Here is a 72089-nt window from a genome sequence, read left to right on the forward strand (position 1 = left end):
GAGATGCAGATCTAAGTGACTTACTAACGTCTGAGAATGTGAAATGTTTTATTAGCAATATATTTTCTATACAGCTCTTCTTATGTAATTTCCCGTGACTCACATTTTTTTCTAAGTCATTGGTTTAATACTCTAGAATTTTTGCATGCAAAATTGTGCCCTAAATGAACATTATGACTGCAAATTCAAGTGCTCAGAATTTAGAGATGTTAATTTTCTTGTTTACTTCTCATGCATCCTCCTTATCTGTATATGTGTGAACTCAGTCCTCAAAGACAAACCACCATGCTATTTTTAATTTGGAACAAATACCTTCAGTGACTTTATAAAGCACTGAATAAGTTGACAAAAAGTTATTTCCCCCACATTTTTGATTAGGGACCATCTGGCTAATATTCTTTTTGCTCTTATATGGCATTTGCCACTACACTTGCACAAACACACACACAGGGAACAAAAAAAATAATCTGTGTTCTCAACACCTCTATTCCTCTGTAGAGGACTGATAATGAAATCTGGCATCTACAGTCAATCTGGACATCCCTTAGGAAGTTCTACATCCCTGTTTTTCTGAACATACTACCCAAACACCTCTTGTGCCTGGAGCACATCTTACCACTGATAAAATATATGACTGGACATGATGAGCATGCCTTCAGTAGATCCTCAGTTCCTGAGTCAGATATGCAGAGGATGAAGAAAACACAATTGAAAGGATTACATTGAAGTCCAAATCTGAAACCTAATATTTTCATCAAGCTGGAGACCTTTACTTTTTGCCATAAAAAAAATTTTTTACAGAAACAGGTTCCTCTGCAGTAATGATATGTACAGGTAATGAAAAGACTGATGGAAAGTATATTAATTAAATCAAATGTGAGGAAATGATGGGTCTTCAGGTTTCCTCAGCGATTAGATTGAAAATATTTCTCTTTTTGATTAATGGAAGTTCTTTCATTGACCATAATGACAGGTAGATGAAATCTCATGGGGCATAATGCCTTATTTCTGGGCAAAGTTCATGCTCATTTACTTTAATAATGATTTATATTAGAAAGCAAAATCTTTTACAAAGTTTTCTTGGGAACCTACTCACACCCTGTCCCTGTCATTTCTTTAATGAAGCTTTTCAAATCTCCCTTTTCAGAATTTCTTGGACTAACCTGTCACTCTGCTTCCCAGTGATAATTCACATTTTGCTACAATGATTTAAAGGAAAAGCATCCCAACTGCAAGGGGTATAAATCCATGGATATAATCAGCCACCCACTATGGTGCTACTTTACCCTCCCACTTCCTCCAGATTTGTAACTTACCAAATGTCCTGGCCAAAACTAAATGCCTTATAAGTATTTTCTCTAATGCATGGAGAATTAGTCTTTTGAACCACATCTTTTAAGTAAACCACTTTCTTTTTAGAGTGTTTCAAGTGTCCTTTTGAAGCCAAAATGTGCTCATTGTTGAAAGCCTTGGGGCATTGTAACTTCTGCCCTAATTACTTGGGCTGGACCTTGAAGTGGGCTGCAGCCTGACAAGGGTATCAGCTTTTGCTGAGGTTTTCTTTTATTCAATGTGTCCTTCATTGCTATATTCTTAGCACCCACTGTATTTCTGGTAAGTCAGTTCATTTTTTGTATCATAATTGGGCAAATATAACTCGTGTAGCACTAAAATTAAAAATGGGTTTGAAGAATCAGAATTTTAGAAAGGAAACCTTTTGCAAACAGGAGAGGAAGGGATGGGATGGGATGGCCTTCATTCTTCTTGATTCATTGTCTTGCAACAGAAGAGGAAGGAGTTACTGTTGGAATGGTATTCAACAATTTACCAGCCTTAACTAGCCCCTGGTGTTTGTGAGCACATGAACTCAGCTCATTTCACGGAATCCCAGACTGGGTAAGGCTGGAAGGGACTACAGTGGATCATCTGCTCCAACTCCGGGCTCAAGCAGGATCACTCTGGAGCACAAGGCACAGGATTGTGTCCAGATGGTTCTTGAATATCTCCAGTCAGGGAGACTCCACACCCTCTCTGGGCAATCTGTTCCAGTGCTCAGTCACCCTCCCACTAAAGAAGTTTTCTGTGGGTATTTGCCAGGATCTACACAATAGGAAAATTTTCTGCTGCTAGAGTTTGCACTTTTTGATTTTACATAAACATTAGCCTGAAGAAAGTGTGTCAGAAAGGAGGGAAATTATTATGCACAAGTGCATGTGAGATTTTGGAGATGTGTGTGTCAGTTTGCACTGGACCAAAGTTTGTCACTGAAGTTGGCTTCAGGGAGAGCAGAGGCACCTCAGCCATCTGACTAGGACAGAAACATGGATCTGTGTCCTCATCTTTGGTTCTTCATAAAGAGCCTATTCATTGTGTGGCCTTGGATGAATCACTGAGGTCAGATTTTACTCCAATGATTCTCCAGCTGGAGGGGAAAAAAAAAGCAATAAAAGGAGACACTTAAGAAGGTCAAAGAGAGCAGGGAGTGACTTGAAAGGAAAGAAAGACCAGTGCTCCTGTGAAAGGGAGCAGAGTCTCATGGCATCATTTGCTTTGCACCTGGGAAAATAGCCAGCACCTTCTCTCTCGTGTCCCTGCTGCATGGAATGAATTCATACTTCTGAGACAACCTTTATTCTGGACATAGTTAAGTCAAGGTTAAATTTTAATAAAAATAATTTACTTTGATCTGGGTGACTGTGACACACACCATATACACAAAGTCATTCCATCTGCAAAGTTTTATTAATTTTACAATGTTGACATATTAAACCAACAGTTGAGTATAAAATCTGTCACAAATAACAGAAGTCTAACTCCTGAAAGAGTAAAATATAAGTATTATTTATTTTGCAGTTGCAGAAAGAAGCATGATTGGGTTCAAGGCATCTCTGTGTGAGGTGGCATGTAAAAAAAGTGATCCCCAAGCAGGGAGGATGCAACCTGAATTTCAGAGATGAAGGAAGAAGACAACTGGGAATAAGATAGCTGAAGTATTCGTGAAGTTTTTGGAGCTCAATAAAAAAGAAATCACCAATTTCCACACTTAGGTCATTGGGGGACGATGGTTGTTGCTCTGTCAGCACTGACCACTGACTCCAGGCAGATTCTGGATCTGAAACAGAAATCAGAATAAGAAAAAACATAAGAAAATATGAACAACATTACAATGAGCTGGAGATGACCAGTTGACTCTGGTTTTAGCAGGCACATGTGTGCAAGGCTCTGAGTCAGCTGGCAGGACAGGCATGTGAGGCAGGAGCTTGGGAATGAGATGAATGACGTTGTTCTGTGAGCTGGGCTCTGTAGCTGGGGGCTATCCCAGCCCTTCTGCTCTGTGGCCTGGCACAGATGGGGTGGTGTGTAGCTCACCAGTGAATTATACATCCTGTTAAATGAGCTGTGGAAAATCTCTGCTTGTCTGGAAAGGCACTGAAATGAGCAGGAAACACGCACCAAAAACCCTTGATAAGGATACTAGCTTGAAGCATTTTAATCTGAATACCTCTGGTCCCCATACTCTTTCCTCAAGCTTGCCTGACTATGTTTAACACTAACAGCAGCCAGAATCATGGTTCCTGGTAGATAATACAAGCTGCACTGAAAGGAAAAGTGGTGGTAAGGAAAGAAAAATTCCGAGGAATCTGCCTCATCTGGCATAATAAGTCTGTGTCACACAACTTTGTCCTCAGCAGCTTTCCCAGGTGTGCTATCTAGCCTAAGCATATATAGAGATGTAAATGACACCAGGCCAGGAATATCCTCTGATGCTGCATTTTTACATTCCTTCTCCTGAGCTCAGGATGGTCCCTGAGGTGGTTTTGTCCCATGATGAGCAGTACTGGCTCAAATCCCAGGGCAGGTGGGTGGTCACTTGGGCTGAAAATTATTCCAGCAATCACTGTAGGTGCAGACACCTTGCTCTGAAAGTGAAAGAAGTCCAAATAAAATTGAGCCTAGTCTATGCTAACTCACCTTGGTACCAGAAATAGGCCCTAGAAATGTCCAGTTTACTAATATAGATGTACCTTTGAGAGCACTATTACTCCAAAATCAATTTATTCTGTCAATGTAATTCTAGGGCCAGCCCAAGCAGATAATCAGAGCCACAAACACATTATCATAGAAAGATCTGCATTAACTACAGATGGATAATATCCTCATCCCTCATCCAATTCTCCTCTGAGTTGAGATTCATACATTGAAGGTAAGCCTGCCTTTGTATTTGCTTCTTTGGGTCCATATTAGCTTTTACTTTGTTATGCTTCTACAGAGGAAAAATTGAACAAAAAATGTCCTAAGAATGGAGCTGAACAAAAAGTCCCTTGTTTCTGTAGGTATGGATTAGTCTTTGCAAAAAGCAGAGAGATGAAAGCTCTTGCAAGTGTTAAGAGGATTTTTTGGGTAATACTTTAGAGATGTACATTCATATGCCTTGTGAAATGGAATTTAGTGTTGAGAATAAGCTTCAAAAACTGAATTCTTTCATTTATCCATAGATATTCTATTGAATAGGTTTCTCACACAGCTTCATCAGTGCTTCAGTCCTGAAGGGGGTGAAAAGTCCATCCACACGTTTCATTCCATTCTTTTTAAAAGAAATAGATAAAACACTTTGCACAGCTTTATTTCCATAGGATGTTTGCAGAACATTTTTTCCTCTCTAAATAATATAGTTAGTTCATGAAAAGATATTTTCAGAAAATGAAACCAGTCCCAAACCAATTTTTCAGATATACAGTGAAAGACAGCTGCATAAAGATAAAAAGCAAAATAATATTAAAAAAACCCAAAACTTCCCCAAGGAGAGATTAATGTTTACCAGTGGGGTCCCAGATGGACAAGTTGTGGTGTTGCACAGGTTGTCATTTGGTCTCAGTACAGAGCCTTTCTCCTATTCTGCAATGTCCTGAAGATCGCTGATCCTCATTTGGTGTTCTCTGCAGCTCTCAAGAGAGGCTCAAGTCCCCAGTATCTTTCTGGAAGCAGCCTGTAACTCCCAAGTTCTGACCTCAGTATCAGGTCTTGACAGCTTGTTTTATGATAGAAAATCACTAGTGCTGCTTGTGTGAAAAGGCTGAAATATGACCTTGTGATACACCATTTCTAGGGGCTCAGGAAGGACCCAGACTGGGCATTGTAGTCTAAGATTCAGGAGATTAAAGAAGTTTGGGGTGAGCAGAGTAGTGTTCAAACCCAGAGCTCCTCACAAGACTTGCAAATACATCCTCAGACAGAGGGACTCAGGGTACACTGCCTAGGTTTATCCCCATGCCATTTTTTGCAAATATTTTCTATTACCTGTGCAGTTTCATCCTTAATCTTGCTTTTTTTCATCTGCCCAGGTCCTCTGGGATCTGGCAGGAATTCTGTGTGCGTTGTCAAGGAAAAAGGGGCATTCCCCACATGTGATGTGGCACCCTAAGGCATGAGATTGTCCCCAGCCAGACCTGCTCTGTGCCACCCAATCTGTGGATGCTCCAGGGCGACTCACAGAGCTGAGGGCAGTGCTGCAGACACCCAGGCTGGCTCACTCTCTGAGCCTCAGTGCCCCACTCAGACTAGTTCTAGGATATTCCTTACTTACAAGGGAGTGATTTGAGTTCTTGCATGGGAAACTTGGGTTAATGGAAGCCCCATAAGCACTATAACTAAATTATTTGCTTGTTAAGTCTCACACTGTAATGCACTTAGCCCTGAGAAGCTAAGAGAAGTTGCTACAGCACAGAAAATGTCAGCTCCATCAAGGCAGATGGATAATAACCCTTCCTTTTATTCAGCTGACAGTGACTTATCTAATCTGAGCAAAAAAGCTGGGATCTAATTCTGCAGAAAAGAAACATATATAAGGTTGTCTGCAGCAGGTGAGGTAGTTACTACACAAGAAAAAGAGACTTTGCAAAGAGATTCCTCAGAGACAGGAGGAGACCGATAGGCCTTTCTTATCTGCCCTTGGCAGGATACAGACATAGGTTCTGATCATGACCAAATGATACTTTAAAAGACTTTTTCCCCTCCCTGGACTCCTTCTGGCACCCACACTGAGCAGTCTACATGCTTTGTCTTCAGCAATGGAAAAGCATTTTTCTCCAGTTGCTTATGGGAACATTTCAAGAAGGTGAAAAGACATATTTATAATTTTATTTCTTGCAGGTCGGGACCCTGCAAGAAATAAAACTGTAAACTAGGCTAACTTGCAAATCTCTAGCTGTTTTGATTTATGAGGAAAATCTTCCAACTTACTGCACTATACATCATAATAATACATTACTTTGATAGCTGCATGCAGACAGCAGGTGACTTCAACAGCACAGGAAGGATGTGGTGTATTTGCAACAGTGATGAATAATGTGTGAATAATAATTTAGTCAACAGAGCGGTTGGAAACTCAGCTTTGCACTTTCTTATAAACTGTATTCATCTTGGATGTAAGATCATAAAAAAGATTGAATTAGCCCAAGCCTTACTGCCCTGTGACCATGCATGAGATGAAATTAGATGAATTATCTTCCCTCTGTTTTAAATGGTTATTTCTCAAAATGAGTATGCAAGGAGTATTAGTGTATTCTGGACTAAAAGACCACGGTTCTGCAAATGCTCATTTAAAGAGACAATTCCAGGTCAATTCTTTAAGCATTTGCATGAATAAAAAGCATGATCCTATTATAACATCACAGTTTAAAGTTTTCTATTAAAATCTTCTTCTTTTAAAATGGATTTTCAAAATAACAAAATCTTTCATAATGATTTCAGCCAAAAAAAAAGAAAGCTTTTACACTAGAAGAAAGATTCCATTGTCTTCAGGAGCAAGGAAAGAGGAGAGGATATAATCTCACCAGTCCAGCAATTTGGTTACATTTTATCTGGGTTTGGCAAAGAAAAAAATGTCTTGTTCCTCTCCCTCAGTTAACAAATGTATTTCTATTCATAGAACACTGCAAGACTTCTTTAAATCTGTTCAAGTACCATCAAAACTTTTTTTTGGTTGTTTCTTCTGCACATAATATTGCAGAAGAGAAAAATTACAGCATTTTCTGTGTATGAGAAGTAACAGAAACCTTTTCAGCAGGAAAAGCAAAAGGAACTGTCTTTTGAATAGACCCTTCATTCCCTTCCAGTAGTTCATTCACTTCTCCTATCTTTGTAATTTTATACTGTCAATCCTTATAATCTTTCAGCTTGCAAGAATAAAGGCAGGAGCATCAATTTTTTTGATGAGCTTTTGAAATTGTGTTAGACTAGCTTCTTCCTGTATCTCTAGAGCTAGTTTTCTTTCCCTCATGCAAGTTTTAATTTGCCATTTCTGATATGCCACTGTGTTTATTAATACAGATCTGAACATTCCATCTGTAATTGGAAGTTTGAGTAAACTATACTGAACTTTCAAGTTAAACTAAGTTTATTTCTGAAGTTATAATGCAATTAGTTATTAATTCAGCAAGGTGCTTAAGAACCTTTTAATTCCTTTGAAGTCAATTAGACTATTCCCAAGCTTAGAGCTATGCCTGCATTTAAAAGTTTCTCATTGAACAAAGTGTTATTGATTTAATTTTTAAAGTTAGAACCACAAATTAAATGTAAGAAACTTTACCAGGGTTCACAGAGATCAAAAGAATGATTAAATCATTGTATGAGTTGAGATAAACTGTAGAAACTCAGCTATAGTTTAAATAAAAAGGTGGCTGTGTGCAAAATTTTTCAATGTCATTGCTGATTGTTGTCTGTGAACCAGATGCTGCACTACAAAAGTTTTGCAAATTATTTGACAGAATCCTTCCAGGAAATAAAATAATAGTCTAGGCACTCTGAAACATGGAGATGAGCAAACTCACATTGTTCTAAATGTCATGAAATTTAGGGTGCAACTGCAAAAACTATTGACTTTGGAGCTTTCTTGAAGGTGGAAAAAGCTGAGACAGGAAAAGGCAAAGTTAAAAATCAATCAGTCTACTACCAAAACAATCCCAAAAAATTATCCAAGGGGGGAAGTGGGGTTAAGCGAGGGAAGAAAGGAATACGAGTAGGAAAGGGTAAGGATAAAAAAGGAATAAAGAAGACCTTCCTGTTGATACAAAAGGTTTAGAGTAGACCCCCTTGTTAAACTGAGGCCCAGTCTTGGCTAACACTTAATGGATAAAGGTTAAACAACATTTAACAGCACTTAATCCATAGCTTAAGTTAAAAAAAATAATGAAGGATTCATACAGACTTCACTGTACCATGAGAGTAACTCTTACAGGCTTATCTAACAAATCTGAAGTGCTTAAGAGTCTAGGAGAGCAACATCCATAGTCCATTTGCTGGGGCATATCCACTCACAGGCACACAGACCAAAAGAGTACCTGCAAGGTATCTGTGAAAAATTCCCTTCAAATTCAGTGAAGTTCCCATGCTGGATGACTTTGGGTTAGTAACTTTCTTTTAAGGTTCAATAATAAAAATATTATTGCACTTGGGTTGTTTTTCACGAGAGAAAAATCAGTTTCCAAGGCTATTCATCAAAAAAACCAGGAGCTTGTTAGACAGAACTATTTCCTGGGAACAGTGTTTCTGATAAACTCAAGAGGAGCTGAGCCCAGGTGCAGTTCATGGAGGCTGAGGCTTAAAGAGCATTTCTTAGATCACAGTGCAGCCTGGGGTGGCTGGGGGGGATGCACCAGCACAAGAAGTCATACATGGAACTGGGAATAGAACAAAAAAAACCAAAAAAAAAACCAAAAAAAAAAAAAAAGAAACGCAAAGAAACGCAACACAAAATTGCACACGTTGTAGCTGGAAGTCACTGATGTGAATTATTGATGTGAATGCTCTACTGAGTTTTGCACAACCCAGACTCCTTCTGAGATTAACCAGAAAAAATAAGCTGTGGTGAGGTCAGATCCCAGGCCCGCTCCAAATTATTCACATAGGTAACCACAGCACAGGGAAACTCTGGGGCAACTTCAGCTAGGGTGCTCTAAGTGTCTGGGAGAGCATTGCACCTCCTTCCCTGTACATAGCTAGCCTGTTTTCCAATTCTGATCAAAGTCTCTGAGCATTAGCCAAGCATAAATGTTAACTAGCAAGAATAAAATGCCCATAACCATAATTTATAGGGGCTAGTTAAAATATGTGAATTTTTAATACAGTGGTTCATTAGATTGACCCCCAAGTGTTGGTGTCTCATGAATTGCTGGTTTCTGGGACTACCCAAGAGGCACAGATTTGAAACAAGTGCTGATAAATCGGATACAGTTTGGGACATCAAAGCTGAGACTTATCAGCAATGTGCACTCACAGCAGGCTCCTTGATGGAAACAGCAGCACACAACAAAACATGAGGCATGAGGTCAGTGGCAGGAGAGAAGAGGATCCCCAAAATGTGGGCAGATGTGAGGCAAATGACCAGCAGAGACTTTTTCAGAGAATGATGTGTGAAACCAAAGCAGAGAGCTTTCTGTACCTGAACAAATTATCATGGAAGAGAAGATGATAGACATCCTGCAAAGACAGAAATGCAGGCAGGTGTTAAACTTGCTGGCAGGAATTCCCTGTGCCATCAAAAGGCTAAATCAGAGCTGTACAGAACTCTTGTGGTAATACAGGAAGGAGAATAGAAAGTATTTCCACATAGTATTTCAGGCTACATAAAATAAACCAGACACATGTTTCTGATAATGATCTGAGTTTGCCACAACTTTCAGTGCATCAACTAATTAATCAGCTGGAGAGCTCTTGAAACACACCTAGAAGAAATTTATATCAGGAAGGAGATTTTGCAATTATGTATTGGTACAATGGTTTGGCTAAATTCTGGTAATGAGGAGTGTGGGATTATCACCTTTTGGCTCAGATTTTGGGAGGTTCTTGGTATGTGCTGGGCTGTCTGCCACTACTGACAGTAATCCAGTGGTGAATCGTGTGTCAAATGGAGTTGTGTGGAAGCACAAGGCAGAGTTAGCTGGGCTGCAGGAGCAAGTGGGACCCTCCTGAAGCCCTTGTGTGGGTGGCTGTACCCTGGAGGGCTGGGAGAGAGGAGTCAGGAGATGTGCAGGGTCTCTGAAACACCTGGGAAGGTGTTGCTCATTGGAAGGTTGATAGTGTCCACTGGAGAGCACAGGCCTTGGACAGAGAAGGACCTGGGCAGGAAAACCACCTAATTCCCCAATCTACCTTCTGTCATTTTCAATTTGTCATAATGCACTCTAACCTGACTGTTTTGTAACTTCACCAGTGAAATTAGTCTCATCTCCGATGCAGAGGAAAAATATCTGCTACTGTGGCTTTTCATGATGGTTGTGAACCTGAATCAAGGAGAGTACAGAACTGCTCAAAAAGCCACTGGATTTGTGGCAGAGTAGCCTAATGACAATGCTGAGGAGTTCCCATTTACCTAAAATATGGATGCTGTATAAGCTGAAGGAGATCAGGAGGTCAATAGCTTTGTATGCTACATACTTCATAAAATAATGAAATATTTGGCAACCTGGGAATAGCGTAAATATTTGTACTCTTGAACTGGGTGGTGTTGATTCTTCATCACTGCTGAGAGTGACAAACAGAAAGCATACTCCCAGAGAATTTTGGGATCACTCCAGCCTGTATGTCTTCTGGCTGGTCACAGGAGAGAGCCAGCAGAGTTAATCCTGTAGGGTCATGGAAAGGTTTATCAGAGCAGAAGGGAAGAACAAGACAGAATAGAGCCTTGTCTTCACAGAAATATCTGGGAAGGCATCCAGAAGTTTAGTGCAGACAATGCTAACCAGACTTCCCAGAGGAGAAAGGGACATTCATCGATGGAGCAACAAGAGCTCCTGGCAGTCCCAACAGGAATGTCTCTGGAACTTTATAGGCCAAAGCAAAGCAACATCTCTCTCTCCCTTCTCTAGCCTCCTCTTCTTTCATCCTACTGTATTGGTTTGAAAACAAACCAATAGGAGATCACAAGTCAAAATTAATAGGAAAAATTAACAATAAGTGAAGTAATACAAGGAAAAGCACTGACAAAGTCAGATACAAACTGACACCCTGTTAGGGTGGTGGTAGCAGTCCAACTGAAGTAGTCCAGTTCAAGCGGTGATCCTGTGAAGGTCTAGTCTCCAGCTGAAAATCCAGTGGTAGCTCTTGTCCTCTGGGAACCCAGTAGACAGGGCTAGCTCAAGCAGTTCCAAGGCCAGGTTATATCCAGGTGGGAATGCTTGGCTCCTCCCTCCCGGGCAGAGCATCCCACAATGGGATGAGATAAGTCCATGAATCATGCAGTGGGTCCTTGACGGCCCATTGTCTGTTATCAGGGGTGAGTCATTAGCAGCTGATAGCAGCTAACGGTCCACAGCTGGTGGTAACAGAATACTTAACTACATCTATATTGTAACCTAGGAAACCTACTTTCATCCTTGCTCTTTCCCGTTGCGCTCACTCAGTGGCAGAGGCATTTCCGTCCTAGATGGGAAGGAAAGGAAGATTGATTCATATGGTACAGGAGTTTATGCCATATTAGCTGAGATTATTAATGGCGAAGGAGTCCTTCCTTCCATATGGTGAATCTCAGCTAGAGCACAAAATCATGAGTCCTGGGAGTCACATGGGAGTGATTGAGCAGGACTGAGAAACAAACCTCTGTCACCTGCACTTTGCCATGTGTTCACCACACTCCTGTCCACCAAGATTTCTCAGCAAAATCAGTCAGTCTGTAGGCTTCTCTCAAAGACTATTTTACATTTTATGCACCCTTTATATTCATATTTAAGTATTTATTTCCTTATATTCCTTTTTAGTCCAGCATTGAACTCTATTTTTTTTTACAATATTAGAATTCTAGGAGCCAATGACCAAATCTGCTGCCAAAAGAAGATGACATCTAGATTAATTCCAACAGATGTATTGTTTATGAGGAGGAGATATATTCAAATTAAGATTACTCATGAAAGGTTATGGGAAACTTCTTGGGTATTTTAATGGGGTTTTTTTTCCTATTCTTTAACCACATATGAACAGTTGCCTCAGAAAATATGGGGTAAATATAAAGGCATTCAACCCCATAAAGAAAAATGTCATCCTAAGCTGCTTCTTACTCAAGTCCCAAACTTGATCTGAATCCCACAAAGAATTGAGATTCCATTAGTCCCAGAGCTACACTAAAGTTGTTTTGAGAGGAAACTGGTCAGAAAATGAATTTACGTTTCTCATCCAGAGACAATCCCCACCATATTTCTTTCAGGCTGCTGTCTTTCCCTACTTACAAATGGGCACAGCAGGAAAAAGTTGAATTTCAAAACTCACTGTCAGTTTTAAGGGCAGTGGACGTACAGGAAGGAGCTGCTGGCTCTCAGTCCTGTGCCTGTACAGCACAGCTCTCTGTATAACTGTCTGAATCGTCCTAGCCATGGAAACCAGAGCACTGTAGAGGTTCAGGCCCTGTGGGATGAACCATGCAACAAGCACATTGGCATACAGGTGATCAGCTATGGCAAAGAACTTCTCTGTCCATAGAGGCAGTTTTGTTTTGACAACAAGAAGTTTTGATTTTGATGGCAGGAATCAGATGTGAATGTAGGGAGGTAGAAATCCTTGCAAAAAAAAATCAATTTTTGCAGGTAGATCTATTTAGTATATCTCAGAGATTTCATGCCCTGCCTCCCACATACACCATTTAGTCAGTAGGATCTTTTTGTGCTTGCCTAGTGTCAAGTAAAAAGGGACCCTATAGCCTCATTAGCACTACATTAATAAGCATGATTAATGTGCATAATTAACTCAATTTACCTCACCTTAATGGAGTTCCTGAAGGTCCTCAAATAGCACCATTAAGGCTCAGGAAAAGTGGTGAGGACTTTTCCTGCCGTTGCTATGTGCCAGCTGGATGTCAGCCAGCTCTGATCCAGAGCAGCTGTACCATCCAGAGAGCACAATCTGCCTGATGGAGGCAGACAGTCCCTGGGGAAACCTTCCCCAAGTCCTGCCCCTTCCATCACAGGAGGAGGGAGTATGGGTCTGTCTGCAGTGGGCTGGGCAGATGCACAGCACTCCAAAAAAGAGATTATCAGTGCCAGGCTGAGGAAATGGCTGTGCTGGTACACTGGAATGTGAAATTGAGGGAGAAAAGGTATTCCTGTTAAGCAAATGCTTGAGTATGTCCTCAGAGTGGGACTGAAGCCATGGGATTGAGTTACCACATTCTGTGAGATGTCTCATCTTCAGAGATATCTGCACTCCTCACAGAAGGTCATGACAGCCTTCCCTGGGATCTGAATCACACATATTCCTCTAACGAGGCCAGATGTGTTCTGTTGGACTCTCTCATGATGCAGTAGTTGTATGTACATCCAGAAAAAATACACTTGATCGGTCTAAACCTTTGCAGCACATTACTTTCTTTTCTGTGACTTTTAGGGGCTTGATAGGCAACCCTTCCCACCTCTTGCAGGGCTTCCCAGGGCTCCCAGGCTGGGATCCATTTTCCTTGATGCTGAGGAGTGCTATGCATTCTCTCAGCCTCTCCTGCTTCCTTGAATGTACACTGTCTTTTCTGAACTTTCTGGGGGACTGAAAAATCGTGACAGCAAACTAAAAAAGAGGACAATACATATTTAAAGGACCAGAGATGCAATGCTGCAGAATTGGTGAGGTGCCTAGCTGCTTCTGTTATAATTCCTTGGAATGTACAGAGCTGTTGACCCCTCCCAAAGGGGAAGGTCATTCACTGACCTCTAAAACTGAAGCTCTTGGGAAATGTCCATTCAGACTTGGAGCACCTTTAGCAGCTCCTGGGCAGAAAAAGGTTCCTGACCTGGATGAGTCCAGACCATCAGCATCCCTGACAGGCAGGAATTTCACCCTTACAGCTTTTAGCTCAACATTTGTATTTTTAAGCTATCCATCTGTGCCTCAACTATAAAGCCAAGGCATTTTTTCTGATACAGTTGACTGATAAAAGAAGATGTAAGGCTGGACAACTCCTGGAGTTGGGGCTCCCTGTTGTGTACCCAGACTCTGGCATTTCTCAGACTAGAAAGACAAATCCTGTGCTTGGCAAGTGGTTCCCATCTCTTGAATTCTGGCACTTTGAATTAATTTGAAAACAATTTCATTCCCGTTCTTCCAACAGGTTCAAGCTAGTTTTTATTTAAGAGCAAAGACATGCCTTAATGCCAGCTCTTTGCTGGTGTGTATATTGTCTTCCCTTTCCTTAAATATTATACAATTTAAAGCTAAAAGACCAATACAGTACAAGTTATCATGGCCCATGCAGTCATTATATGTAAGTGTTCTCATTATGTAAAACTGCAGTCATTATCTATAATTACTAAGAAAGTTGTGTAACTAAGGAAGAGTTCTGTCTTACAGAAATAAAAATGTTATCTTTAAGATTGCTATTGACACGCAGCCTTCTCAGACGTATGACTAGACCATGCTTCTTTCCTCTCATTTCTCTAAAAAGTTATTTCTCAGAAAGCCAAGATGTAAATTATGAACACTCTTCTTTAATTAAAGGCATTTAGCAATCCTAGTGGGAAAAAACCAGCATTTACATGCAAAATCAAAATCAGCGTATTGATTCTGTGCTTCCTACTGCCTCAGCTCTTCAGGTGCAATGAAGATGCCATTCTCTGTTCTCTGTGTTCCTATTCTTAGCACAATAAAAATGAAATTACAGTTATTTGCCACTGTTTTGTTAAAATGTCAAACTGTGCTGCAAACAAATTGATTTCAGTCCAGTTCAGTTGAGTTTGGCTCAGCAGCATGTGAGTCTTCTTCCTGCCTCTGCTTCTTTGTAAAGCCTCAGCAAGACTGATGGGGAATGCCAGGCTCAGTCCAATTAAAAATAATACAGCCACAGGCAGCACAATTAAATAGGAAACATGGAAAAAATACTGTAGTTGGAAGTGAAGCCACAGCACCCAAACACAGCCATGAAACCACCAGTGCAAGAGCAAGTGAAGCCAATAGGAATCTCTTCAGCTCAAACTGAACTTCATATGTTGAGTTTTATTCCCATGCTGAGTTCTGCTGAGGAAGTTTTCACTCACCAACCTGTGGTGGGGAAAATCTGCCTTGTTGGAGGGCACAGCAAAACAGCACCTAGCCTTGTTCTCCACTTGGAGTTTCTTAATAAGACAGAGGATACCGATAAAGACACAGTTTGAGTTCACTCCAAAGAAGCCTCTCTCTGCTTCTGTTCTAAGGAGCCCCAGATATAACTGCCAGAACTGCCTCAGACAGCAATCTGCTGCATCTGGCCCAGACATAATTCAAACGGACTTTAAGGATGCCGAAACACAGACCAGTGCAAAACCTGGGACATAAACGGCCTAAGGTTGTGCTATTTCCATGCTTCAATGTGAGCCAAATGTGAAAATCACACTGAGTGTGAAGAGCTCTTAACCTCTTTTAAATAGGTTTCAAATTAATATATGTCAACACCCAGTAACTCCTTCAACCTTGACTCATTTGTGAAGATGCTGTATAGGTGCTCCATAGAATCACACAATCATAGAATTGTAAAGATTGGAAAGACCCCTAAGATCATCTACACCAACCATAAAGACCGCAGCACAAAAAAGATGAGCCCAAAATTAACATATTTCACTGCTGAGATGTGTTTCCTCTCAAGGCTGTCTGAGGTTCAGCTGACTTGCTCGGTGATTGCTTACATGACACAGGCTGTCATAATTCCCCTGGGACTTGGTGTCAGCACTGGGGCTCCAGGAAGGAAGTGCTAATTGGTGTGAACAAAAATTAAGGTTTCTGACTTCTTATGAGCAGCAGACAAAGGGCTTTGCAATGGCACATCAGACAGACAGTCCAGAACAGAGCTCTCTGTTATGAATTTCATATCATTAGAAATGTTTTCAGCTTGGGGATTTTGGGGGGGAAATGGCAGGCTCCGGAGTTTAGAATGAAAGCTTTATATTTGCCCACTGGTGCAGACTGTTCTCTGGTAAGGAGGGTCTTCCAAAGGACATGGGGAGGTGTGCAGTCCCAGCTTCACACGGAACAAATCACTTCATGTTTATGAAGCTTGTGCCTGTTCCTAACCCTTCTCCTTGTTACACTCCTATGATCAATGTTTTTTGCTGTATTTTTGGTGTGCTTGTTCTGCCGAGCACCCATTTCTGCTGGATCTTTTCAGATGATACTCTGATGCAGAGCAGTACATTTGGGCATGTGGTATATTCTCCACCAGTCTGGTAGCTGGTAGAGTAAGATTCACACCTTATTAATCATACATTTAATTTTTTGTCAGAAAAACACATTACCAAACTTAAGCCATCATTTTGTGAAGAGAAGCAGTTTGTGACTTTTCACACAGCACTAATGCATGAACCTTGTTATTTCTTTTCTCTCCCAGGCTACTGTTGCCAGGACACTTACACCTTGATGTGAAAATCAATTGATGTATTTAGCTAGCATTTACTTTTGTTCCAGCAGTAGCTGTGGGGAAAAAAAGACAAGGTACCAAAAGTAGACATTTTTATAAATTAACAGCTTGGAGCAATTTGTGTCTGAGTATTTAAAAGAACAAAGAAGATGCCACCTATTTCTAGTAATTCCTAGAAAGTAACAGGAGGCTCATCCACCTCTGCAACAGGCTGGATTCTGATCTCACTGACATGAAGACATGTCAAGGATCTCCTCAGATAATCATTGGTCATCAACAGCAGTGGTCATCAACACTGACCTTCCCTACTCTGTGACAGAGCTCATGCTGAGTACCCACTTTGGCAGCAAAAAGCTGCTTTTCACCAATAAAGTGCTACAGCTGTGGAAAAGAATGAAAAGGTAACCTGCATTTCTCAGATACAGAGAAATACAAAGCAAGACAAAGCAGTAATTCTTCCTCTGACTCGCTCACCAAAGCAGAAAGATATGCAATCTCATTACAAAAAGAAAATATTATGAGAGGGACTTGAAGAGCTTACAAGAGATTTGGTCTGAAACAAATTAGTTGAGCTGCTATTTACCAGCCAGGTAAAGGTAAAACTGGGATTAGTCAGTACAGGGGAAAGAGAAAGGAAGGCAGTAGAGCTGTCTGGGGCCTAAAAGAAAACAAAGTGTCAGCTCTAGAGGTGATTAATATGTGAAATGGGCAGTGGAGGAAATTGAGAAATGAGCACAATGGTAAAGGAAATCAAAGTAGGTCTCCATTGTTTTAGGAAACAAAAATGGACCATATATGAAGAATCTGTCCTGCTATTTACAGTGAATTTACAGAGCATCACAAATGTTGTTTTCTCCTGTCTTGGTACACACGTGATCTCATTTGGTTTACAGAGCTGGTGATGTTTTCTTTTTCAAGACAGGAAATTAGTCAAAATGTAGACAGTAAATTATATCCTGTTGGAAGAACGACTGATAAAGGAAATTAGGGCAAATGAACTCTTAATGATTTACAGAGATCCCACACCAAATCCCTCTCCCTAACTTCAGGACAGTCCCACCACAGGTGTCCTGACACTACCAAACCATTTTCTAGTGAGCCCTTTAACTTGAATTTTTATCTCTTATTTCGCTTGTTGCAGCCCTACAGGGACCTCTCTGACAGCTGTGCCTCCTCATAATGTTAGTTTGATTTTGCCCTCTGCCATGCACACATATATGGTTACAAACAGCACTAAACTAAATCTGTCACCACCTTTGTTTTTCACTGTTTGAGTCTGAGTGAAACCCCTTCACCTGAGCACTGGGGATACACCAAGATAGACTTAAAAGTTTCTATCTGTATTAAGCCAGAAACCAGAGAGGACTCTAGCTCTGTGGTTCATAAAAAGACATTTTCCATTTCATTGTACTGCTTATTCTCATTTGGAATGAGATCCGGGCATTATTAAGTGACAGCATAAAGCCGAAATATTTTAGTTATTGTGTGTACCTTCTGTTTTTTTACACCATATTTGTTATTGTCATTTTAGCCACACTAATTTAGCTTGGTCTAGATGATTAACTTAATGGGATATTTTGGTTCAATCACTGCAGGAACAGAATTATTATTGTAATTATAGATGTTTGGAGACTTCATTGTAGGAAAAGTTGCCATGTTTTCAGACTTTGTTGCAGCCCCATCCTCACCAATTTTGCTTACATATATATCTTTCTTAGAACAGTATTAACTCTTGGACAAAAGTCCTCCAGAGGTGAAGTTGAACACTTTGGTGGGATTGAACCATGTCATTTTTGTGACTAAACTGAGTAAGACACTACAGATTTTAAATCTGATTTTAAAATTATCCATAAATTTTGTGAACAATCCCATAAAGGTTTATAAGACAACCAGGAATTCTTGGTGTTCATTTACTTATGTTCCCATTGTATCCAGGCATTTTATCAAAATTAGTTTAATATTGACCTTCCGGACATTAAAACAAGGTAAAACTGAAAATTACACACCTTGTGGCTGTAGATTTCACCAGGCTAATCCTCTCTGATGCAAAACTGCTGTGACAGACTTGAAATAATTGCATTTATCACATCTAAACTGGAAGTGATGGTCAATGTAGAATTCTTGGATGGGATCACTGAGAACCAACTGGTTGATTCCAACTCTTGCACAGCTCAATGTCTCTATTAGCTCTTGTTCTTCCAAAGCACCAGGCTGACTTTGGTCCCATGCTACCAGCACCTTTCTGGTGAGGAACACACCAGCTACCAGCCCCAATTATCATGTCTGCTAATTGGGGTGGGGCTGGTCCTCACTCCTTTCAGTCACCTAGGGTTCCAGACACCTGCATTTGACCTGCTGCCAAGGCTCCCTCAGCAGGCAATGGAGACTGATTTACAGCAGGTGAAATATTTTACCTTCCTCTTTTAGCTTGGGATGAGTGATCCTGCCTTTAAACTGGCTCATTGGGAAGCACAATTAGCTTAAACTGGATGCCCAGTTTGGGATGGTGAAGCGAAATGAGTTTCTGATAGAAATATAGCAAATACTTTTAAAACTTTTCTTATAGCGAGCAGATGTTATTTGAGGCTGCTCTAGCTCATCTTAGGGTGGTCTGTTTTTCTGCACCTTACCTACAAAAGCTCCTTTCTGAGGCTGTGCTCTAGGTTGAGCACTGATGCTTGACCTTTAATAGGCTCAAAAGTAAATCAAGAGTCTTACATGCTCTAATCAACAAACTCAGCTGGTGTTTCTTTCTTTCCTGAAAGAAATCATCTTTTCCAAGGTTAAACATGTAATCAGAAAAACCATGAAGGGAATATAACTCTCACTTAAGCTACTTTCTTCCAGCCAGCTGGTGATAGCAGCCAGTCTTAATGAAAGTCAGAAGCTCCTCATGGCTAAGAATAATCAAGGATTCCCTTACACAGGACTTTGGTGGATTAGCAAATGCAGCTGGATAAGCAAAGACCACTGGCACCAAGTATTTGAAGAATCAGTAGTGAGTTGGCAATACTTATCATATGCTCAGGACACAGAGGATAGAAGCCTAGAGATAAGTTGCTGTATTAGAATAAAATCACTTTCTTTTATTTGTCTGCAGTGCAGTACTTTCCCCATTAGAACTTGGAGCATGGCATAAGTAACTATGAGGTTTAACTTGGGATTTATTATCCACTTCTTTTTAAGATCTGAATTTGTAATGAAAACTGAATCAAGCGACAACATCTCATTTTAATATAAATGCATATTAAAAATGAGCCTATAAAGCAGAAGATGTCTTCTGGTAATGAGCTACAGTCATGAAGCCATTTGTAAGTACCTTAACTGAACAGCTTACACTCTAAGAATAACAGGTTGCTTCTCTTCACAACATGTGATGCACCAGCTGTGCAGGAAAGATGGTGGGGTCATCTGCACGTTAATTTACAAACAGAACCAGTTATATATCAACATTTCCTCAACAAATAGCTTTTTCCCAATAGTGCCTCCTCTCTAGATATTCTCATGCAACACTGTGTTGAAAGGTCAGCTTGGACTCTCCCCACTGCCAGAATATCAAGCAGTCAGAGCTTCTGCTGCATCAATCCACCCCCAACCCATGCCCTGCCATGCTTGGGCCATTTATCCCATGAGCAGCCTCATTCCACAATCCTCACTCGTGGAAAATACCCTGGAAGTGTCAGAGATTTTCCAAAAAATACCCCCAAATGTGTCAGGAGGTGAGAGATTGGTGAGAGAAATAGGAGATTTTGGCAATAATTTATTTAAAGTTTTCCTTGCTGTGACTGCCTTTTTTGGATGTAATTAACTGGTTCAGGAGTTGTGCCTTACAGGCACAAATTTTGCACTCACACTTGAGTGTAAGTCTGGACCATGGGGCTCCATAAGAGCTTATTTCTGTGTTTAAAACTCTCGTAAAAGCCTCTGGCATGGGGAGGAGAGATCCCTGTGCAGGAGAGGTGAGCTCTCCAGGATATTTCCATTCCCTCCTCTGCTGTAAAATTTGCTCTGTGACTTTAGACAAGCCACATTCCTCTCTTCCTGTGCTGAAAACAGCAGCTAGTTACGAAACCTGAAGGCTTGCCAAAGCTTAATTTAGCCCTCCTTTAGACTTTTGAGTGCAAAGTACACAAGAAATGCAAAGTCTATTGATGTACCATCCATCACATTGTCCCCATGACTGGGACATTCCCTTCTCCTCTGTGTGAGGAGCAAATGCATGGGTGTAAGAGCAGGTCTGTTCTGAATACCATCTTTCAGATGCCAAGCTGTCACTGTGTGTGGCGATTTAAGAAGCTATGACAAATGTTTAACAAGATTTTTAATGGCTGTTAGATCCAGAGTCCTGGATGTATTCCAGCTCAGGTAATTACATTCATCCTGCTTAAAGACAGTTTAACGGGATAGATCATCCTTCACAGAGCCTCTAGTATGGAAAGAGTGAAAGAAACACTTCCACTGGCAGGAAGGAGAGGAAGGCAAGTGGGGGTGTTTCCAAAGCAGGGGAGCAGGAAGAGTCATCAGTTTATATGTTTTTGTGTGTGGTGCCTGAGAACAAGGAGGCTTTGGTAAGGGAAATAAACCTACCTTAGGAAAGGAAACCTACCTTAAAACAGGAAAACTGTTTACTGTGCTGATTTTACAAAACATGATTCAAATGGCAGATGCAAAGTCATGGAGCTGTGCTAAACTCAGGTGTTAGTTGATGCCAAATTCCTTGCTTGTTCTTAAAGCATAAAAATGTAATATTTTGAAAATTGCCATTTCAAACATCAAACTCCAGCCAGGAAGCTTCAGGATGTTTTCTGAAGACGTAAGAAATCAGGCTTGACAAAAGCTATCTTCTGTTTTTGAATTTGAAAGACATTTCTGGATTTTGCTTTCATAAAAGGAGATATCATCTCACGTTTTTGTTGGTGTCAGCCTTTTAAATTTGGTAAACATGATAGCCCTAAAGGGCCCTTTGCATAGCTATCAGCAAGCTCTTTTCTTACAGCTGGTCTCTCTTCCTGACATGATTTCATTTTCTTTTCTTACTGAGGAAATTAAGATGCAGTCACAGATCTACAGCCCCAAATTAATCTGCACATGCAGATTGATTTAAGTAAATTGGATAACACGGATTTGCTTGAAATAGGCAGACATTGCTGGCCCTTTAGGCAATGCTGTAGATAACATCTGTTTTGACAGAACAGAGGATATGAAACTTGGTGAGGATTTTCAGTGTTGCTGATTGTTTATCACTTGTATAAATGGTTAATAATTTTTTTTTCTTACTTGTAGCAGGCAGAGCAATCAGAGACAGTGCATTCCACCTGTCAATCATCCCTCCCTATTTCAGTGATTCCAGAGTAATTTTGTTTCTGTCAGCTGTGATTACTGTTGTTGATCGGCTTTGAGCTGTACCCTCACCTGGGATACCCACATTTTTATTCCCATTTGCTTATTCTCTTTTTTCTTTTCCACTGTATATCTGCTTTGCCCACAGTTTACAGCCTGGGCTATTTCATACAATTAGCTATTTATTTTAGGCTATAATCTACAGTCTTGATTTGATTTGGAATAGTAGATCTAATTGTACTAGAAATGATAGATGATTTAAAGTACTGGGAGAAATGGAAGTTCAGCTCAACACTAGTGTTCTCAGGTCAGCTTTATCTCATGCATGCTGGATATTTTTTGTTGTTCCAGGATTTGAGAGAAATTAAGAATCTCTGAGAAGTCTCTCTAAGCAGGTGCTGGGATTGCTGAAGTCTTCATAATAGCTCATTTCCCAAACTGTCCCTCTGTCAGATGACAATCTTGGAGAGCTCCACACCTCACAACAGATATGATTTAGAAAAAAAGAGGGCTAGATGTGTTATATTGCCTTCAATGGAAGGTGCTGTCTTATTTAATTAAACAAATGATATGTCAGGCAGGACATATGACCTGCTGAACATAAAATATTTCCAGTTAACACAAACCCTCCTCACAGGCTTTTCATTTAGACCCTTTGCAAGTGTGCTTAATGCTATTACTTACTGTCTGAAAAGCAATGCTCTCTCTGGTGACCAAGCTGAAAATATTGTTTAAGATTGCTTATATTTTACCTTTATTTTTAATGTGAAAATGAATCTGGAAGCCAGGATTATAGTGCACAATTCAAGCCTCTTACATCAATATCAGGAATGAGTCAAATCATGGCTTTATTCTCTCTGTTAATGTACAAGGTACAAACTCTAAACTCCGGGCTGGAATGTATTTTTTTATTCCCTACTAGAGTAAAGCATCAGAGGGCATCAGTAATGTCAAATGTGTTAACTACATGTTTTTTGCTGGGTCTTGCTCCCTTGATCACGAGGGAAGGCTTGATGGTTTCTGCACTTTCCTGACTGGCTGACAGACTGTCCTCTGCAGGGAATGGACTAGTTCTGCCTGAGGGGAAACCTAGGAATGGGATAACTCACTCCAAGGATGACTGCTCTGAGAAATTCCTCCCTCTGCACTTGGGTTTCATCCAACACAGAGACCTCCTGAATCCTCTCAGCCTGGTTCCTAGTCTGGAAGCACACTTTGTTCTTCCACTCCTCAGCCCTCCTTCAAGTGTTGTCAGTCAGAACATGGCAAAGGTGCATCCTTATCTCTGTTATCACCAATATATAATGCTGTTATTAAAATATGTGGAACGTGATGTGCGGAGAGCTGTAGATGGTTGTCTTTTAAAGCCTGATAAAGAGTTTGAGGTTGCACAAATGTTTTAGAGGTAAGGCCCTAGTCCAGGAGACAAGGGAGTGAGAGTTCATTTCCTCACATTGCTTATTCTACACCCAGCCCAGTGTTCCATCCCAACCACTACATCCCAAACAAGACATAACACTTCAAACCCTTCTGAGAAGGAGGATAAAGTGTGAGCAGTAGCCACAGGAGTTCTGATACCATAATGGTGAATACCTAGATAGGTTTTTATCTGGTGACTCATATTCATGTAGGTCACAAAACAGTTCACATGGAGGATTGAAATTAGTATTTCCTAGCAATTACTATAGAAAAGGATTGAATTGCAAAGGTCCTTAAGAGCAATAGTGTTTTATGGGTATCTGCTCTGTAGTGTCAGAGTTTATGAAAAAATAAACAACAAAAATAATAATTTTAAAAAATCAAAACCAACCAAACCAAACAAAAAATCAACAACAGACAAGGTAAAATCAATTATTGGCAGACGGGATTAATTATTTCCAGGGTGCAGAAAAAAAGAGAATGTAACATCTCGGCAAATACATCCAAGATTGAAAAAATATTTCTGTCTAGTTTTTGTCCATGAGATGATGGTGTTTCTTCTGCTCCATGACTCAAATACCATTGCTTGAGAGAAATAATGTTCCACTGTCTAATGCTTTGCCATCCAAAGTGTGAGCTTAATTATTCCCACTACTAAGAGAAAATAAGAACTTCAGGCTTCTGGTACTCTCTCCTTGAATTTTCCTTTTGCTTTCTGTCCTGGAGTTTTGGGCTTCTCCTTATGACAACCTCTCCTAAATGCTGCCATGGTGAGACAACACCATCAGCTACACATGACAGCTCTTCTCCTGCTGCCTCCTAGCTCAGGAATCACCTGAGGCAAGCAGTAATAGCTCATTATCCCATAGTCTGAGCATGAGCAATAATGAGATGGCTGCTCAATTGAAATCCTGTGTTCTGCAATATAAACACAGTGCACATCTTAGAGAATTAAAGAATCTCAGGGTTTAATTAGTATCATAAGAAGTTCTAGGCTCAGTGACTAATATGGAACAGCACATTGCAGATTGGAATTAATATGTCTCATAAGTTAAGATCAGGGTCTGGAATATGATGAATGACTTACAGAGCTGAGAGGCTGGAAAAAAGGTATATATTCATTTCTGCCAATTAATTTAGTACTTTGGTTGCTAGAGGCCTGCAACTCACTTTTGTGCTGACCAAGAGTGCCTTGATATGTCTGCATCCCCAGCTGACATCTGTATCCACTCAAAATATCTTGTTTTGTTGGCTGACGTAGGAGGTGGAATTTGCTTCTATTTTCATGCAGCACCTATTGTGTGGTTTGGCCTCCTGGGTACTGGATGAAGGTGGATGATGAGAAACTCCTCAAAAAGCAGTGTAGCCGCTGAGAGGGTTTAGTGCCTAGAAAAACAGCAAAATTCTTAATGCTCTTCTAGAAGTTCTTCTCCCAAATTAAAACACCTTAGAGGATTTGGAGATAACTGAGTGGTGAGGGAAATCTCAGAAAGGTCCAACTGCTCAAAGCTGACAAGAAGAATGCAGTTGTTCTTGTGATGATTTATTATGATCCTTAGAACGTTAAACTCCTTGGGAGAGGAAGGTGGGTTAATGTGCAAGTTTGCTGAAAAGATCAGACTGTAGCCAGTGATTTGAATTGTTTCTGGCACAGATCAAAGGTGAAAGCTGGAACACAGTTTATTAATATCTGGGTCAAATAAACCTGTGCATCATTTTCTGCCCATTGTCTCTTGTCCTATTACTTGATACCATAGAGCAGAACCTGGCTGCATCCTCTTGATAATTCCCTTCAGATATTTATAAATATTGATGAGGTTGAGGTTAATGCACCACCAGCTTCTGCTGCTCCTTGTCCCACCAGAGAAGCTGCAACCTCCTCATGGGTGTGAATGGACATATTACCCCTCCTCAGCCATTCCTGCTCAAAGCAAGTAGTGTAACAAATATATCTAAAAAGAAGGTTTCTTCTGTTGGTTGCTTTGGTTCTGTTTAAGTTTTTTTTTTTTTTTTTTATGTTAACCCTGGTTGTTTTGACACAAAGAGGCAGTGAAGTGGCTAAAGGTAGTCACATCTCCTGGGGCACAGCCAACTCCAGTGCAAGGCTGGAGGAGATAAGGGACATGGTTTAGTGATGGACCTGACATATTTAGGTTAGTGGTTGGACTTGATGATCTTAGATGTCTTTTCCAACCTAAATTATTCTGTGATTCTGCAACTCTCTGGAAAAAGGAGACCTCAGCTCCAGATTGATAGCTGCCAGATCATTGTGCCTGGATATGTCTACACTTCTATTAATTTCTGGCTTTCCTGCTCAACAGCTTTGTTTCATGCACTTCTACACATCCAGTCTATTGGGTTTGGTTTGGGAGGTTTCAAGCTACCTCTCAGTTCTTCAAGATGAAATAGCTGAAGTCCTTTCACTGAAACAGCTTCATAGCAAAAATACCTCATCAACATAATTTGCAAAATGTTGTTTTTCTTTTAGAGATTTTCCTAAACAGAGGGGTTGCATTTTTTTTGTTTGTTTGTTTGTTTGTTTTTGTTTTATGAATAAAAAATGACTCCTGTTTGTTATTCTGTTCTTGTGGTTGGTGGGTTTTTTTCCCTTTTTTTTTTTTCTTTTAAGCACTCATCTTTTCTTTTTAGATCCTCTGGGGGAAAAGAAGGAATAGCTGGAAAAGAATATGCATCAAGATCTACAGGACTGAAGGTTTGGGGGAAGTTGGCTCTGCTACTTCACTGATCTCACTGGGCACAAGCTGCTCTCCTCTGTAAGATACCCATTCCTCCTCTAAGCAGGTCACTGGCATGAGGCTGGGGAAAAACAAGCTCCAATTCCCATCTCTATTACAGAAATGGAAGATGGGAATGACTGAGCTCCTTCATGTGGCAAATTTGAAATGCTTTTCATCCAGTCTCCCAGGGACTGGCAGAGCCTGTCTCTCCATCTCTCTCCTTCTCTCAGGTGGAGCTGCAGGCACAAAGCCAGGTAAAGAGCTTCCCACCACCCTGACTCCAGCTGAGCATATTGCAGTTTTTCTCCCATCCACTGAGCCAATACAATTACTTCTGCAGACAGGAAATAAATCTGATTACCACCATGGCCAACAGATCCCTGTAACTTGCAGCTGTTGCCTGAATATTGTGCCCCAGTGCCAGAGGAAGGTGCTCTCTGTCAGTCACTGAGAGAGCCTGGTTCTTCAGCTCCAGATCACTCACAAAGCTCCCTCTTCTCTCTCCATTTTTCATCTATGCAGAAACCATTGTACACACAAATTTTATTTTATAGGGAGTGTTACAGTCCTCAAAAATGTAATGCATATTTGTATTTCTCCATCTTTAACTGAGGTAAATGGAAGCTATTAAATGCCCAAAGCAACTACACAAAACAGCTTCTAAATGCCTTTCTTTTCCTGGCACTGGTTGTTTGCAGATACACAGCATGTATCATCACAAGTGTTCAGATTCTCCTTGTTTGTGTTTTTTGCATCCTCAAATGCTTAGTCCCTGAAATGGATTTTGACTGCCTTATTCTTCTTAGTTGTGCATTTTTTAATTTGACAGCCTGTGTTCAAGAAATAAGACCCCCTATTTCCAGAGAGCCTCCCTGGAGCCACTCTTTAAGGACATAATCCTTGCTTGTCCTGGGCAGGGTCAGAGACCATTTCAGGGAACATCTTCAGGGCTGCTCTTTGAAGACAGAATGAGCCTTGTCTTGGAGGTGAGCAATTGCTAAACAGCACAGGCTGCTCTAAGCTAGAAATAGCCTCCTTCAAAAAATAAGATTTATCATAGCAGAACTAGCTGTAATAGTCCAAAATCATTACATTAAGTGTAGGTAGCAAGGGTTCAGTGCTCAAAATCTCTCTTTGTCCTCTTCTTTTAATTGGTCACACAGGCATTCCTGGTCCTGTGCTGCAGAGTACCTGAGCCTTAAGCAGCAAAGCAAGGGCCCTGGAAAATTCACATCTCTGTTGTTAACAGGCCACAAAGGCTTCACAGGCATTTAACTACTGGCACTGGGGCTGTGTTTCACTGTACCCTCTTGCAGGTACTCTCGTGCTGTGCTTCATGTGTTCCTGCCTCTGTATCTGTACCAGATCACAGTGATAATAGATTTTTTGTGTATTCTAAAGTTTCTTTCCCCACTGCGGTTCTTTCTGGAAGGAACTGGCCTACATGTGATCGAATGTACCACATCTTGTCTACTGTTAGGGAAAGGGTTGTTATAAATATATAGCACATGGTGAAAATTGTTATGATGAGTAGTTGCAGTTCACACTCTGCTCATCCAGTAATGCATTTTGACCTCTCAGTATCAGAAGATGACATATTTCATTTTCAATGAGGTCAGATATTTTTAATGTCGATTCTACAGAATTTAGATGATTCACAAGGTATGCCAACCATTTGTACTGCATGGAAATAAGTAGGGCATAAGAGAGGGCAATTGCTCTATTGCTCTGCCTTCAGTAGTGGAGTTTCTCAACAGAAGGGGTCCAATTTTTGAGCCAGCTTCAGCTCAGCACAATTCAAGATCTGCAGAGTAGGATTCTGAAAGGAATGGGTGAAGGTTTCCTGATGAAAGGAGGATGAGAAGACAAAAAGCATTGCAATGAACTAATTAAAATCTATGCCAGGAGAGATCTCTCTGATGCCTGGGTGGTGAGCAACCAGCAGGTGTCTTCATTACTTAGACTGCTGGTGACAAGTTACATTTAAAATTGTAGGGTAGCTCATTTAATTTCAACTGCAAAGTCTTAGCAGGTCTCTGGAGAGATGGGGTGGGAGGAAAGCCCATAGATGCTCAGTCTGTCAGCTTGGTATTTGGACAAGAAAGAGTGTTCCAGAATCTGGACTCTTGTGAGCTTGAAACCCTTTTCTTTAAGAGCAAAAGGAATGAATAAAATAGGGTGAAGTTTGGTTTAACAGAAAACAATCACCATGGATGACTACTGCTGTCATAAAGGGTTTGACTTGTATCCCAGTGGAATGTGATTTCACAGTCAGGCTTATTTTCCATCCAGAAATGTGGGATCTCTTCTCCAGAATCCCAGGGTGCAGGAAGCCATGGGGTGGATGGAAGGCAAAGTTATTGGTGTTAATAGATGCTCTGCAATTTTCTTCTGTAAAGGAATTGCTTGCAAGGTGGAAAAAAGTATTTCAGCATTAACTGTGAGCTGTTATCAGACTTGTGCAGGTTGCAGCTTTTATAGTTAAGGATGCAAAGCAGAATTCATTCAAGTGCTGGCTTCGTATCAGAGTTGGGCAAAATTTGTGGACCCATTTCAATGCAAATATGTATGACATTCTCATTGCTTTTTCATGTTGACTCATACAGGTGACTTCTGTCAATGAGATTTTGATAGCCCCTGCCTTGGAGGCAAAAAAAGAGGCAAGTCTGACGTTAGATTGCAACTTCCTGTTTCAGGGGGGAGATAAAGAGGAGGACTCTGTATTAGCAGAATATCTCTTCATCACATAATTTGGAGACAAGGTCTACAGCTTTTTTCTCCCTCACTGGTTCTCTCTTAAATATTCACTCAGCTGTGATAGTGAAAAGATTGTAGGGAAACAGAAGAGCAGCAACAAAAAATGGCAGGGGTTGAGAAAGTAACATTTCAGTTCTGCAGGGATTACCTTTTCTAAAGGTCAAACTAGTAATTGTTGTTCAGATACTTTCATATGATATGGAAATATTTTTCTATACATAAAAAACTGTCCTTATGTTACAAATAAGACACCCAGTAAAGTGTATTTGAAAGCCATGACAAAACATAATTTCAAAATATTGTGATACCCCCTTTTATTAACTTGCCAAGACTCGAATTTTAAATTGGGTTTATTTTAATATTCTCATTCCAGTTAGTAGGAGAGTTTGAAAGATGGCTCTAATGTAATGTGATGTGTCTCACCACAAGGAAGTGGGAAGCCTTTGATTTATTTTGAAATTCTCTTTGCTGACTCAGAGTAAAACTAGGGTGAGATGGGAGATGTAAAGCACTGGTTTGTGTTTGCAATTACTTTCCTGTTGGCATCTTAATGGATAGAAAAGATATGAGTAGTGTGGGATAGATACATAGCAATGAGTTTAATTAATTTGAAGAAAAAATAAATATGTGGAATTGAGCTAGATTTTGACCTACTGAAATATAGCTCATGATAAGATCTTTAAAATATGCATATTTTCTGCATCAGAGATCAACCTTAAATAATTCCCATTCCACCTTTATCTTTTTAAAACTATGTGAAAGCTATGTTCATTTTCTGAATAAAGTGGTGGTAGAACTGAAAGACAAGTCGTAATGGACAACAATAATTAACCAATTAAGCCCTCTTGCTTTTACTTGGAATAATAAGGTGTTTCCCACCTAAGATCAAGGTAAAGTGGGACTTTTGTTGGCTAGAGGGACAGAAAACTTTTGGAATTTGGAGCAACAGAGATAGTTCTGCATCCTTATTTCACCTCTGCGAACTGCAGGAGAAGATGATAGTTCTGCAAAGCTGAGATTGCTGCTGAGGCTCTCTGCATGGCAATCGGGGGAGCAATTACAGTCAAACTAAACCTGGTGCCTGACACATGGTGAGGGAATCTGGTTATTTGTATTTTCACCTAGCTCATGCAGATAGCAAGAAATGGCCAGCTGCTCCTGTGTGCATTTTCTCTCTATTTAGCACAACATGTTTGTATAGTGCCTTATAAAATAAAATAATAATAATAATAATAAAAAAAAGTCATAGCAACCCTTGCAGTTATCTTAATGATTGGAAAGGAGTGCAGAAACAACAGGGAATGAAGAATCCTGAAACACTATAGTTGTTTGCCATGCTGTTGTTTCTAGGAAGAGATAGTTTTTATTCCACGGACTTTCCTAGCTGAAATTGCTGGGCTTCTCTATCAAGAGGGCAAAATTGGGCAAATTATACTTGCTGTCGAAGAAGCAGCTTTTCCTCTCACAATCTACTGAGAATAAACATGGCTCTATTAAGCTGAACCTTTTAAATACGCAGCAGAGCATGTCATTACAGGTAAAGAGCCCTGAATAAAGAGAATAAGACATCTTCAGGAGAGGGAGGATGTGTGCCAGGCTTTGCTAAATTACATTGAGGGCAACTTATTAGCACCTCAGAAATGTAGACGTATATGTGAAAATTAACGCTAGGCAGGTGTTTCCAGAAATAAATCCCCTTGGTTGCTTTTATAAAGACCTGACTTGGAATCAGGACTTTCTTTCCCATTTGTCACACTGGCAGACTGAGCAGGTTTCATAGTTTTTCATAGTTTCAAAAAGCCAAGTGTGTAATCAGGAGAGGGAGAGGAAGACGTACAGGCATGTGTAACACAGAAGCCCTGTCCCAAAGAGGAGCCTGTGTTTCTTGACTGAGTGAGGGAGCATTAGTAGCAGCCCTGGACTGGCTTCAGGAGCTGGAGATGGTCTGACTGCTCATGACCTGCATCCAATGTGCCATCCAGGTCTTCTCTGTAGCACTGGAGAAGACCCAGCGAACAGAGCTGGCATTCGGTTTATGCCTGGGTGCATCCAGGAGCAGCCTGAGCTCCACCAGCTCTGCTGAACTGTTCCACCTGAAAGCACTGGGGTTCTAGACTGTTAGTTCAGATGTCTGCAATGTAAATTTCTGCTGCTGAGTTTCAGTGTGGTGATAATAACAACTCTGATTTCAGGCAGGCGGAGTTAGGTGGTGTGAGTCTGAGTTTAGCAGAGATGAGCTGATGTATTTGTCTTTGGCAGGAGCACAGCTCATTTGGGATGTACTAAATGAGACCACTCTGAGCTCTGTGGAACAACTCCTCACAACATCCACCTGGGCTAGAGAAGAGAGTTTAGAACTTTAGTGCTTGCATATGGTCAGGGTTCAGTTCTGGGACCAAAAGCAATCAGCATTTTGATCATTTTCCTGGAGGACAGGCAGAATACACCCTTCACATGTGTGTAGTTGAAACCAAACTGGGAAGAATTGATGACATAGTGAAAGGTAGACTTGTGGCTCTACATGCTGAAGAAGTGGGCTGGCAGGAAACCCAAGTAGCTCAATGAAGACAAAGTCCTGCACAGAATGGCTGAGAATAAAGGACCTCGGGGTCTCAGAGTATGGCAGTGAATGAATAAAAAATGTATCCTTGAGTCACGGAGCGCCAGCCACAATCTGGGCTATGTTAGCAGGAGGAAAGAGCTCCAGGGAAGCAATTATTGCCTTTCCAGGACACTCCTGGAATCTCAGTCTGTCAGAGTCCTGTTTCTCAAGGACACTCTATGGGCACCTTCATTTCAGCACTGACTTGAATAGTACAGATAGAATAGATGGAGAGAAAATCACAACATCCTGTCATCTGAGCATGTTTTCTGGATGCTTAGTGCTCAGACCCTCATCTAACTATAGTACATCAGTTCATGACTTAGCATGGCAGTTATTTGTCCAGTTTGAACATTTGAACAGCTTTATTAAATTTACTGCTTAAGACTAAGGATGCTTTTAAGCACTCTGCTAAGCCAGAGCTTTAGAAGCTTGTGCCTACACAGCAGTTATCACTGAGGGATCCCGGAGTGTCTCAGGCAACCTGTGCTATTGGAATAACATTACCACAGCTATCTATTAAGCCCTGGAGTGTCCAGGTGGCTGGTTATGACTCAGAAGTTTGCTCAGAAGCTATTAAAATTGTTAAAGGGTAGTTTTCTTCCTGCCACTGGCTCAATTATATCTCTGTTTTATAGCCTTCATTAAAAGAGAATGATGAAGATGCATAAACAGAGTAGACAAGTTTAGTGGTGGTACAAACAGATACCTGAACATATATCCCTTGAAAAATTTTATCTATACCTGGTTTGATTTATTTTCCACTAAAACTATCTCCAAGTAATAGCTATTAATTAGCACTGTGATGTAGTATACTGGCAAGGTCATGTGTGGTTATTTTAGGTGTTTCTCGAAAATTAAGTTTGTGGCTACCTCACAAAAGAAATTCCATCTCCCCTTGAAACTTCAGCTGCAAGTAGTAATGGTTGGTGGGTTGGTGCATATAAAATGTTATTGCCTTTGCAGGTTGTTGAGCTGAAGTTTCAGTTACCTGATGATGTTTCAGTGTTGCTGAAATTGTCAGTTTGCAAGATTTTTTGAGGAGGCTATGTAATTTCTTTGCATTAGGAATTCATTTATTGTTAGTGGAGGAAAAATACTTTCCCAAAAAAAATCCCCATGCTGATGGCAGATGATATTCATGAATCTGATTTCTGTGCCATGCACTACTGTACATCCTCATTTTGTTTTGTTTCCACTCTGCACAAGCCTGGAAACCAGAGTGGTGAAGGGAAGGTTTATGAATGTGAATAAGAAATGATTAATAGGACAGGGAGTAACTTTCATTAGATCAACATTCATGCCCCTAAACAGGTCTGGGTTTGGCATTTGACTTTTGTTTGTTTGTGTGTTCCATCTGTGTTAGCTGGCTCAGTGACAGGCATTAACTTGCTTGAGAATGGGAAGGAAAAATCAGAGAATTGTCTGCAGCATGGAACTTGTGCAATGACCACTTTTATTGGCAATTCAAATATATTGTTCCCCTCCACCCATTACCAAATTCTTGGTCTTAGCCTAGAGGGTGCTCTGGGGCACTGGGCAGCTTGATTCTGAAATGGTTGGTGAGAGGATAAGAGCACCCTGGGGCTCTCAGGGTGTATTTCCAGCTGTCAGGAAAATGGAAACTCACCCATGAAGAGTCCCCTCAAAGCCAGAGGATCCAGTGGGGCTTTCCAATTGCCTGTTCTCAGTGTAAACCCAAATCATCAGAAATTCCGTAACCATCCTGAGTTGTACAAGTAGCTTCTTCTTAAATCTCCTCAGGTCTTTGCAAGATTTTTCAGACAGAGAGAATAATGTTTGGTTAAATTTATGTGAAACCTGTGGCATAGGAAAAACAGCAATATCTGGATATCCAGTTCTTCTTTCACTGTAGCCTATGGTACATCACTATTTAAGAAAAATTGAAAAGATTAAATATTTGCCTGACATACTAGAAAGCTGCTCAATTTCTGACTTGAGTCCAAAGGACATAAATTTGTCTGTAACACAGATTTTATAAAATCTTGTACCTGCACATAGAGACACTGTTCAGAAGTTGCCAGGAAATGGCACTAACCATCTGCCTCCACTGCAACTCCACTAGAAAGGGGATTCCTCGACCCCACGCCTACTTCTTCCGCCACTACTCTGAGCAGCAGGCTTTGAACAGAAGAGTCTAAGAACCACATGTGTCCTAGGCTGTAGCAACGTGGGGTTTTAGGATTCCATGTGCTCCTTTGTCCCTCTGCTTTGTGTACCATTGGTTCATTTTGAAATATGCTCTGCTGTACCCCGAAATCTATTGGTGGGTTCCCTATGCCTGTCTTCCCTTCAGACTCCCTGGGACTGGCTCTAGGGGAGACAGTCCCTCCCCTTCCTTTCCCTTTATAAGGCGATGTCCGGATCAGCTCGAGGTCTCTGCATCCTGGGCCGCTAGCATCAGCTCCCTGCCCTGTCTCCCTTCCCCCTTCTCCTTCCCTGCAACCCCCTTTTTCCCCATACCCCAAATAAACCTCCCTAGCAGAACAGAGATGGAGTCCAGTTCTTCCTTCGCCTTACTTAATTTCCTTCTTGAATTTACGTGGTTTGGAGACCCCTGGCATGCCGCAGAACCTCGGGGGCTGGGCACACCATATCCAGTGGGATCACACGGACCAGAGACCCCGGACCAGGGGGGAGCCGGCCTGTGCTGCCCTCCCTGCCCTTGATACATCACTAGGCAGGTCCAGAGCTGTGTTGTCACTGTAAAATACTACCATCGACATTGAACCTAGCACAAAACCCAAAGGTCCTCAGGAAGAAGGAAGAGCTTTTCTTGCCTCTTCTACAATTTACAGCACAAAGATGAATGACATTGCCATGTTCTGAAATACATCCAGAAGAAATGACCATAACAATCACTGCAATAATGCAGGAGTGTTTGGTTGATATTTTGTTGTGAAACAAACAAAAAAAAATAGTGAATTGAAGAATATGTGAAAAAGTCCATTTTTTTTTTTCTTAAATTGAGCATGTAGATCACTGCTAACAGGCAAGATTAAAAAAAAAAAAAGATTATTTGGCATTTACTACTTCTTTGCAGCATAGAAAATCTGGGGTGTTTTTTGGGGTGGGGGGGTTGCTCACATTTATTTTTAATTTCAGTTTAAAAAAAATAAGTTTCAAAATGCTTCACTTTGCATTTGAAAGAATGTTCAGGTTTCCCCTGCCTCAACAAGCTGTCTCTAAAATGTATTTTGCCAGATGCATAGGAATATTATGGCAAAAAAATTAATATAAACAGTGCATGGAATTGACACATCAATACAAATTTAAGTAGCAGGGTGACTTGTATTGAATTTTTTCTCAGTACAAGGATCAATAATCTCTCTGTTGACAAATTCAAAATTACTGTAAGTGGCAAACAATCTAATTTCTGGTTCTCTGAAAGATGATACTTTCAGTAGACCCATGACTCCAGGTCAGGAGTGTGTGCATGTTTCCTGACCCCTTCAGTCTCAGCTCTGCAGGAGATCGGTGTATTTGGGGTGGCTTTACATTGCCACTCCATTTGTAAATTGTGTGATACATGCTGCAGTGATGGAAGCCTTTCATTCAATTTTGCATCAGGAATTATCATCATGAAAATATATTGGGGCTGCACATAAATTCACGTATTCCTTCAAGTTCTAAATTAAACTCTAACAAGACCTGGGGTGGTGGTAGTAACGGCAATACAGTTAGCATGACATTTCTCATAAGCAGTGTGCTGTGTCAATGCTGGTCAGGCTGAAAACACTTCAAAAGCTTTTATTTTCTCTAGAGCATACTAAGGAAAAGTACACAGTAGTTTATTTTCCACTGTTCCTGGGTTTGTCTTAATGTCAATCTTAACTTCACCAAATGCAGAACGTGCTGAGAGTGATTGTCATTCTAAGATTGTCCTCAATCTGCTAAGTACTGATGACAATACACAAGTGGTTACTCTCTTAATATCCAAGCAGCCTGAATTAGATACAGAGCATGGTAGCAGCACATTATGTATTGCTGGAATGGAATTTAAACTATTCAAGCGTACAAATTGAAAACTCATTCTGAAGAATTGCTTTGCTTTCCTAAACTGAGTATATGGTAAAAACAACCAAGACATTCAAGAGACTTATTGCTGGAAATGAATGCAATAATATAATTCATGCTGTGTAAGGCAGACTTTAGTCTTGATAGATGGTGTTTGGTTGGTATTAAACTCTGATTTGCAGAATAGGAAATTCCTTGAGGAAGCAAAATCTGTTGCCAAAGCTGGCAGTGCGAGTGCACAGTGATTAACAGTGTGCCAAATCATTCACTAATAACTTAGATAGTCAGCCAACACAGCCACCAGCTGGTTTGAAAGCACCACGAAGGCAATTTATACACCCCTTAGAAATTTAAAGTGGAACTATATAATTGCCAGTATAATAACACCATCTTTAACTCAAGCTGGTTTTTCAAAAGAAAAAGCTAGAAAACTCTCACCTGAGCTGAGAAAAGCCAGTCTTCCTCCTCTGTTCACGAAGGAAACAGTCATCTCCATTTTCTCTTTATGCAGAACAACACTATTCAAGGAGAAATTTTGCAGTACTTAACTAATCTTTCATACAATATCTTCTTAAGCAATTGACTGGAGTTCTTCTTGGGTGAAGATGATGAGATTTTGATGACAAGAAAGAAAATTTACTGAATATTCTGCCCAAGAGACACCTCGAATTTCTGTCAACTCATCTCAGTCTGCCAATATTTGGGGCAGACATGTCTCAGATCAGTTCATCATCCCATCTGCAGCAATGCCCTCTGTAGAGCTGGAGGTGTGATGGTGGCTTGTGCAGCCCATGGGGTTATTTGATACCTCCTGTGTGCTGGGGATTTCTCTGTTCTTGCCAAAAACCAAGGGTACACAAAGACTGGGTGGTTCCTGGCCCATCTCAGGACTGGAAGGGTGTAGATAGCTGCAACCGAATGAGGGTTTAGGAAGTCCTGTGCTGTGACTGGTCATGTTCAGCAAATAAATGGTGTTGGCACAGGACAATAACACATCTGCAGCTCCTCTGTGCCCATAGGTACCCCCAGAAGAACTCAGTTGTTTTTATGAACTCTTTATTCAAGACTGTTTAAAGATGGTGCATCCTGAAGGGAAGAGAATGAGACTGAGGAAGAGCTGAGTGGTCCAGCAGGGTAAGTTAAGGGCTTTGAAGAAATTTGTCTTCTCTTTTTGTTTCTGAATCACTTCTGGACAGATTTCTCCCAGACCTCTTCAGGCTCATGGGCTGTGCTTTTCACGGCGCACTAATGTTTTGATCACTACTGATGTGTAATCCTTCCTCATTTACTTTCTCCCTTTCCTAGTCCCAGAGAATGAAGAAAATCCAAGCCCTGTGAGCAAGGTTGAGTGGCAATAGGTTAGAGTTGGGAAAGACAAGGATTATCTAAATATTCATATCCAGCTTCTGCTTTTACCAAGACAGAAGTCGTTGCAGGAGCTGGAAGAAGCAATAATGCCACTTTCAGGTTTAGTGAGCAATGGGAAGGTATGTGCACGTGTGGAAGTTAATGTGTCATTCTCTTTAGGTTTGGGGTGTTTGGGTTTGAGGTTTTTCCCCTTTCCCATAATTATGGAATACTTCAGTGCAGCTATCCAATATTTCTTTCTAGTCTTAAAATGAATATATTTAGCAGAATTTAACAAGTTTCATTTCAGAAACTTTGAAATGTCACGATTAAAATATGGCAATCAAAAATGCTAAAATAGACATTTTCTAAATGCTTCACCCTTTAGTTTAATTTCTAAAATCTAGTTAGGCTTGACACTCTTCAAAATATTTATGGGAAAATATTTGACTTAAAAGGGAAGATACATGATTGTGCCAACATCAATCTTCTGAATTCATGAGCTTTCAGTCAGAGACAATATTGGGCACTGAGCCTTTCAAAGCCTTAGTGAGATAATGATAAATTATCCTCATTTTTTATATAGAGAAAGTACAGTTAGGTGTTTGCTCATAAAAAGAACAGAGCTGCCTGAGACAGTTCTGAGCCAGGAGGGAAAACAAAGGCAACCTTCAAGCTGTGCATGGGCTACACTAAGGCAGCAGGACTCTTGCAGGGCTGAGCTGAAGCCTATGAGGTTATTCTTTGCTGTTTCAGTTGATTTAAACACATTGGCTGAAGGGTTTTAGCTGCTTAATTTGGTATTGTCATGGGGCAGACAGCAACTGGAATCAAAGTACTCTAAGGATTATTGTTTTAATTCTTGCTTAAATTGTGACACTTTAAAACAGAGTTCCTCAACAAGAGTATGGCCTTCACTCAGGTTAAATGTAACTGTCCGGTTAAATATAGAAATCACCTTTTCTACATCCCAGGTTATAGAATATAGAATCATGGAATCATAGAATACAGAATCATGGAATCATAGAATCATGGAATCATAGAATCATAGAATCATAGAATCATAGAATCATAGAATCATAAAATCATAGAATCATAGAATCATAGAATGGCTTGGGTTGGAAGAGACTTTAAAGACCATTTGGTTCCCATCCCCTGCCATGGGCAGGAACATCTTCCACTAGACCAGGTTTCTCAAAGCCCCATCCATCTGGCCTTGAACTGCCAGGGATGGGGCAGCCACAGCTTTTCTGGACAATTGTTCTTGTGCCTCACCACTATCACAGGAAATAATTTCTTCCTAATATCTAATTTAAACTTCCCCTCTCTAAGTTTGAAGCCATTGCCCCTTGTCCTGTCACTTCATGCTCATGTCGAAAAGTCCTCCCCATCTTTCTTGTAGGCTCCCTTCAGATACTGAAAGGTCACTATTAGGTCACGCCTAAGCCTTCTGTTTTCCAGGCTGAACAATCACAATTCTCTCAGCCTTTCAATGTAGAAGAGGTGCTCTGTCCCTCCAATCAGCTTGGTGGGCCAAGTTGGTTATAGGGTCTTGAGCTGAAAATACTCTTGGTTACACAGTCCTAGAATGGTAAAAGGGATGTAAAGCACTGATCTCATGACTGACATTTAAACACCACAATGGTTTTGACCACTGCTCATCAATGAACTAGGGAAAAGTGTTACTTAAGATAATCTTCACTCCCATGCAAGAGATGAACATTCCCAGGACAAATCTATCACAGCTGAGATAGACTCCAGAAGCAGAGCTTGGGAGCTCAATAATAGATGGATAGGTTTGGCTGTCAGGAAGACTCCCCTGAAACTTTTCTAATTGATTCACATTGATGTCATATATGCTTTTCTTGCCACACTGTGTATAATTCTTCCTTCTTCACTACAAACACTTATTGGCAGTCGTGATCCTCATTATTCATTCCCACCAGGATCATACAAAGAATTGAACTCCTAATTCCTTCTGAATTTACTTTCCCATCCATTTTTGGTTTTCAATGATTTTTTTCCCCCTAAAGAAACTTCATTGTCTTTGCTTCAGATTTTGGACAAAAACCATTATGATAAAATACTCCTGTTTGCACACAGTTTGGGTAGTTTGGGACAGTTTGTGTAGTGCAATATAACCTTGTACAGATTTTCTCAGCCAAGAGCAGAACAGGCGTCTCAATTCAGATAACTTACCCTTAGCTACTGACCAACCTTTTCATGTTTGTCTTCTTCAAGTGATACTCTTCACTTAAAGAGAGAATTTTATTTTGATTTTTTAAAATTTACATTAAAAAATCTACAAAACTTAATTAATTGTGTGCAAGGAAAATGTCTGAGTTTTGCAGAATATTCTCTTTTGGGTAAGCACAAAAATTCTGAAGTTTGTTGGCTATATGAGTGAAGTTTTTCATTATTTTTGAGACAGGGATTAACAGACATGAGGGGAAGAGAACATCCTCCAATCAGTTCTAAGCCTCACTTTCATCTGTTTCTAATCTTTGTGAATTATCTTTCCATTACCTCTGATATATCCAAGAAGGATTTAGAGTTCTGTGATTATATCCCTACTTATGCGATTTCCTTGATCATTAATGACAGCATCACTGTCTTACAAAATTATTCAACAAACCAAGTAAAGAAACACTTAAAATTCTGGGTTTCAGGGGACATCTTCAAGACCTGGCTATTCAGATTGGAGCCTTACACCTGGGATCTAAGAGTTTCTCTTTATAACAACAGCTTCATACATTGCAGGACACGTGGATTGGATAAACTCTCAGGCTCTCATTTTTCTCTTACTTCCCTCTTCAGCTTGTCACTATAGTAACTCTTGCTCCTCTCTCTAGGAAGATCTCAAATTAATCTTCTATCTGCAAAGGATCCCAAAATGAAGAGAGGTGATTTGTATTGGCAACTTGAGGAAATAAAATAACCCTCTGTGTCCTTATGTACCAATCTGTAGAAAACATATCTAACGTTTCCTTTGTCCCCAGGAAAAGCTGGTTTCTCAGATCTCCAATTTCCTCAAGTAAAGTCTGTTTTGCTCATCGTGGTAATGGGTGAGTGACTTTTTCTTTTCTTGTCTCAACTCAAGAACCTTTTTTTGTATTGGAGGTTGAGTGATGGAGAGGTTTGGTGGGGACCTATCATTCAGCCAAGGTGAATCCACCACAGAGACAAACAGAAAAAAGTGGAGCAGAATTTTAATAGGCAGTAGTTTTCATCTGGTTTCACCTGGATTCTTGTAATTTTCATTTTCCTTCCTTGTATTTCTAGATAGAAGTTATGATGAGAAATGTAGACCAAGAAACAACCTGCCAAGGAATTTGCATTGATTTAAGACCCAAACCCAGCTTGTCTTATTCATAAGGAGCTACACTCTCCTCTCCAAGGCAGGCCAAAAAGAAAGCTTTTCTGCTTGTATGCCAGACTGAGAGTTTGATTTAAACAGGTTGTCAAATTTGAATCCTGAGGATTGGATCTGCTCTCTAAGAAGCCTTGAAACCTTGATATTAGCTAATGTATGTTGAAACAGTGAGATTTTTAGTACTGCTGCCGTGTTGCCTCAGTGTAAGTAAAAACTCATTAATTTTATAATACAAGTAAATCCTACTCCTGCCAGCGCAGTTGATCAAAGACCCTGACATCTACAGAGCAATAAGGGAAGGCAGAACAAGCCATATGTTCTTAAGATCATATATAAAGGAGCTTGGGAACAAAATGGATGCTAATCTTAGAGCTTCAGGCACTGTGACTTGCCCGGGTCAGGGCTTGGGTAACACCCAGGTAAATGTTGTTGAGCCTGGAAGAATATGTGACTCAAAGGATATTTTTGTCAAAGCTGGCAGTGTGGCTGTGGAGTATTCCATGTATTCCCTGCTTATTCCAGTCCAGGGTGGTTTGACACCTACATCACACATAAACTTTATTTAAACACAGTGAATAGAGAGGTTGAGTATCAAGGATTTCAGGAATGGGTTTTCTTGAACTTTAAATTTTAATGTGGGGTTTTTTTCTACAAACTTTTCCTTCTACAGTTTTCATACTAAAATACAATTTTAATACTAAACACAACTTTATGTTTTTATATACCTCCTTAAAACCCCCAAATCCACAGATTTCTCTAGCAAGTAATATATCCATTATTGCTTCTGCCTGCCAGTATTATCAGCCTACCAGATATGAACACAGTCTGCTTCTAATTCATAGCCAAGTCCTGCACAGCCTTCCAGATCTTTAATTAGCATAATGAGCAATGGATGACATTTAATAAAAGCTTGTCTCTCCTTGTGGTAGTTCTGGTATTATTCAACTGTGCAGTCTGTGGGAGGGCATGATTAACTCAATGTTGAAAATCTTAAGTCACATTCTCACATGATTTGCATATGATCTGAGGGAGCCACATCCCCACCTAAAGCTCTCTTTTTCCCATTTGTAGGATAGAAGTTATTCACAATGATGTTAAACTCCTTTATAAAGTGCTTTGGAAAAGATTCATCTCAGCATTATGTACTTAGAATGTATTTGTCCCCATCAAACCTCACGGAACAGCCAGGCAGCACCCTAGTCACTGCAGTCAGTGAAGTTTAGAATGATTCACCAGGAAAAATTAAGGCTTCTACCACAGAACAAGAAAAGTCTCCACTAAACTCTTTTAGCTTCAGCAGTTAGCTCTGCTCACACTGTAAAATCTAATGTTACTTGAAGGCATTTACAGATTAAGACACTTACATGGTATATCCCCACATTCAATTAAAGATCACTCTTTGAGTGATTATGTTAGTTTGAGCGAGTGACAATTTGTGAGTTTGGAGCACAGACTATCCTTGGTGTGTCTGGACAGTCACACTGGAGGTATAAGTAGAACTCTCAGACTGCTATAATATCTAGTTCATTGCTTTATGGAGAATCATCATATTAATTTTTTATAAAGTTTGTTCAAATCACAGCTTGAAATTAGTGTATTTTTAGATTTTTGGATCCAAAACCATAGAAAAAATTTGTTGGAAGGGATTTCAGGAGCTCCTCAGATCTAATACCCTATTCAGACTGATGCCAACTGCAGAATTACATTAGGTTTCCCTGGACCTTCTCCAATCAAGTTTTTAATATCACCAAGGAGGGTTATGCTATAACTAGTCATTCTCAGGATAATTATTATATCAGTGTTTGACCATGTTAATTTTTACTTTCCTTTTTTTTCCTAATTGCACTCAAAATTTCTCTTGATGCAATCTGTGACCACTGTATCATCTTTCACTGAGGACCTCTGTGAAAAAGTCTGCTCCATCTTCCCTACATCTAATCATTGTGCACTTGGTCTTTCCATAACAATTGTATCCAGTCACACTGTAAGATAGGCTTTAATTTCATTTGTATAACAGACGTGGTCTTAGTTAATACTGTTCATATTTGCAAGGTAATAAAACAATATGGTGATTGAAAAAAACCAGATATTTTTCTCTGAAAAATGCATCTGAATATTTATCAGTGAGTTCCAGTTTTCTATTGAACAGGCTTCTTCCATCAAGACATTTTTTAAAGACTCTTCTCTGACAGCTTATTCAGGAGGAGTTGCTGATGATAATCATCATCTATGCATTTTCAGCATGGATACTTCAGAAATTACCAAGCCCTCCTTAATAATTTTGTTCTTTCTAATGTTTCTGAAAATTAGTAAACTGTGAAATTAAGAAAGGACTGGTAAAAAGGGTCACAGTGTATTTTCCTGTGATCTGCAGAGCTAGGCTCAGATGAATCAAATAACAAAGGAAAAGAACTCATGTAATTGTTTTTCATTATAAATCCTCAGCTGTTGTAAATGAAAGAAGCAATCTAAATCACCAATTGAAACTGCCCTGAAAGCATCTTCATTATGAAAGGGAAGAAAGATAAAAGAATAAGGCAAAAGCTTGATTTCTCCACTATATGTAGATGTGTTGTTATGTTGAAAAATATTTCCAAGGCAGTCCCAGTCTTTACCCTATCTCTTGGTGGTTGAAGCACTTACACTAATAAATAAAACAAGCTACAAACTTCTCATACAGCAAACCTTTCCCACAAAAAGGAGGTGGCTGTAACCAGTCTGTATTCTGGGAATGCTCCCTTGCACATCCTGTTTTTCACATTATTCCAGGCATTTCTGGTTGGCCCAGAGGAAGTACAGCCTAGAGAACCTGGTAAAAACTAAACAGGTTGAATAATCATGGCCCAGTTCTTGAACCTGAGACCTGGTCCTGTTTATTTGCTATTGTACACGTCTTTGAGTATTCAGAGAGCTGTCCTTGTCTTTTGACATGTCAGGAGACATTCTTTTCATTTCCAAGGCTTTCAGCACTGTTCATTCTGATAGACAATCATAGTGCAATGCATCATTTGCTTTCTGTGGCTTTCTTTGTCATCACATAAATTGCAAAGCTGTGGTTTAATACTCATTCGCTCATTTTGCTGAGGCAGCAGACAGGAGGATTTAGAACATGTCAGACCTTCATCACAGCATTACCTGTCAGATGAGTGTCTTTCTGCCAAGACACACAAGTAACTTTAAACCTAAAACTGAAATAAAACAGTACTTTTCTTCCTGGACAAAGTGTCATGGATTGCCTTATTTAGGTAAAGCTAAACTGAAGTTTTTACTAACTTCCACATGTATTCGGAACTCTTCAAACAAATCTGTTTTAGCTTGGTAAAATGGCAGGAGTGGATGACAAGCAGATTCTAAGCTACACTGAAATGTGCATCCAGAAACTGAAGCTTCAAATATGCACTGCCAGTAATTCAGCACAATTGTATGATCACATAAAAAATATGGAGTCATTGAAAACATATGTTTGATGGGTGGGAGCAAGAGGTACAGTTCTCAGTTGATGGAATTTATTATGTAGGTCTTTGCTTTCCTGAAAAAAATTGGCAACTTCCACTTGATTTCTACTTCGTTGTTTGAAAGAATTGTTTTCCTCTGAGCTTTACAGGTTTCATATAAGTGTTTCTAGAATTAATTCAATGTGTTAGGAGTTTTACACTTGGAAAAAACTAAAATGAAGGTAATTGCTCTGAGAATTTGGGGGTTTGGCTTGGGTTTATTTTCAGATTGCAAAGCAGTCTCCAGAGATATTTAGTGCTAACACTGACCTGTGCGTGACTGCAGTTTATTTAAAATAGTGTTCTAACTGCAACATTTCTATATAGTCACAACATTGTTTTAAATTCCAAATGCTTTCCAGTAGCTTGATTATCAATTCTAATAGTTTTTCTAGAAATTCAAGCTAGCCTGACTGGTCTTTAATTCTCTGGCTCGATTGTTTTCAGCCATTTCAAGAAACTTTCTGCCTGAACTAGGTCACTATGTTCAAATTCACTGACACTGAGGCATGATCATATCTGTGCTGGCTGCTCTCCTGGGAGGTGGGAAGTGGAATTGCAAATGGCAAAACCTGCAAGAAGAGAAACCAAGTCTGGAAGGCATTGGATTATGAGTGAGCTCCTTTGTCTGTAAAAAATCCTGGTTCTTCATGGAGTTGTCTGGAATGGAGACCTACCCTGGGATTTGCTGCTGACATCTTCCTGCAAAGAAAATTCTGAAGAAACTAGGCCAGGATCATATTTAAGTTAAGTAAACAAATGTAATGTGTGATAAAATATTAAAACCAATGTCCAGATGCCAGTACAGGGGTAGGACTAAAGGTCCTGCTTTGAGGATGGGCTGGCTCAGCTGCAGAAGTGTGAGCCAGTCGTTGAAACAGGATTTATAATTTATGGGCATTTGTAATTTATGGGCAAGAGAGTAAGAAGGAAGGCAGAAATGCCCAAATCCTTCACCAAGGGCAAGGCAACTCTTTCAATCCACAGAAGCTCAAAGATGATCCCTACTGACTTTAAAATTGCCAATGCCAGAGCCAGTTGTCTAGATCTATGACAGGAATTTTGTGAGATTCTGTTCATCTGGAAAAACTTCTGCTGTGTAGGAAGCATTAAAGCTGCATTTAACCTCCCTGTAGCCTGCATGCTCTCTTTGTTGATGCTATTAATATAGCAATCATCTTGTCACAGCCTTCAGGACAGAGGCAGAGATCTTCCATCACACAATGGTAATCCTCAAATAGGAATGACCAAGATACAAGGAAACTTCAGTGATGTCATGTGGTCAGTCTTCTAGAAACCTAAATATATTTATTTCTTGACTATAAAACTTTTGAATGCAAGAAATTATACACAAAATCTTGTATTCTATGCTAATTTCCTGCTTTCTTATTTTTCCATTTCTATACCTAATGAAAGCAAGGGTGGATGCTCTCTTGTATATGAGCTGGTGCCCAAACAAGGGCAGATTTTAAAGCACCCCAGTGTCCAAAGGCAAAGGAGCTCCTTCAGATTGCAAACCAGGATTTACATCCTTTTACATCTGTTGTGGGCTGAACAGAAAACTGGAATCAAAAGCAGTCCCAAAGCTCTACTATTATTGTTCAGATTTTGTTGAGCAAAGTGTTTAATTCAGCCTGGTTTTCAGAGAAACTCCTAATTAAGGGTACAAGATTCACTATTTCATTTTACACAGGTGATCAAAGCTAATTAGGGATCTTGCCCAAAATCTGCATAAGCAGAATGGAACACAGCTCTCTGTCCCTGTGTGCAAATCCATCCTTCCTTCCCCAGTGGCTTTTGCTGCTCTCTGGCACACATAGTGATGCTGCTGGGTCAGGGGAGGAACCATAGGGGAGCACAGACAGCAGGGCTGGACAGCAATTCCCAAAAACAAACATGATGCACCCAGCTGGGATGGAAGCAAAGAGAAAACTGAGGAAGGTTTAAGGCCTTTTAATGTCCTCAGCTCTGTATGGATTTAGCACCTACTTCACAACACATTGGATCCAACACCTCTGAGCCCATGTCCCAGGGCTGTGACCTCCTGCAAGGGAAAAAGGTTTAGTTCATACACATATAACATGGTCTGAGGCATGGGAGCCAAGTCAATTATAACTGAGCAACTTGAGTAAGGTTCAGAAGCATAAAAATCATTGCATTTGCTTTTCTCTGCACAATTCCTCATCTTTAAGACTGGGATAATGCTGACCTTCCTCACACAGGGGTTAAGAGAAACCCATTAACGTTTGCGAACAGAAATGAAAGCTGGAAGGTTAAGTGGTTGCTGTCCATGCCAATAACTCATCACATTGGACATAAAATTAGAGTTCACAGTGACCTTTCCTTTCCTAAAATATTCTTTTGGGTCAGACTCTGGTATCTCCTCTAAATCCAGAATACACACATCCATAACAGCAGATTTGCTGTAGGTTTGCAGTGGTAAGAACTAATCAGAACATTTTGCTCTCATTTAATATTAACAACTCTTACTATTAATCAGATATCAAAGTCCATGCAAATCCTTCCAGGCAGATAAATATTTTTTATTACTAGCATAAAACTGATGATAAATTAATTGTCCCTCATTTCCATAAACATATCCAACAGCCGAATGTCTTTCCTAGGTAACATAATTACCTATTAATTATTTTCTTGTCCTTCTGAAAATGAATGTGAGAGAGAGAGAGAAACAGAGAAATTTATGTATACACTAGAATGTAGAAAAAACTTCCCTTGCATGGGTGTAGGCTTTTACATAGAGCTTCACTAATGAATTCTGCATCAGCTACAAATTTTCAGGTTCATCAGAGTAATTGCGATTCCTGCCTTCAACTGCTGTCATAAATGAACCCTTATTTTTATGTATGCTTTTGCAGAGAAAATTATGGCTAGTCTCGAAGCCATTGGATTCCTGAGTTACTTGGGAACACTTGGTAGATACATTTGTATTCATACACAGCTTTGCCAAATACTGTCTTTTTTTTTTTTTTTCAGGGACCAGGGCAGGGGAAGATCACTGAAACTTCTTCAAAAAGGCTGTGATACCTGACTGTGTTCTTTAGTCATTGTCAGCATTCTCCCTCCCCTTTTAGAAGGAAGGAAGCAATTGCCTGTAGCCGTGAAAGTCATTGAACAGGCTGAGCTCTTCTGGCCCTGCTGAAAAATAACCAGAGACAGCCAAAAGTTCAAGACAACAATAAAAGCAGGGTGTAACATGTTGACAGAGACAGGAGACAGGATTGGGAGCAAAGCAGACGGTGGCATTTCCTCTCTCTGCCTTTTGCTAAAACCAGCCCTAGGGACCAGAGATGGAAGTGAAGTGCCATCTTCTACTGTCTCTCTCCCTGCTGCCAGACTTAACATGAAGATGTGCTTTGATGCAGCTTTATTCAGGGAAGGTGACAAACCACTGAAATTACAGATCACAGGATGGGAATAGAGAAAAATTCCCTGTTGTGCTTGTGGCTCCACAGGGCTCTGATATGCAGGGATGTGCTCTGCCCTTGGCAGCTTTAGAAGGGTTGCAGGGTGCCTGCATATGAGGCAACCCTACAAGGGTTTCCAGCCTGGAAACTCTGGAAATTACATGCATTGTAGGAAGGGTGTTCACAGACACCAGAGTGGGATCATTCCTGTTTCTGCATGTGGATCTATGACTGACCACACCAAAAATGTGTTGAAACCTATACTGAGTCCCAGAAAGTTCTCACCGGTAGTCATCAAAATCTTCCCTGGGAGGTAGAATCCACCTGAAATCTCTGTATACCCTCTCTTAGATGAAAGTAGGCAAATGAAATGTTAATTGAATTGCACAAGTGACTACATTGGGAGCCAGGGCTGCAGGTGGTTAACAGTACCAATAGTCACCTGCTACCAGCAGAGCTTCTATCTATGGAGAACATCTATAACCACCAGAAAGTCTCTTTTCTTCTTGCCTTTATTTGAAACTTGTGGCTGTGTCTCTGTTATTAAATTCAACAGTGGCAGGGAGTATTTGTAGCTAGTGAAAGTCCTTGTCTCTACTGCTAAATTGCCACAATGGACCCCAGATTGGCTGCACTGAGGGCTGGAGACACAGACAGAAAGCAGATGAGGACCATTCCCAACAGGAGCCTTGGATCACTACCCTGATTTGAATGTTAATAGAATACAATAATAGAAACCTAAATCTATCCCATGCACACCAGTTTGATGCCAGAAAGAGGTTCTTAGAGCCTGGAGAAGGATCTCAGGTCAGCAGAAGAGCACCTGGAGGGAAGCAAAAAGGAATGCTGGCTACTCCAAGCAGTAATTTGGCTTCACTGAGAGCCCAGCTTGAATGTCTCTAACACACACACACAGCATGGGGAATAAACAAGAGGAGTTAGATGTGAGCACCTGCCTGCAGGGCTGTGAGTTTTGGGCACCACAGAGATGTGGTGGGATGGCCCCTATGGCTGCAGGGTTGGAGTGGAAGGAGCCAAGCTCTTTGGGAAGGACAGGCAGGGACACAAGGAAGGGATGACACCCCCTACATCAGTGACCAGTTGGAGTGCATGGAGCTTCACCTGGGATGGATGAGGAGCTGACAGAGCTCATGGACCAGCATTAAAAGGAGGGCAGGGGCAGATGACATTATATGATGTAGACCTGCTGCAGGTCACCCAGCCAGGCAGACTGAGGGAATGAGGTCCTGGAAAGACAGATGGGAGTGATCCCACATTCCCAAGGCCTTGTCCTCCTGGGGGACTTCAACCACACCAATATCTGTTGGAGAGACAGCACAGCAGGGCATAAGAATCCAGGATGTTCCTGGGAAGCATTGATGACAACTTCCTTCTCCATGTGATAGAAGAGCCAATGAGGAGATGTGCTATGCTGGACCTTGTTCTCACTAAAAACAAGGGGCTGATGGGGAATGTGAAGCACCAGGGCGGCCTTGGCTGCAATGACCCTGAAATGGTGGAGTTCAGGATCCTTAGGGCAGCAAGGAAGGTGCACAACAAGCTCACTGCCCTGAGAGGAGGAGACTTTGTCCTCTACAGGGATCTTTGTACTCTACAGGCTTGGGAGAGTGCCTTGGGATAAAGCCCAGGAGGGAAGAGGGGACCCAAGAAAGGTGGTTAATATTCAAGGATTTCCTCTTCCAGGACCTAAAGGGGGCTACAAGAAGGCTGGAAAGAAACTTTTGACAGGGGCATGTAGAGATAGGACTGGAAGAGATTAATTTAAACTGAAAGAGAGTAGGCTTAGATTAGACATTAGGAAGAAATCCTTTCCTGTAAGAGTAGTGAGACACTAGAACAAGTTGCTCAGAGAAGCTGTGGATTCCTGAAGGTGTCCCAGGCCAGGCTGGATGAGGCTCTGAGCAACCTGATCTAGTGTAAGGTGTCTCTACCCATGACAGAGGAGTTGGAATGAGATGATCTTTAAGATTCCTTCCAGCATAAACCATTCTATGATTCTGTTAATGCAGGTTTTTCCATGCTCCAATGCTAGAGAACAATCCAAATGTATTTAACTTCTTAGAATAGATGCAGCTTAAACTTTTGGGGGTTGAAATGATAATTACAAAAGAGATCAAGAATTTGTTTTACATAATATGCCAGCAGAGTATGTTGTGCATGATCTTATAATGTACACTTCAGTACTGGCAATTATATATCTCATTGCAGAAATCTCACTTTTGTAATTAATCTTGCTTCATTTTCTACTGGGAAATATAATTCGTGCGTGGAATAGAAAAACCTTAATGAATCAATGTCAGTGTTCAAATGCTTGAATAGCCTGTGGCAGAAATTAGAGTTGTATAAATGGTACAAGCAGGTAATCCTATCACAACCTAACAAGACCTTGTTTATCTTCAAGGCTGAGGTAACTGATACTCAGTCTTTCAATATAAGCCACATTTGTTTAAAATCCCTTTTCACACACTGATTTGAAGGAACTAATTCTACCTGTGCGGTGATTAATTCCCCAATGTAAAACTAGCAACCAGCATGAAAAAAAAGAATTAAATCTTCAAAGATGGTTAAGTTCAAATATTTATTCTCTTTACCAGTATGCTGAAAGATATGGTACATATTCTGCTAAGGAGTAGGAGATATTTAAGCTAATCCTGCTCTTTATAGTTGTCTGTCCATCATGGATGAGCAGTCATTCTGTTCTTCACTGGCTTCTTGTGTTCAGCTGTTTAAAGGTTAAGGAATCATAGCAAGTTTATCACTGGCCAAACATGTGGGCCCTCAAGAGAAGCTACCTCTAGCCAGTCTGAAGTCTGAGAGTGTGCAAACTGCCCCTTTGTAATCCCTGGCAATGATCTTGTGAAATGTGAGATTGCTTTGCTCTGTCTGGGCTGACACAGGACAGTGTCTTGCTTGTGGCACAGAAGTAGTGAATCCATGGAGGATGGAGGCAAAAGAGAAGACATTAAAATCTGGCTAAGTCATCTCACTGATTCATTGTTTATTTCAAAGCTGATGCAAGACAAGGTATCTTCCACTGAGCTATACAATCTGCTGAAGAAAAGTGAGAAATTTGGAAAACTTAATGGAAGAAGTATTCTGGCAGGTAGCATTTTGATTTCAAGGCACACCCAAATCACTGAAGATGTTGGCACCTGAGGGTTTGCCTTGGGGTAATGGAAAACATGTCAACTTGAGCACAAAGCAGGAGCTTAGGGGTTTTCTAAACATTCAGATATCACGAGTTTGTGTTTTATTCATTAAATAAAATTTCAGGAGGTTTGTGGCTTAAGAAAACCTCAGTCATTTTATACATCTGTTAAAGGAATTCTGGTTAATTCCTCACTTGCTGAGTTACTTTTGTGCCCTCTTCTTAATGTCATTCCTGATTTGCTGTGATGTGGGCTGGCTTTTGAAATGCCCTTACACAGATTTGAAAAATCTGATCTTCTACCAAGTCAAAGGTAAACCCTTCAATTACTTTAGTGAAGCTGATCCTTAGTTGTCATCTGGAGGAGAAAGTCCCTCTCCACTGCAAGCCTGGGAAGAAATGAGAAGGAAAACATGAATGAATTTCTCTGTTTCTGTCATAAAAGTCACATCTGAGTGCTCAGCACTGCATTTTATCTGGCATTAAGAAAGAGACATTACCATTGTTGAAGTCCAGCCCTGAAGAATTACTTATTACAAAAACATCATTCCATGTGTGAAGTTTGGAAGTGATTAGAAATCTTAAATTCCAGTCTTTTCTCTTAAGAAAGAGCTTCCTGGCTTTCTGGAACACAAGGGGAAAAAGTAGTTTAACTTTTTTAATCCAAAATCTGGAAATTTTAAGGAAAAAGTGATTTCCTTGAAAATATTGGACTCAGTGCTTTTTATCTCCACCAAATTTTCCTTTTAAAGGACTGTAAAAGTGTGTGTCTCACAGGCAAAACATATTCAGCTGTTGTGTGGGAAGTTTTTGCGCGCGAGAGATAAAGTAAACTAATTTGTGTTTTGTTTTATTTAGTTATCTGGCAGTGAAAAACCCTTGTTCTCTCCCTAATAAGCACCTTCCCCTGCATGTATCCCCCAACATGGTGCCGACCATGTGTTGGTAGCACCCCCTCCTCCACCAGCTCGTGCTCCCCCTCTGTCCCTCAGGAGAGAGCTGATCGTACGCTTTTCAGCCTCTCCTGTCCCTTTCCCGGGTTAGAACTGGCCACTCTAACTCGAGATCCCTGCTAACCTCCTTTCCTGTGCCCCAAACCTCAGCCGAGCTGACTCCACGTGTTTTCCAATATGGCGCCAGCCGCATGGTCAGGCACGCCATGTTGTCTTCTTCCCCTTGAAATTTGCCCGGGCTTGCCAAAGCTCCACCCCCTGCATCCCTCGTGTTCCGTTGTAGCCCCTCCCCCCGCGTCGGTGGGCGCTCCCTTCAGTTACAGATCCCTCCCCATCTGAGTGTTTCCCTTCGGTGCGGGCCCTTCCTCCCATCCTCTCAAGTGTTCCCTCTCAGCCAGAAGCAGCTATAGCCTGGCCAGGAGCGGAGCCGCACCTCCAGTTGCCCGCGGCAAGCTCGGAGGAGCCGGTGGGGCTGCACCTCTAGCTCCCCGCAGCAGACACTGCCCCCGGAGCCCAGTGAAGCTGCGCCAGAGCAGTCCCTGAAGCTGTGCTGCCCTCCGGCCGTGCTAGGGCCTAGAGAAACTGTTCCAGACCCGGCAGAGCCACAGCAGGGAAGAGCTGTGTGTCACCCAGTAGAGCTGCGCTGCATCCAAAGTTTTCTCCCTCTCCTAACCTGAGAAAAACTTCGGTGACAACCCCGTTGCTGCTGCAAACCCTGCCTTCATCTTAGCAGCCCCAGCAAAAGAAAAACAGACTACAAACATGACTGCAGTCCGAAAATTCAGCCTATACTGAACTCCAACATCAAAATCAGCCAGCTGCATCATCGTTTTCCCCATACTCACAGCAAAACTAATTTTGTCATTGCTTTACATTATGTTTTTACCATTTTCCTGTTGTTTAAAAATTTGCTATGAAAGCTTTTAGGAAAAGCCTTTCCTTCTTTAATTTAGTAAAAAATGGGGAAATATTGTGATAATAGCTGCAAGTTCCCCACACCCCTTTCTTAACGACTGTACTTGTCACCTATTGTCCTGCCTTCCCTACTCCACACAGTCCTAGCCACGCCCCCAGTTTTCCCTATTGGTTCCTATACCCTAACCCCACGTGGCCCAGGTCACTCCCTCGGGTTTCCCCTATTGGTTCCTGTACCCTAACCCCACGTGGCCCTGGCCACTCCCTCGGGTTTCCCCTATTAGTTCCTGTACTCCTAACTCCGCCCCTGTACCTCCCCTGTACCCAGAGGTCACTGGGCCTGTGTGCTGTCCCTGCCCCTCTCTGTTTCCCTATAAAACCCCTTACCCTCCGCCATCTTGCTGTCTATGCTCCACGTGTGTCTATGCTCCACATGTGGCTGTGCATGTGAGGCCTTCGCCCTCGAGGCATCTCTGCCTCGGGGAGGTCGTTGGCCTCTGCTGCACCATGCGAATAAACATCTTCCATGGACACAACGCATAGACCCTCCTCGCCTCCTTTATCACCGCCGGTTGTGGAAGCAGACGAACCAGAGCTAGCCTTATGGCTCCCCGGCCGGTGAGAGCGCAGTGTCCAGCCCTGGGACAGAGGGTTTGGAGCACTGAGGCGCTGAACTGGGCCGGGTAGAGAAGCTCTAGGGTAAAGTCTGCTGCAAAATCCTTTAAACCGCAACAACATATGGTTCATCTCATGAGTTAATCTTGCATCCCTGAAGAACCAGTGCTGCTTCTTGTGGGGATGGAGCTTCCTTTGGTCCAGAAGGAAGAGGTTAAGGTGTATAAGCACAGGTCATAAAGGAGTTTTCTTCCTGTTGTATGTACTAATGAGGCAGCTGCTCCAGCTTGATTAGAATTACCATCATTACCTCACTCCTTTGCCTTTGCAGAAGTGTTATTTTTAATTGGAAGTGGCACTTGCAAATCCCCTCACCCTGTTCATTTTGAAAGAGCATTGTCAGGAGTAGATGGCAGCATGATGCATTAGCAGGGCACTGTGTGTGCTCCTGCCTTGTGCCAGCTCTGTGCATTCCCTCCTGCTGGAGCAGACAGCTTATTGAACCCCCTGGCTGCTCAGCCAGAAGGATGAAGTGTGTAAGTGATGAGCACAAGGACCCTTATGTGTCACATCAGCACTGACCCTTTGCAGAAAAGCTGATTATTGCTCTTGAAATGCTCTTGAGGATGGTACCTGCCTGTGGCTGCTGATTCTGTGCTGAGGAAAGAGGAAGCTAATGGGAGGGATTAGATGGGAGGTGATGAATAACTGCTGAAAGGGGACCCAGTCTGCACTCCTCCCATTGCAGATACAGAAACCAATTGTGTTTGTATTCTCACAATGAGAGTTTTGTCCTATCTGACATTCCCAGTCCTACATAGCTCAGTTTTGTGGGACAGACACACAGTGCTTTCTGCTGTGGGAGGAGAACGCCAGGCTCTGTGGTTCACATCCTGTGGGTGAGCAGGCAGGACAGCCAGGTGAAATCAATGCAGACAGTGTCCTGAAGAGAGGAACCTTGCTTTTGCAACTCAGTCTTGAAAGAAATGCTTTGAACTCTGAAGAAACCCTTTGGTGACAGTCAGTGCTCCAGCACCTGGCGGCTCAGTTTTGCATTTTGCAGTCATGCATCCATCAGATGCATTTTCTAGCACTGTCAGCCTTTCTGGGCCATCAATTAGATATGCAGAGATATTGTTCACTTTACTGATTTCAAATGTGAGTGCTCAACCCCTGAAAAGGAGATATTTCAGCCTCAAAGGCTTCTCCAGAAAAGGCCACACTGCAAAGCACTGATTCCCACTGAATCGCACTTAATTTGCTTTCCTTACATCTCCAGCAAATCTTCTTATAAAACTAGAATATCTCAAGTATTACTTACCTCCTACTCCACCTGAGGCATCCTCTTCAGATGTTAGTACACCTAAATACCTAAATATATGTGTAAACTTAAAACATAATATTCTGGGTTTTGTAACCAAATAATTTCTAACACCATCCTTTGCTGTACCTTTACTTTTTTTTTGCCTTGTTCCAAATTAATTTTCATGCTTTTTAATTATTATTTTTATTTTTATCTTTTTTTTTTTTTTAATCCTTTTTTTCTTTTTTTCCATGCCCTTTGGAAGGCTGCTATCACTAATCTTAGATTAAGGTAGGATCCAGAGCCCACTAAGTCAGTGGAAAGTTCAGCAAAATTGAATGAAAACCTTCAAATATTCTTGAAAGCTCATCTATCTAGAGACTCCCCTAACAAAGAGATAAAGAAGAGGGTACCTTGTATTTTTTTCTGAGACTTTTATAAAACCTACAATACATACACAACAGTATGTATTGATGTGATATGTATATATCTTATCAACTATGACAAAACACATTCATCAACATCTCTTCTTGCTGCTCTTTTTCTCATAACTGGCACATTCAGAGCATAAACAAACTCTTTAAAATATTACAAACTGTCTTTTATACTGGATGCTGAGAAAACAATTAAAAATAGATAACCTTAGAAAAAATAGTAACTCCAGAGGATTTCTTTCTCCAAAACTAGGAGCTGGGATGAATTCACTCTTTAGACAATTTGATCTTTTTCTCTGAGTCTGAAGAGATTATGTATTTTTTCTTTTTTCTCACAGAGTCTTGATTAGACTGGGGTCAATGTCTGTCTGAGATGATAGAATTTCTATATATAGCTGTTCACATACAAATAGCTACTTGAGGGGCAAGGTTTAAGTTCATGTTACAGCTAATGGAGGTCTCACCTAGATTCCAGTGTAGGATGGAGGCATCTCACCCCATGACAGATGTCCTACCTGGCTTCCCCTAACCAATTAAAGCAATCCATGTACTGTCAGTCACATGAATCTGCCTCAGAGATCTTACAGCATTTGGAATGTCTAGATGCAGGTTAGATGGAATAACCTAGAGATCTGAAAATAGCCTCAGGCCTTTACCTTTAAGAAAAGCACAGCATTGAGTGGAAGAGGAGCTGTGTCTGGATTAAATGTGATAGGACTCAGCAGGCAAATTATTACTTTCTTGTCATATCTTGGGTGACTGGAATGCCTTTTCCATCCCTCTGTTGCTACAGAAAGGCATAATTCTCCTCATGAGGCTGTACCTGGAGACTTTTTAGTTTAGTATCTAAAATAACCAGATAAGGTCTGAGTGGGTTCCACACGTTACTAACATTGTACTGAATTGATACATTTAAGCAAATTAATCTGCTTTTTAGGTTTAAGTATCTTAATTCAGAGCTGAGTCTCATCACTTGGTGCTCTCTAGCTTTCAGAAACCTAAAATAGAAGGAAATTGATTCCTGCTGTTGGGATAGATTCCTGTTTTGGAAATATTATAGAAAAGGTATCAAAACAGAAATAATCACCTTTGTGCTGGCTTCAAGGTGACTGAATGGAATCCTTACCTGCATGCTAATTTCTGTCAGATCACTCCTATCAGAGAAGCCTACACCACTACAGAGACCTTTCATGTATCAAAATTAGATGAGATAAACCCAGTCCCACAGGACTATTAAAAAGTCATGCCTACTTGAGGAGTATCTTAATTACCACTTGGAAATATTGTGTGTGCACCATGTCTAATAAATACACATCAGTAGAACAGAGCACAAATACTCCTCACAGTGTAGTTTTGCTAAATTATTTTAATTACATTTTCAAACATATATATTGGAAAGTAAATGTCTGCCAATTGATAGTTAAATTGTGCTTCTAAGATTTTCGTGCTGTCCTGCTGTGTATTCCTTATCCAGAACCTTTACTTGATGATCTAAAAATATTTAAAACCTTTTTTCTTTACTAATAGTCTTGTTTAGGTATGGTTTAAAAGAGTCATTCTTCACCCAGGAGCAAATCTCTTCCAAACACTGGGTTATTCTGTGATGGTAATGAGGGGAGGATAATCTGTCATCTGTGTGGTACTAATATGCAAGTCTTTGCTTAGTCTGCGAGTTGTTTCTCCATTATTAGTTGAAAACAAATGTTGGAAGGGGCTTGAGGGATGTAATGACCCCTCTAGGGTCCCAGGAACACAGAAAATGCAGAGGCATGTCCATTCCCGAAAGTTTTAACCCTTTTGATTCATTATTTGCAAATAACTGACACATTTCTCTGGAAAAAAAGAGTATTGTTTTGTGGTCAAGAATGAACAAAGAAATATAAGATCAATATTTACCTGCAGTTACACAGAGGGTAATTTTATCCCCTAGTAGTATGTCCTGGCATGAACACAGACCAAATCTAAAATGTGACATCAATCAGCTGCATTTATAGATGGCCTTTGGCAAACTTCCCCATAAACTTGTCCAGGAAAGGTGGGCTTAACTTTGGAGTAATTGTCTGTATGAGATCAGTGGAATGGGTCTCTGGAAATTTTGAGAGATGCTGTATTGTTTAAGAAGGAAGGCAAACAACCTTCTCTGCAGGAATGCCTGATTATTGGAGCCTAGATGGACCCACCAGCAAGGGTATGCATTGTAATCCCAGCTCTAGAGCCAACATTCCCATTGGGAACCCAGAATTTTTTTAACAGCCATAAAAACAATAAATGTCAGGAAAGATTTTGGATTCTCTGATAGTGGGAGCAGATTATTTAAGCTATACAGTTGGGTTCAACTATTTAAAAATCTTCAAAAACTTGTCCCAGACAATTCCTTTTAGCCAAATACAATAGTAATTCTTTGTCATTCTTGCTACTCTGTTCTGCTGCACATTGTAGGTACTGAGGTCCTACGTTTCTGAAGGAAATGGTAAATTAATTTGAATATTATGTATCATATTTGCCAACCTGAAGAAGGCAATTAGGCTTATTAGTGCATAAAACCATGGGCAGTAACTCCAGAACCCATTTTATCCTACACAAGGGAAGCCCACAACAAAGGGTTGTGCCAGAACCCCATAGCCTGGTAACAAGACCTGTTGATAATTAAAACTAAAAGAGTGGTTTTCACTCAGCTTGTACTGGGGTTCTTGGGAAAGCTGAGTTCTTATCCATGTGTGCTAGAGAGAGATTTCTGAAATACATTTTTCTTTAACTGTGTTTTCTTAAAGCTGATGCAAAAGCATTGGAAAACATTGAAATACCCCCTAAATCAGGACTTGACTTTCTTCCAGCTGTGGCCCAGATTCAGTTCATTTTTGCAGAATAAAGGTTTAGTCTCTCTCATAGGTTGTTGACTCACAACATGAAGATGCCGATTGATACTCATTGACTAGGAAGGTAATTTAGAGCACTAATTTTGACCTGACATCTAATCCTAGTGATTGATGCTTGTAGAACCCAGTTAATCTATGGATTCAAAAAATGTTGTCTAAGAAGTTTCATAACTCTCTCACCCACCATTAAAGACAGATCATCTAGGGGTTTGTAAATAAGCACAAATTCCAATGAAGCAATTCCTTAGTGAATTTTTGCTGGAGGAAAATTTATTATCTTCACAGCTGCCATAGGAATTAATGCACTTTTTATGAAAGAAAAAATCCATTTCAAGATATCACTAAAGCCAGGCATAGCTGAGCACTTTTTTAACTTTGTTCTAGGGAATTACAGCTTCACCTGCTTCTTCACCAAAGAAGACACTTTACAACAAAGACAGACATTTCTTTTCGGTAAGGATTCTATGCAAAAAGGGTAAAATCCTTATTGACAGGGGGAATATACATCTTCAGTCTGGGAGTGGTTGGCAACATCCATTTTGTCTTGGTCATACTATGCAGGAATTAATCAGACTTCAATAACTCACTTGAACCACTAATTTATTTTAATCAAAACATAACTTCAAATGCTAAAATATTTTTTTATACCACAGAATCTTAACTGGCTAGGTGATCCATCCTTCATGGTGTACCTCAGAGTATTTTTTTGTGGGTTAAACAAAGTTTTTCCCTTGTTTTAGCATCACTCAATGCAATCAAATGTACCATTTGAAGAAGAATGGCCATGAAGCTTCAGAGATATTTCCTCAATCACTTAGTGATAATTAATCTCAGAGGTGCATATTGCACCTCTGGAACACTTGAGAACAGACTAGTTATAGTTATTTAACATTGTAGCCAGACAACTGAAACATATATCCTTCCTTCTCTTTGGAACATTTTCTCTAATCATTAGTTTAATGGTTTATTATTAATAATTTATGATATTCCCAAGCTCAAACCTAACTCCTTATTGATGCTATATATCATCATCACTGCATCCAACCCTTTATCTGTGGGGATTTCAGGGTGGAAAATCAGAGAGACCAAGAGAGATTCTATGTAGTTGCAGATAGATAGATAGATATAAAAATAAACGTCTTTGTTTGTATGCAGAAATAAATACGCATGCACCTACATATACAAATATTAATTCTAAAAATTTTAAATTCCAGAAAGCACTGGCTTCTTAAAATGTTTAAATAAATAATGTTATCTGTGAACAATGATACCACTTTTTAATGATTCTCTTAACTAATATTAAATGTAACTGAAGGCATGTGAACACACAAAGGCCATTATTTCTGCATCCGAACATCTGCTGTTGCACCATCTTTTGGGTATCATTAATTTCCAGTTTAGAGATTGCCAAACATTACATTACTTTTAATGGTTCATCAAAATTATAGGCAATTGTTGTAGCCATACCAAAACTCCCAGGTGTCTGAGCACATTGTGGTTTACATAGTCATCAAGGTAACAAAGTACTGCAAAAGTTTTGAAGGAGAATCAGGTTGATCTCTGTATACCTGAAGAGTTTTTTTTTCCATGTGGAGAGTAAGAGCATGGAAAAAAGATGTTTTAAGTCTATGTCCTTTGACCAGGTTGTTTAATTCATCACCTTTTTAGGCTCTGTTGTAAATTAGCTGCATTTAACAATGACAAAATTGTCTGTTAATTTGATTTTCCCAAGTTCAACTTGGCCTCTGAACTGTTAATGAAATCTAAGGAACCTATAAAATTTGCACAAAGGCACCTAAAGTGAAGTTTATCTTACACACACATAATGGTGCTGGTCTTGTGGATCTAAGGCACAACTTTTAAAGCTTACAGTGCTTACAGATGGCTTGAACAAAATACCCTCAGTACTCATGTATCACATTTACAGCCATAACTCATGAATTTCAGTAAGGCCAAGTGCAAAGTCCTGTGCCTAGGTTTGGGCAATCACAAATGCAGGTACAGGCTGGGCAGAGAAAGGATTGAGAGCAGCCCTGAGGGGAAGAACTTGGGGGTACGTGGTATTTTCTAAGAGCTCTACAGACTCTACGATGGTATAGCAAAGACATTTTACTGAAAAAACTCAGGGTTCTAAAACTATTAATTTGTTATGAGTTTACATACTTGTGAGGCATAACAAATGTGCTCAACCAGTCCCCATAGACCATGACAGGAGCAGACATCAGATTTAACCAACCATGAGCCCCACAGTGTGAGCACTCAGTGCTTCTAATAATTGTTTTACAATTGTGTAACTTGTTTTTCACCTCTAGTTTAGCTGAGTTATTCCCAGAATGCTTTTCTAGTTAGCCAAAGCAACAGAAGTGAGCAAGGATTTTACAAGAGCAGAAAGGCCCTCACTTTGCAAGTCCTTTCTGCTCCACAACAGGGGTGTCGGTGGATGAAAAGCTGCACATGAGCCAGCATGTGCACAGGTGGCCAATGGCATCCTGATGGAATCAGGCACAGTGTAACCAGCAGGACCAGGACAGTGAATCTTCCCCTGTGTTGGGCAGTGCTGAGGCCACAGCTCAAATACTGTGTCCAGTTCTGGACCTCTCACAGCAAGAAAGACATTGAGGTGCTGGAGTGCGTCCAGGGAAGGGAATGGGGCTAAGGAAGGGTCTGGAGCACAAGTCTGAGGAGAAGCACCTGAGGGAGCTGGGGGTGTTTAACCTGGAGATTAGGAGATGCAGGAGGACCCTATCACTGTCTGCAATTCCTGAAAGGACCCAGAAGGGGGTCAGTCTCTTCTCCCGTGTAACAAGTGATAGGACAAGGGGAAAAGGCCTTGGGTTGCCCTTGGTGAGGTTTAGATTGGATATTAGGAAAAGTCTATTCACCAAAAGTCATTGGAGCAGGCTGCCCAGGGAAGTGGTGGAATCACCTTCCCTGGGAGTGTTCAAAAACTTGGGGATATGGTTTTGGTTCTGGTTGGACTCAGTTATCTTAGAGGTCTTTTCCTATCTCAACAATTCTGTGTTTCTATGGTTCTGGGTGAGCTCCAAGCAATAGGAATATGTTTTGCACTACTGGGTCTAACATGCAGCCTCAGTGTCAGGCTGTGAAATCATGTAAGGCATCCATCCATTATTTCTTGAATTTCAAAGTGGAAAAAAAGCATGGGGATGAATCACAGCTGTGCCTCAAGGCAAAAGCAGTCACATAGTATGAAGGGGTGACATCGACAGAGTGCGTTGCAGATGTACATGAGCTGGTCTGCACCATTCAGGACTGGGGCTCTCACTCAGGGGCTACCCACAAAACCAAAAGATGCATATGTCATATTTTATACTTTCAAATAATTTCTGTGGATTTTCTTTCAATTCCCCTTATGTTTACTAATTTTCTCTCCCTCTCCTCAGTGCAGGCAGAATGACAGCATCTCTCCCTGTCATTGTGTACCATGCAGGCTCCTCACCTGGCTCACTCCTCTGTCTGTCTACAGCATTTCTGAGTGAGGAAATTGTAGTATGTCTGTTTCTATTATTTTCAGAGAAACAAGACTTTAAAGATTTTTCTATGAGCAATTAGGTTACACTGACAACAAGATGAATTTCTGTAGCTTACTTGTTTCCTCAAGAGAAAAAAAAAATTAAGACTTGAAAGTGGCAAACTGTTCAAGTGAAACAGGGCAACCTAAACCCAGCACTGCAACTATCTGTAGGAAACCCCAAGATGCTCTAAGTGTCCTGAGGTAAGGACACCTGAACACCAAATAGAAAGTACACAGGCTGGTGGGTTTTATTCTAATTTAATCTGGGGTTTTTTGGCAATTCACTCTCTTCCTCTCTGTAGGCTCTACAAGAGAATCACTTAATTATAGAAACACAGAACACATAACGGTATGGGTTGGAAGGGACATTAAAGATCATTTAGTTCCAACCCTCCAGCTGTGAACAGAGGCACCTTCCACTAGATTGAGTTGCTCAGAGTTCCATCAACCTAGCCCTAAACTCTTCCAGGGATTTCTGTCACTATGTACTCTTGTAAAATCATGGCTTTTCTGAATGCCTGTAGCTGCATTTTGCTTTTGCTGCTTGTTCAGCTGCTGTACTGGACAAGCTCCTGTGCCTGATGTGTCCTGGTTGGGACTTGCTTGCCTTACTGTAAATTAGAGTTGAAGGCACTGTGGCTGTGGTGGAGAACATGCTGGGATAGTTAATTTTCTTCCTAGTCACTAATATGGGGTTATGCTCTGGATTTTATGATGGAAACAGAGTTGGTAATACACTATTCTAGCTACCGCTGAGCAGTGCTTGCACAGAGCCAAGAGCTTTTCTGCTTCTCACCCAACTCCACCACTGAGGAGTCAGAGGGGAAACAAGAAATTGTGTGGAGACAGAGCCAGGACAGTGACCCCAGCTGACCCAAGGGACATCCCACATCATGTGGCATCATGCTCAGCATATACAGTTGGGGAAGAAGGAAGAGGGGGACATTCAGAGTGATGGTGTTTGTCTTCCAAGTCACCATTATGTGTGAGGGAGCCCTGCTGTCCTGGAGGTGGCTGAACACCTGCCTGCCCATGGGAAGTGATGAATTAATTCCTTGGTTTGTTTTACTTGTGTGCACAGCTTTTGCTTTACTTGTTTAACTGCCTTTATATCAACTCACAACATTTTTCACTTTTACTTTTCTGGTTGTCTCCCCCATCTCACCATGGGGGTAGTGAGTAAGTGGCTGTGGGGCTGAGTTGTCAGCTGGAGTTAAACCATGACTTTGAATTCTCATGTACTTACAAACCACTGGGGGAGAGAAATCTCTGAAGAAATCCTTTTTGTTTGCCTATCAGGTGCTGTGCTGCCTGCTAGAAAATCAGCACGTGTTGAACCAGACTGAGGTTTACCATTGCTAAGCCTCGGTAGTTAAAGAGGACTTTGCTGTTTCTCACAACAGGAATTGGATTAAATGAGTTTGCCACTTCTATTTCATGGCAGCTGATTTTGTAGGAATGTAAATAGTTCAAGAACAAGTGCTTTCTTGGGAATATGGTGAAGGTTGGTACACACTGGGTTTTCTGAGCTAGGACTCAATTGAGAAAGTTAATGAAAACCAGGGGCTGCCCATTAGAACTGCTCATCAGAACTGCTCATCACTCACCTGGATCACTTGGACCAGAGGGAACCTCTGTGCTCAGTACAGAGAGACATGGAGCTCCTGGAGAGTCCAGTGTAAGGCTAAGAGGAAGTACAGATGGGGTCTGCACCTTTACATCCTGATGGCATCAGGGTACACTGTGCACCTGTGAACATTAGAGCCTAACACTCCTGTGGGTCTGCTGTGCCAGTCCCTTGAATCCACACAGCCCAATAAACCCATTTTTTCCCTTCTTTGACTTGTCTTTGCCCCTTTAGACCTGCTCATAGTCTTCATTACTCACTTCTTGTAAGTATGAATCTGAAGTTCCCTTATTAAGACTGCAAGTAAGAAAACCCTTCTACTGTGTCTGGGGAACTGCCCACTAGAAACAGGAGCTGCAATTTTCCTGAAAGGACCACCTTCTGTGATTTTTTTCCTTGCAACTCATGTACCCATGCCTGTAGGGTTGAGGAATGTTTTCCATCTCACTTCAGGATTTTGCACTTGTTCAGGGCTGAAGTTCTAAAGCACTGGATATCTGCACTGTCTCAGGCACTTGTCCATGCTATCCCACATGGAACTATCCAACCAGAACTGAGACAGCAATATGAACATGTTGGTTTGAGCATACCAAGAATATTCAAAATGCTCAGAAGCTACTGTAATGGCCTGGAGGAGAAGGGGAAGGTGAAAGAGCAGAGGAAAGTGTTTCCTCAATTTCCCCCCATAGACTGACTCCCTGAGGGGTAAAGAGTGTAATAATTAATAGTTCCTGAAAGATGGTTCCTGAAGCATAGAGATGATGGTGATGCTAAGTAAAATCACTAAATTAGTCTCCTGACCAGTAATTTTATCATATCATAAACCAGTGTTACATAGCGTGGGAAATGATAACTTTAATCCAAGCCCCAGAGATTATAAACAGCACAACAGGGAACACATACAACCAGCAAGGTGTTAGATAACACAATTCTGAAAGCAAGCACGAAACCCCTGACAGCAAATAAATCAACACCATGACCTGCAACTATTAAACTAATACAATAAAAGCTTATAACAATTTGTTTTAACATTGTCTGATAATATCTGTCTACCTCAACCCTTTGTGCTCCCCATTGATTGCTATTATCTCTCCTTTCTCCCTCAACAGAAAGAAAGTGTCCAGCCCTCCAAAACATGTTGCATGAACCAGCTTTGGAATCTTTGTCTCTCTGTTGACTCCTGGGAGCATCTAAAAAGCCACATTAAATTAGCTACCTAATTTCTGAAGGACTAAAATTATGTGAGATGACTCCCACTCAACTGTTACTTGTATAAATTCATATAGGAAGACTCCAATGAACTCTGATTTCCTCTGTTGTAGGTTAATGATTTAGCCACTAAATTACCTTCATTCTTTTTTTAGTTTCTGACCTTGGCTAACATCTCTGGCTATTAGCACATTATAAATATTAAGCATTAGCAATACCCGTTTTTTTGTATTGAAAAAATCTATAGGCCTTTCAAAAGGTAGTTGACAGATAATAAAATCTGGGCTAGATGAACCTGTCCATACCCTGCTCTTGGTAACACAGTAAAGCAAACCTAACTCCACAGACCCACAGGATCATAGGATGATTTAAGTTGCAAAGGCTGCTCCAGCCCAGCCTGCTGCTCAAAGCAGGGTCAGCTGTGGGGCAGACAGGATTGTTCATGGATTTATGCTGTTTGGCCTTGAAAACCTGTAAGAATGGAGACTTCATGGCTCTGCTCAGAAATTCTGGGCAGTGATAATCTCTGTCTCTTTAGAGACGAAATAGACAAAGCTGTATCACAAACAGCACAACAAACTACCCCCACTTGCATAATGACTTTGTTGCCCAAAATTCTCCCTGGCCCAAGAGTTCCACTCTCCCTCCCATTTCCAGGGCAGACTGGGGTGGTCTGGGCTGGGCTGTGGCTGATGCAGATGCACAGGTTGGGTCTGTGTGATCCTGGCACATCTGGCTGCTGCCAGGCACTGCCTGTAATGCTTTTGCCTCTCTCTCACTGAGCTCTAATTTAAATCTTTCTGTTCTACTCAGCTCCCAGTTTCTGCACAACCTTAGGAATATGATATCTTTCAGATGTCTAGCGTGCTCCAAATTTGGTTGAAATTGGCTAGCAGTTTCAAAATTTAGGGAGAAGCTGAGAGACTCATAGATAGACTGCAGGAATACATAAAGGTTCATTTCCCTAGGAAACAAGTATGAGAATCCAATTATTGTATGATTTCTGCACAAGACTCAAAAACCTTGGAGCTGAGCAAAATGTTGCAAGCAGAATGTTTCCTCAAACCAAGCAGACATTCAAACTTTTTGGAATTAAAATGACATTATTTCCATAGCAAATTTGCTTCCCAGTGGCATGGAACTTACATCAGTTTTTGCTGTTACATGAAGACATTAATCCTACTTTAAATGTCTGAAGGCTTTTAAATCCAGCATCCCCAGTGCGATTACCATAATTAAGTTTGCCATGTAACACTCTAATGAACAAAGTATGATTTGTGGGGAAAGGTAATATATTTTATGAGACTAAGAAATACTGTTGGGGACTAAGTCAAGCTTTCAGGCACACAGGTTTCTGTTTTTTCGTTTCCAGGTTGTTCACCTAGTTTCACAGTGGCTCTGTGCCTTATATCTTTCTGAAATAACTGCCTTAGACTGAGTCATGTGTTAATACTCCAATGAAAAGGGGGTTATTCCATAGAGAACAGAGATCAACCACCATTTCCAGGAGTCAGTTTTCAGGAAATAATACATGGAATTTCAGATTTCCTCACACACACATAAAGTATTACACAATTAAGGACTCCAGTTAATACCATGTCCTTTCCAATTGTTCAGAACCATTACACTTAAAGAAAGGAAAGGCATGTTAAAAGCAGTGCAGCATTAAATGGTAAAAATACTGGAAGGAAAAGTATGAAATATGTACAGCCCTCTGTTCTCCAGGCTTCCCACTGATCTAGTGATGGAAAGATCACTGCTGAGGACATTATGATATTTCAGGCAATATATAATAAGGTTGAGTTGAAAATGACAGGTTTATTGAAGATATCTGTTCAAAAAGGAGTCACACACTTTCCAGATGAGTTGGGCAGAAGACCCAGCTTGCCTGTACTGCGAAAGAAAAAGGAGAGGGAGAAGTTTAAAGAGAATTTAATGAGAACTTACAGAGAAATGAAAAATTATGAGAATGATGATCATCAAGTTATCTAAATAACTGGAAATGCTTTGGCTATTCTCAAATATTTTGTTCCAACTTTGTTTCCTGTGTTTTGCATCTCTAAGGAAACAAAACCCATCTTAACTAGCTTGAACTCTAAGCAACGGTCCTGAACCCAAAAGTGAGATTAAAAAATAAATAAAAAATAAATAAAAAATAAAGTTTAAAAGAAAACACACCGATATGTATTTTTAAATAAAAATTAAGAACTAAGAAATAAGCAACAGAAGAAGGATCAAGCTACTTTTACACTCATGAAAGTCTCATCCCTTCCTTACACCTATCCAGTCCACATTTTTCCTTTTTAGTTTCCTGATATGAATTCCAACTCATCCGTGCTTATGAACTCACAACCCTTTGTAAGCATCTATGGTGGCCTGAGGAAAGAGCAAAGATGTCACAGTGAAGACAAAAGGTTGCAAAGAAGACTCAAATGGGATCCTTTCTTGGTGGCCACACAGGCCAAAGAAGGTCACAGAATATTATATTTGTCCTGGGCTGCTCCTGTGTTTGTTCTGCACTCAGTGAGAATGGACCACCATCCTGGTGCTTCCTGATGCTCACTGTGCTCCTGGGACCTCCAGTGCACTGGGATCTAGAGCTCCTGGAATGGGCTCCTGAGACAAAATAGCTTGTAGCTCTGTGCCCTGCCTTTGAGCAGTGAATGTTAATACAGGTCAATACAGATGTGTCTCACAGTGGTTTCTCACAGCTAAAATGTAAGGTTTGAAGGAGCCATTCCATGGATGAGATATAACTCCGTAGAGGGGATTGGTCTGACCAATGACCTGGTTTATAGCATGGGCTTTGATGGTAGTAGTTCCTCTTGCTAGGACTGGCTGCTTGGGTCTTTTTTCTTATGTCACAGTCCAGCCTCATCTCTCCCTCTCCCCAAACTGTTGTCTCAATCCCCAGGCAACCATCACAGAGTGCAGAGATATAATCTAAGCCCTGAGGTTCCAGTACACTAAGAGCCACCACCTGCAAACCCAAACTTGCTCCAGCCCCAGAAGTGCCAGGTCTGAGGCACATGCTGGCTTTGTCTTTAATAATAAACCTCTGAGAATATTCGAACTGCAGTATCTAAATACAGCCTAAATACAGCAATTTATCCTGACACACCAACTCACTCATGGTTTGCAGCAGGATTTTGAACTTGGAAAAGGCAGATAAATCACTTTCTCCCTTATAAAATATACTTCCTAAATCACAGGCCTTTTTCTCTGGAAGATGTGACTGGAAGTGCCAACTCCAGGCAGAGCTGAGAGGAGTAAGCAGGTTGTTAACAGCTGGCAGGAGAGGTGCCTGCCTGTCTCCTTTGTTGTGAAGAGTTTGTGACATGGTGTTATATGAAGTCTCATTTTACAATGTGTCACCTGTGGTGAGTTCATCCTGGATGGACACCAGATGCCCAAGGAGCTGCTCTGTCACTGCCCTCCTCAGCTGGACAGAGGAGAGAAAAGAGAATAAAAGGTGGGTTGAGATACAGATATGGGGAGATCACTGAGCAATGACAGTCATGGACTTTCCTCAGGGCCACAACCTCCTTTGGGCATTTCCCACTCCATCATGGGTTCCTGCAGGGGCTGCAGGTGGATCTCTGCTCCCCCATGGACCTCCAAGGGCTGCAGGCACAGCTGCCTCACCATGGGCTGCACAGGGGAACCTCTGCTCTGGTGCCTGCAGCACCTCCTGCCATTCCTTCTTCACTCCCAAGTTGTTTCTCTTATGCATTCTCACTGCTCTTCAGCAGCAGTTGTGCATTTTCCCCTCTCTTAAATGCATTATTCCAGAGGTGTTACCACCATCACTGATGGGTTTGGCCCTGGCCAGCTGTGGGTTTGTCCTGGAGCCAGATGGCACTGGGGATGTTTCTGGCAGCTTCTCAGGGAAGCCACCCCTGCAGCCCTCCACTACCCGAATCTGGCCGTGAAAACCCAATCCATGACCAAATGGTTTGGATTTTACCGTGAGAAAGAGGTTAGTCCACCTCCCATAGGAATTGACTGGTAAGGTTTCTTATTACAATAAAAAAGTCTCCTCTGAAAGATCCCTTCATCTGGATGTTTGAATAGATTACAGCTGAATGAATGGAAAGAAAAAGCTGTTCATGGTACAGTGATACAGAAACGTTAGAGGTGGGTGGAGCACAAAATAGCAGTAACAAAAAGAACTTTTTAGTCACCTCTTACTTTTGCAGATTGATTTCCTTATTCAAATACCTGCAAGGTGTGCATATAAAACACTTCTTTTTACTGACACCTTGAGGGATCTAAAACCTTTCTTTCACTGGTTTAAATATCTTTTCACAGAAATTTGAAAATTTAGTAGAGAAAATGATTCAATCACAGCATGTCTTACAGCAGGTTTTCTGCTGCAGTGAACTCCAGACCATAGCATTCCTCTGTGTTACAAGTTTCAGCACAGCCCCTCAGATCTTGTTTGCTTGGGTTTTTTTATTGTTTGGTTACAGAGAAGCCACATGTTTCACATATGGTTGCAATCTGAAAGGAAAGATTTTAACATGACATAACGAATTCCATGTTACTTAGCAATGGTAAATTTATAAGTGAAATGGATGATTTTATACTTGAAAGGCTGTAAGCTCAGCCTGGCATATGAAAGCCAAACCATACTTTGTCATCCTCATGCAAATCTTCTCTCCATGTCCATGGTTTGTACAGGAAGATATAGTGGGTTCCACATGTAGTGAGAGAAACTGTGGTAGGTCACTGGGAAACACTTCTGAAGAAAAGGAGGCAAGCACTCAGAAAAACTGACGTCAGAGGGAATGTCCTTCACTGCAGGGATTTATAAACAGTGTAGTCAAAAATCTGGCTGGGATAATGGAGTGGGTCACTGTGTCACACATCAGGGAAATTATCTAAATGATCTCTTGCATGGAGTCCCACCTGGCCTCTTTGTCTGGGATACAGGTTATTAAAAATAAAGACTCCTCAGCCACAATAAATATCCCCCCATTACAAAAACCTGTAATAAAACTGCAACCACACCTGGGGTTACTTTGTGTCAGTATCATCAGATTCACTCTTCTCTCTTTGGTATTCAGTTTTTGTACCAAGTAACCACTTCTTTTCTTGCATTGGTAATGTGTTTTATGGTGCCTCTCCACCTCCTTCTATGTCATTTTCTTCCTCACAAATGTTTATTTCCCACTTGTACTCTGTTTTGTTAAACAACTTGTAGCATAAAGCAGCCTCTACTTTGTGTTTTACCCGTTATATACTTCCTTCCTTACACTAAGAACAAAGTGTTTCCACAGAGTGGGTAAAACCAAAAAAGTGGAACAGTAAAAGTTTTATGGGAATATGCCCAGTAACATCGCACCTGTCTAGTCGTGCACAGCAAACCCCAGCTGGAACTGCATCCTAGGGGACTGACAGGTATATTGTAGGGCACAGGAATGATTCTGAGAGGTACAGATGTCCTCTTCAACCACCAACCTCCAGAATCCGACTCAAATGTGCTTCAGGTTGAAAGGAACTCTGTCCTTCAGTTCCATCACTGTCCTTCAGTTCCATCACTGCCCTCCAAAGAGGCTACACAGCTTTGTTTGGGCTGTTCTGGCTGCAGTCTCTGGCCTGGAGCCTGTGTTCCTCTCACTACGCTCCTCAAATTTTGTTTTTTCTTCCTTTGATAATTTTTCCCACAGAGCAGAAGATTTCTCACAGGAGTTTCAATTTCGTGTACTTTAGTCAAAGTCAAAACACAGTGCATGAGAATTTCAGGGTCACCGCTGAGGGTTTTGTACCCAACTCCTATGGGAAGCCAGAAGGAATAGGAATATTGTTGCACTTCATTCTAGATGTTTGACCTTTGAAAATTTTTTCTTCTCTCTTGGTCCTTGTAGCTCAACTCACTAAGTACATAGTGAAGTTCAAAGGAAGAACTTTCTCTTGGAACCTGAAGACCATCAGGACTGCCCTGCAGTAAAATTGGCAGGATATGTTCCAAACTCTTTAAATATCCAGTCACAATGTTTGACCTGCTGACTCTCTGTGCAATGGATTTGACAGTCTATGATAACCTATACAAAAAGAGAGATTTTCACACCTTTTAAAGTTGCCATTTTTTCATTTAATTGACTGACCCTGTTCTCATGTGAGGGGATACATTACACACCTGTCTCCCAGCAGAATCTGCATATCTTGCTGACAGTCCAGTCACAGGTTTTCAGACTCAGCCAGGAATACGAAAATACTGGTGGTGTTCCTTCACACTGAAGCCGGAAATTGATTTTCTTCAGAATTGAAACATATCAAACAAATTATTTTCAAATCAATTTTCTTTTCTACCAAAACCTGTGTGAGATATTTTGTCATCAGTGATAATGCAATCAGACACCAAAAATAGGAAGTATAGAAAGATTTTGTACAGACAGCAAATTCTTGATATTTTTTATGTCCTGTGCAGAAATTTATCTTCCTTATGAAGTGTTGGTCATGAGTCAGGATTTCCCAGTGCACTGGTCCAAAATTTTCTAATAGAGGGAAAATAATTAAACTCTCAAACAATGCATTGCCTGCTGCTCTGAAATATGATCCTAATATACAGTAATCAAGAACCTGGTTATAAAGAAGTGTGGAATTCATACACAAGAAAAAAAAGGAAAAATTAAAGTTAATGTGGTATTGTAGTGTCATTTTACTTGAGAATTTTGGGTGGCATTTCTAAGTCACATTAGCCACTTTCAGTGATACAGAAGTATATGCTCAGATAATTCCTTGGCACCCTCTGTGTTGTGCAAAATATTTGGCTGCTGACAATAAATCCTCTCCAAGAAATGATGTCAGGAAATAAGTAATGACTAATAAGAAGAAAGGCATTTTCGAGCAGGGTTTTTTATAACTCTACTGCCAGGAATGGGCACTTTTGGTTCCTCCCCTATGCCTTACATCGAAGGATTTATATTATTTATTTTCTTAAACTAAAAGTTCAAGACCATTAAGGAACTGCAGTTCATCTTTAAGATGAATTGCAAACCAGTTGTGCAGTATTTCACATTAATGATCCAGTGCCTACTGAACAGCATGCAGAGAAGCAGGATACCAGTTCTCTCTCTGCTAAACACAGCAAAATAGTGCAATCTAGAAACCAATTAACATTGATAGAAAAGTGCAATGATTCCAGTTGTCTAAACTAAAAGTTATGAATAACTTACTCAAGCAATTTAAACCTTTCCAGACTGCAACTCAGTTCTACACAAATCACAACTTGAAGGCTTTACCAGTCAGAGTTCAAAGTTACAGGTCTGCTGTAAACAGCTTTCCAATGAAATAGTGAGCATTTAAAACTCCTGTTATTTGAATTTTACAGGAGACTACATCTATCACTAGGTAGTTCCATTTTCCAGGAAAAGATATATGCTCTGCTAGGAATTATTTCAGCCTTCATGAATTTCTTATTTGAATTATTAGTGTGCACCCAGTATGGGTTGCAGAATCTTGTGTAACAGATGGAATCGGGGTTTTAAATGATCAGTGGATAACAAATAGCTTCTGGGCTAATTAATGAGAGCTAAGGAAAGGTTTGTTTCTTACCCTGCATCCAGTAGAACAGGGGATGAAATAGATTGAAGAGCATATCCTCATTCCAGGCACAGAATTTTGGCTGTTAAAAATGATGCTGGCCAGGGACACAAGCAAGGCCTTTACAGTGTGATCATGTTGATGCTATGATCAGACTTATGTTTTTATCATATTTTGTTTCCAATTAAAAATGCCTAATAGCCTACACAAAATTTAAAGTTAGAGAAGCCTCTTACCCTTTCTAAAAAAATGTAGGCAAGGGAAACCACACTGGTTTTCTATACTTTTCTTTCTGAGTTGAACTATTATTTTGAACAGGAAATGCATCTGTAAAGCATCAAGAAATCCTTTGTTGTGTGTTTGTGGTCAGAAGGTCATGTAACAATGCTGAGTCTACAGGTTGTTCAAGGATGAATACAAGGAGGTAACTGCTGTGGCTGTGTCTGTGTGGTGATGTAAGGAGGGGAAAACAGGTTTCCTGTTAGGTGCCCCATATCCCAGTGTTTCTATTTCTTGAAGTTCAGTGTGAGCTGAGCTGCTGCTGCTCTGCCAAGAATAACAGCCTGACTCTCAGACAATGACTTCTTTTAAATGTAGTGAAAGACAAAGGAGTTGTTCTTGGCTTTGCAACACAATTGCTTATTAGTGCCTGTAGCATATGGCAGGCCAGGCAGATAACCAGACATTTGACTTCTCTATTATTAGCAAAAACTTCTTCCTGCTTCAAATCTTTTCTGGCCCTCAAATGGCAATTTTCTCTCAGCATACAGTGAGAAAATCCCTGACTCTTTCAGATGCACATCTGTTTTTAAGCAGGAGTGTTAACTGGGACTCAGAAAGTAATTAGCCATCACTCACAAGGAACAGTTGCTTATGAAATTTTCAATACGTGGTTGTTTCCATTCTTTAACCAGATCATGTTATTGATAAACACTAGACTGAACTGCAGCTAAAGAGATGTTTTGGAAGAGATGAAGAGTGATGCACAGATAAAGGCACCAAAACCATTCAGAGC

The 72089-nt window shown here is 40.8% G+C and overlaps 1 long non-coding RNA gene across 1 annotated transcript; it reads left to right on the forward strand.

The window, feature by feature from the left end:
- Positions 1–20537: 20537 nt before the first annotated feature.
- LOC146442450 (uncharacterized) lies at positions 20538–48457 on the forward strand. The gene is made up of 3 exons (XR_014850270.1): positions 20538–20722; positions 39598–39663; positions 43913–48457. It is a non-coding gene; the product is annotated as an uncharacterized LOC146442450 (long non-coding RNA).
- Positions 48458–72089: the final 23632 nt, after the last annotated feature.

Source organism: Lichenostomus cassidix, chromosome 2 (assembly GCF_008360975.1).
Source record: "Lichenostomus cassidix isolate B80296 chromosome 2, HeHo_3.0, whole genome shotgun sequence".
NCBI lineage: Eukaryota > Metazoa > Chordata > Aves > Passeriformes > Meliphagidae > Lichenostomus > Lichenostomus cassidix.